This window comes from Lissotriton helveticus, chromosome 8 (assembly GCF_964261635.1).
Source record: "Lissotriton helveticus chromosome 8, aLisHel1.1, whole genome shotgun sequence".
Taxonomy (NCBI): Eukaryota; Metazoa; Chordata; class Amphibia; order Caudata; family Salamandridae; genus Lissotriton; species Lissotriton helveticus.
This window is the reverse complement of record NC_136069.1, coordinates 758,625,675-758,697,763: the sequence shown is the minus strand read 5'-3', so window position 1 is coordinate 758,697,763 and position 72,089 is coordinate 758,625,675.

The following is a 72,089-nucleotide window of genomic DNA, read 5'->3' as shown; positions in this document are numbered from 1 at the left end:
AAGCATCTACTCATATTTATTCTTTGAACAAACAATATAATGTAAATCTGGAATTGATATTATACAAAATGTCATGTATGAGCTTTTACATTGTCAAAGTCAATTAAGATCAATTCTGCAATTTAGTTGAACATTTTGGGTTTTAAAATCAAATCGAGTGCCATGGAAATAGCTGAATGCAACAGAGTTGTTTTGCCTTAAAACTTGTCATGCATGCAACGGGTTATGGCAAAGAAAGCCACAACTTATATTATGCTTCATATAACATTTTTAGAGAAATGGCCCTTTATCAAAGCTGAGACTTTATCAGATATATGGGTTAAACCCAGGTTCATTTAATTGAGGACCTTGACCTTTCATTTACGTTTTTTTCTGAAACACTTTCAAGTAGGCAGATATCAACGGATGTGAGGTAACTTTCTGCATGAAACTTGTTTCTCCCTTTTGATCACAAATATGTGAGTGGTGATAGAGAGGTTTTTCTTAGTGGGAATGAATGCAGAGTTTCCCTGAACCATTCATAACTTTCTGAAGGGATAACAATGCATGCAGTGTGCCATACATCAGTGTCCAATTTAGCATGTGACTTGAAGGGTGTTCCGACCACTTGATCAAGCCAGTCTTCTCATTAATTTCTAATGCGCTTTACTTGATTCTGAGGGACTATGGTTGCTGTCGAATGAAACCAGATGTTCACTACACTGTAACAGTTTCCAAGGCCATTACTTGCTGTAAGAATGTGTTATATCCACCCACAAACTTGGCTTGGGGAACTTGTCTTGAGCCCAATAGTCCCGATTTCTAATGTTACCATTGATAGGTTAAGCCGAATCAGAGCCTTATTATTCAAAAGGGCCTGGCACTAACATTTGCCCGAGAAACTTTTGATCTCCAAGTTGGAAGGTCTTCCTCAGAAGTACAGTCATTGTTGCGCACTAATGTGCCACTACATTTTGGTGAACTTGTCAAACACATTTTTAAAGCTTCAAATAAAGTTGGTTTTCATTACCTTCTAAAAACAATTGGTTCTGGATTTATTTGTTTCAGTATAGTTCTTGGAGTTATTCCAACCTTTAAGCATTCACTCTTTTCAAACATTTTTGGAAGCATTCCGTTAGAATTATACCTTTTAATTGCTGTTGTGGTTTGATTTTTATTGCTCCAATATGGATGTTCCACAAGAAGCCCAAATGCTAATAGAATTGTAATTTTGTCTGTGCCAGGAACGTACGGTACAGTACTTTGGGTTGTCTCTACTACTGCAACTAAATGACAACTGGTCTTTGCCTTTTATGGCCATGTAGTTTCAGAATGTACAGCCTGTGTTTAGCTGTCTCTGGTGCTGGACATGGATCTGCTTGTGTATCCGAAGAGGGTGCATCTTCAGTGCTGTCCTGTTTTGCTGCCATTGCTGCAAAATGATTATTGTGAGGTGCTAATGCCAGATTGGATGGATGCGTCTGCTCCAGGATCTAGCAATCTGAGTCTAGAGATCTGGCATCCACACCCTCTGCAATTGCTGATGGGTCTGGTACTGACCAAGATGGTTCTTTGGAACTTGCTCTCAAGGCTAATATTGGATCTGTTATCTGCAGATGCAGGTTTCTTCCAGGAGTGAAAAAAACTTTCTGGACATAGTGGACCTTTGCGGGATACTGTCCAACGGAGACCTCATGAGACACATTTTAATTTGTCCTTTTGCTTTTAAATGTATTTTATTAACTTTTTTTCTCCTTTCATTGTAATTTTCAGTACTACTAATTGCTATTTTTAATTACTTTTATGATGTTTATATATTATCAGTTTTACATTATTACTTGTATGCCTTTTAGATGCTTTTTAGATTGGCTAGCCTCATGGCTGCTAGAGCGATTCCCCTGCAGTGCTGGGCCGTAATAAAAACGGGTGTGGTCATGACGAGCTCAGCTTGTCATGAGCACCTGAGGGGTATATGCCATGATGAGCTGAGCTCGTAATGAGCACCGAAGGGGTTAATAATTCTCCTTTACAGCCAAGGAGAAGGTGTAGCGTGGCTCACATGTATTTCCATTATGGATTCGACTCCTTAAGATGACATCACTTTCTTGTGGTACCCTATGCCACACTTTTTCTGCTAATGCTTGAATGTGTATTTACGTTTGGCACTGACACCCTGTAATCTGTACACCTACTTTCAGGGTCATACATGGAGAACACAATGCCACTTTTTTCTTTCTTTATGTGCTGGTTAGGAGACACTTCATTTTAGCTAGACGAAACCAAAGAGCTGCTCTGCATCCTCATCCAAAGTGATAAGAACAGTGTTTTATTACATAAACAGCTTCTGGGCTGGGGTTATTATGAAACCGCTGCAAATTGTGCCTTAGATGCAGCCCTGATGACTCTGACCTCCATCCTGTCAAGAAAGATAACCTGTGGACTGCAACCGGCTTCCTGACATCTAAGGCCAAGGTAAGGGGGTTAGGCTATCTCAAAGGATCTGTCAGACGGTACTCCCACTAAGGGCTAAATAGTATAGTATTAGATACAGATAGGAGTGAGCAGGCAAACACTAGAAAAAATTAACATGGCTGAATTGTTCATCCTGTTTACTATTCTAACAGTGTTGATCAGAAATAGCATGCCTCATTCCAGTAATAATCACAGCTCATGCTTTTTATGCAAGAATATGATAATTTCAATAAATGTTTGAACATGCATTGTCATAGCTTTCTTGTGTCTACCGTGGGCATACAAGAGTGACAACTGAAACGATGAGATCTGTTTCCACAGATTGCTTGGAAATCAGAATGTCATGTTCGAGGTTGCCAAAAACATCTGTTACCCTGGTTGGTTTAGGGGTTAGATGTGGTACTGTGAGCTAGTATGAAACCCTCAACAACTAGTGATGGTATATGTGCCTATACTGTGAATTGTGTGTCTGTTTAATACGGAGCCCTGCTATAGTTGTAGGTAATGTATAGCACTGATATCAAACGTATCTACTCCTCCTGTGCTCTGTTTTTTATTAACAATTGTACTGTTTGTTGTCAAATGTGTACTAACCTCTTGGGATACCACATTAGTAGAAAATTGAGCTTGGTTATTAACATGCTTAGTTCTTTGTTCGAGTGGACTCTAGACTTGTAAGAAGCCCTTGATTAGTACTTCTAGATGCCAATGTACCACCAGCCACACTTAGAAGTCCATGACATAAAATTGGACTCTACATAGGCAGTAATTATACAGGCATACTCAAAGAATAGTGAGACTCTTCCCCTCTGCCTTAAAAAAACGGCCGCAATGCATGAATATCGCTGAAAACTCAGCGATATTCATTCATTACCGAGCTAATGCTCTTAGCCATGTTATCCACCTCCCATTGGATAACATGGCTAAGAACTGCTCAGGGCAGGTGTTAGCTTTTGGAGATATTCTCGCTTAGCGCGAATATCTCCAAAAGTTGGTAATAGGAGATAGCGATGTTAGCGACTGTTTCCAGTCGCTAACATCTTGGCACGCCCACTTTGCATATCATTAGTGATAAATATCACTGACATGCAAAGTGGGGCCCAAGATGGTCGCTATCTCCTACTAGCTGTCGCTAACTGGTGTTAGCGACAGCTAGGTAATAGGGAGATAATTTTATCTCCGCTTTCTTGGCTTTTAAAGCCAAAAAAGCAGAGATAAACCCCCTTGGTAATATGCCCCATAGTTCCTGAACACTGGGACACGTTTGTCTTTTTTTCTTTCAAAATTAGCTACATTTTCATGCAGGAGATGCTCTTTTGCCACAATGTTACAAAGAATACCAGTGCTTAATTCTCCTTCCCATCCAGTAATGACATTTCCTACAGCTCTTGAAAATCTACAGCCATTTCCAGGGTTGAAAATGGTCAAGGTGAAGTTTGTGAATGGCCAAAAACACAGGCGTTTTGAGCGTCCACACACTTTCAAAGTCTCCTATGCTTTGGAATGCTCACGCTCCACTCCTTCTGTGGGATTAATGCTAATGGCATATTATAAGAGTGTGGACTAATATTGCACAGAAGTAAACATATTTATGAGTGCAAGGTATCCTTTTGTGAATACCATTCATTCATGAATCCAGCCATTTGCTCTTCTTGTGCAGATGTGCAAGTCCATTTTGTTTGTAGAATCAGGCCCCCAGCCTATTCTTGATTGCTATTGGATATTGCTGCAGGGAAAACCACAGTATTCATTGTGAATCTTCTGCCATACAGCTCTAAAGATGATACCGACATAGTTCACATTAACTTAAAATAGAATGCATACTTTTGCAAAATGAGAATCTTGCATATTAAGGTGCCTTCAATGTACTGATTATAATGCCAATGCATTTCCTCTTCAGCTAAGTTAACTAATCTCTAAGAGCCCGATTCTGATGTGGTTCGGAAATCATTTTGACAGAATCAGTTTGGGAATGGTTTCTCACCGATTCTGATCCGGAGAGTCCGACCGACCAAGTATGGTGCACCCGGATGCTTCCAGATACAATTTGGCCAGACTCCCTGTGACAGGCACCCCCTGGTGCCTGCTACACTGTGCATGCCAGGTAGGGGGGACCCATGCGTACCACCACAAGCCCAACTGGAAAGGCTCCGGGCGCAAGGGGACCTGCTATGTGCACCCAAAGTCTGACTGCAGATTCGAGTGGGACAGCACATTTCGGAAAGGCTGCCTGAATCCAGCATCGTAATCGGTCATTCAGAAATACGGCGGGTAGAGACGTACGATTCTGCTCCATACTGCTCGGTCATTCCAAATGCCTTCAGGTTAGGATTGGGATATTCCTAACGCCTAACTGGCATCGTACTCGGTGGGTCAGAAACCTTTCCGATTCGGTTCGAAAGACACATTCACAATCAGATTCGGATGGACCAAATGCCTTTAGGAGGCCTTCCTAACTGCATCAGAATCAGGCTCTAAGTAGGATGTTACAGAAGAAATGTTATACAATCATTCTCATTTCAGACTCGATTTCAATTAATTGTCCTTCAGCCTAGAATACTATATTATTATAAACATAAGAAAAATAATCAACATATACTTCGGGTTGTTTTGAATGTATTTTGCTCACTTGGTATGGGCATGTTACTACCTACCTCGATGAAACCGATGAATCTTTGAGGTACTGAAGCTTTTTGCCGTATTTTGCATGGTTTTAAATAATTCTGCAAATAATTGTAAATAACACATCACAGAAATCTTTGAAAAAGTAAAAATACGATCATTTTCTTGTTAATTATGAATCAATTAATTAATGCATTAAAGTATTAATTAATGTATTAATTTATTTATTTGTTGGGCATGTTCTAAGTTTACTACCTACCTGTATATGATAAATCACTCTTGAGAAACTGAAACGTTTTGCCCTATTTTTCAAGGTTTTGGTGTCTTGAAATGGGCTCTAAATCTGCGTCACTTTTTTTTATATCTACGTTTTCTGCAAATAATTGAGAGTAAATAATAACTGGAACAAGAGTAAACTTTAAAAAATATATGATGATTTTCTAGTTAATTATGAATGAATTAATGAATGCATCCAAGAATTAATTAATATATTTATTTATTTGTATATTTATTGTCTCAGTTAAGGAAAGTTATAAACATCATATACAGTGACATGCACCCATATGTTTAGCGATTCCAAGACCCTGTCAACAGTGGACGGAACTTGTGTCAATTGAGCACGGAAAAGATGGAAGAATAGAGTTCCACAAGAGAATGAGATGCCAGATACCCTCTGTCTTTTCCAAGAAAGTGTCAGGCAAAACAGATCTCTCAAACAGAGCTCCTTTAAGGACAGGTAGGGCTGAGTGAAGTTTCTGTTACTCTGGAGTAATTTAGCTAAATTCTGGTAATTGTGCATTATGCTTACCATGCGAAATGCTCAACATTATTCTATTACGCTACATCGCATAATTATGTGCCCTTCATTGCAAAAGGTTGGGGCATATTTAAGGACCCTTTGTACCACCGTAGTATCAGTTTTTCTTTCTGTTGCTCCTGGGGGGCAAACCTTGAAATCATATCTATGAGGCCATGCAAAGCCACTTTCTGTTTCTTTGAATGGCCTCGTAAATATGGAGTAAGGCAAAGCTGTGCAAATTGCTGCGTTGCCTTACTCTGTGCTAGGAGGAGTGCCATGAGCATTGTGGTGGGTGTTCCCATGAAAAACCAATGATTTTGACACTTCCCCTGATTTACAAGACCACATAAACTGGAGAATGTGCCAAAACCTTATGCTTCCAGAGGTGAGGCGTAAAGAGGAGAAATAACTTTAATTCTCCTTGTTTATTACTCTTTCTATGTGTGCTTCAAAGAAAGAGGAACACACCTCAATGGATTCTTTCTGTGTGGGAAGCTGCTCCTTACTGCACTTAAAAACTGCTGCCTACAAAACAAATGGTTTGCACCATGGTGCAAGAGTGCCTGCATTGGTGCTAAGATGATAAAAAAAGCGAGCAACCCAATATACCCTTGAGGGTTCGGGCAATGAATATGATGAGGTGAAGATACCTTCAAGGGATTTCATTGTACTAGTTAACAGCACAGAGGCGAGTGATTCTATTTGGTGACCCGTAACAATTTAGGTCAATGGTACAACAATGTAACAATACACTGTTGTTAAATCAATCTTATCAAAGAAGAAAAGCGTATACAATGGTTTCAAAGAAGTGTTTTGATTTATTTTTATGATGTATGCTTCTTGTAACATTGTTATTTATTCTGTACCCTTTTTAATTTCTAAAGTGTATTAAATACAAACTTTTTCATATGCACCCGCACTATTTTTCTTCTTTAGTTTGATCACATATTGTGACTTATCTAGATTAATTGAGCTTGTATTGTTACATTGTTGTACCAATGACCTAAATTGTGACGGGTCACCAAATAGAATCACTCGCCTCTGTGCTGTTAACTAGTACAAACGAAATCCCTTGAAGGTATCTTCACCTCATCATATGCATTGGTGCTAGGCTGTGGAAACAGAGCCAGCACAGGGGTAAGCAACAGGAATGCACTGTGTTGGATAAATACGCTGCATTCCTGCCATTCACTTTGACATAGGGCAGCGAGTATGGTGGCTTGCTGCACCGTCCTAAGCCAAATCCTCATAGACTTGGAAATGTCATCTACCATGGAGATCAATTTTCACAGGCCTCCCTAACTCAGAGCAGTCAAAACCCATCTCAAAGATGATGTTCTAAATTATGATTTCAAGTATGGAGCACATAATTACGTGTACTGGAAGAAATTGTATTTTACGTTGGAAAGCACAACACTATGATTATGGTTCAAATACATAAATACATGTATAGTACAACAGAAAATGAAACAAGTAACAAAAAGCAACACAATGAAATATAGTTTCAAAATTAGATACTAAAGATGCGTAAAATATATGCTATCCGCAGTCACTCACTGATCAAAAACCCGTGAAGCAGCAAACAGAGACCATGAAGACTGAGATCCACCACTAAAAATGTGGGAACACTTTGGGGCATATGCAAAAGGAAGTGGCGTAGTGAGACGTTAGCCTTCATGGCTTAACGCCTCACTCCGGCACTTCAGTAGAGCAAGGCTGCACCATATTTACAACAATATGGTGCTGGTGCTACACTTAGCAGTGTAGTGCCAATGCCGGCACCCTTGCACCATAGTGGAAGGGTGTCTGCTTGCAGAGGAAGATTTCTTATGTGCGGGAAGGTCCCCTTCCTGCACATAAACAATCTTTAAATGGCATTTTGTCACTTTTATGTGTGCTGCTTCATTCAGCACACATGGAAGTCACAAAATGTCATTTTTTTAAAAGATTGTTTATGTGTAGGAAGGGGGACCTTCCTGTACATAAGCAATCCAAGGCTTTTTGCTTGCTCCATGTGTGCTACAATAAGGCATTTCTCCTAGTTTTGCCAACTTAAGACCAGGTTTTCCCTGGTCATAATTTTGGCGCTGCCTCCTATTTACGCTGCCCTTGTAAATAGGGGTCAGCATCAAAATCAATGCCCACCCTTTTCATGATAAGCATAGCATGAAATGGGGCCCTATTTACAAGGAAGCGTTAAGCCACATTGAGTGGCTTAACGCTGCCTTGTAAATAAGGCAAAGCACCTATCAACACAGAAGTGTCACAAAAAGTGATGTTCCCGTGACAAAAGGGGCTTGTAAATATGCCCCTTTGAATGTTATCATGGATCACTAAATGATTGTGAACACTGGACATCTAACTAAAAGATGCAATAAACTGATATAACATATAAAGGAAGAAAATATGTTCCTAAAAAGTAGCCAATCATCTCATTACTTTATGTTCAAGAGTTATGAAACAGAGAATATATGTATGCCAACAAAATTAGGGGCATATTTACAAGGCCCCTGCGCCACCTGTGTGTCACGTTTTTTTACATTCTGGTGGTACCCAATGTTTAGCCACTCAAAGCCACCCTGCGTGACTTTTCATGGCGTTGTAAATATGGCCCCTTTTTGTGCATTACTCTACATGAAAGGGGCATTCCATCAGTGTTGATGTGGGTGTTTCCACATAGCACCCACAGATTCTGAGGCATTCCCAGAATTAAAAAGGATTTTTTAAACCGGGGAATGCGTCCGATTTTAACACCTTCCCAGGGAATGTGTTGAAGTGGTGCAGTGAGGGGAAAAACCTTTATTTCACCTCATGTTCTGCTTTTTCTATATGCGCTGCATTCTGCAGCACCCAAAGAAGAAGGATAACCCATCAGTCATTGTTTCTGTGCAGGAAGGTGTCCCTTTCTGCAGAAAAAACAATCATTCCTGCAATGCCTGCACTTTTACATCACCAAGGGTGCCTGCATTGGTGCTAGGCAGCTAATTGTACACCAGTGCAGAGGAAAGCACAGGGATGGATCATATTGCTATAAATACAATGCATTCCTGCATATGCCCCTGGAGTTAGTGTTTGATGGTCCTTGACACGTGGATATTGCAAGACAGGGCTTTGTTATTTTACATCAATGATCAACAGCTACAAATTAAGTGGGGGGCTGGCGATCAAGTTCCTGATTGGGACTGACAGCTGTCCATCACACATGGTAACTGGTGAGGGAGGACTTTCAAGGGCGTAAACTTGCACTATGACCACATGGGCCATTCCAAGCTATCTGAATCCTGCTAGCATGTAAGATAGATGGGCGTTCTGCATGTGTCTTTATCATCAATGTGTGTGTTGATGCAGGTACAACTCTGCTACTATTATTTTGTGCCTACGCATTCCAAAGCACATACATTTAACTCAGCTTTCTCTAAGTTAGTGCATGAGCTGCGGACAGCGCAGCTTGAAAACAACAAGCAATGCCCCTGTGTTTCAGAGTTCTGCTTTTTCCAGTAGAAACATTAACTCAGAGAAATGGTGAGTTATATGCATGTACTTAAGTGCTAAATGCAAACACAATCCAGATAAAAGATCACTCTTACCAAGGGTAACTTAAAAAAGTTCTTTATTCTCTGCTGCCTTTATCCACAATGTGTTTCAGCGGAGAATCAACTTTGTTCACGTTATCAAGGTTGATCTTCAGCTGAAATGCGAAGTATAATGCATTTTTGACTGAATACATTTTACAATTGATCTTATAAGACACAGTATATGGATTATTTTGAAGGATGTACTCCAATAGTATAAGTACTGACATAACACTGTAGACATCCAGCTACAGAGAGTACAAGCACTCGATTCTGGATTAAGAGACAAATGGTGGATGAAGAGATCAATAAATGTTCATTTGTGTTGTGTGTTAAGATTTAAAATTGAGTGTATCATGCAATAAACAACAATAATGATAGCTTCTCAATGTTTAAGTTGTGATTCCATCATATTTATCCTAAATATACAGCATATCCCTGTGTATATAAGCATTTATTTGGACTATATATGTTTGCCTGGATATGTATATTCCTTTCTATAAAGGTGTATACAAAATATGTTTATGCTTATAACTATATCGATGTTCGTTAATTCTGCTTAACAAATGTACATATTACTTGTGGTTATATTGTTCTGTGTTTAACATGTACATCAGTAACAGCATAAATAAGTGCATTTTTATCATAACTATCTACAATTGCTTTACTAATGAATTACAAACAATTATATATTAATTGTAAAAACAAATAAGTTAACTTAAAGTACAGCAATACTTGAAAGTCATACTTTGTTAAATACAACGTAAATCTATTTTTATTACTTTGCTTATACATATATACCTTCTATGTACTTATGTATCTTTATATTTATTACTTTACTTCTAATTCAGGATCTCCAAAGCACTACCCTATATATCACCTTATACCTCTCTCAATATATCCTCTACCTCCACTCTCTGACTCATCCCCAACCCCATCCAACTACTATGATTCTAGTAATAACCCTTTCTAGACTCTTCCATCCTCTAGCCCTCATTGCATCATCTCAAAACTCTTTTACTATTCAGATCTCCCAAGCAACCATTTCTAAACCATTCCCTCTGGCACTTCACCTTCCACCTCATCTTTGCTCATCCTAAACCTCCTCCTACTGCTATGCTCGCCAAAGAAACACTTTCTAGACCCTTCCCCTTCTATCCCGCCACTATTTTTTCCGATCCAACTAACTAACACACAAGTCCACTGCTCAAATCAATTTCATATTTCCCTTCACTAATTTCCCACTAATCCTGTTTGGGATCTGAAGTAGAGTGCTATTCACCAAAAAGCGCTTTGATACTTCATCAGGGGTAGCAAGTGCTATATGAATGCAAACGCTTCCCTCTTTTATCCCTCCACTATCCCTTTTCAAACCAAATAACAATTTCCCAAGTCCACCGCCCAAATTATTTAATATCTTCCTAAACTAATTAACCACTAATTGTTTTCAGATTCTAGAGTAATGTGCTACTCGCAGGAAAAGCACTTTGATGACTCATCAGGAGTAGTAAGCGCAATATATTGCAATTACAATTACATTATTTCAGTTCCTCATTGGTCCATAGAAAAATTCATGCTTCATATCAAGTTACCAATATTAACTAATATTGTAAAATACTGGGAATGGAATGGATCTTAAATGTCCCATATTTCATTCTGGTGGGATGAAAAACTAGTAAGATTGGGTGAAATTGCATATTTTGTCCCCAAACATCTTGTCAAATTCCATAACAAATAAACATTTATCTAAATTATACCTAAAAAGCCAAATGATATATTCTGTTTCCTGGATAGCTTTTTTCATGAAAGCATGCACTTCAGGTATAAAGTCTCACAAGATACAGACTAGAGACTGGTTTAGCAAAAAATGACTCTGGGCGAGATATTTACTGTGCAAGTGGGTCTCTCGTGCAAATATAATGCAAAATTGCATATTGTAAATCTTTTTAGTATTTTTGGGAATTTTATGTAACTCAAAATTGTGAATTAGGTGAATTTTACAAATTCAATGAAAATTTTTTGCAGATCTAAAAATTAGCTAATATATTACCTTTCCTGAAGATTATTGACACAATCTTAGGAAGAATACCTGTATGGATCATCTACCATAAATAATTGGGCCACCTTGCAAGATTTCCCCCTTACTCATGCCAATAACAAGTTAATGGTCACGACAGCACAGCAAGCTGGGACCTCTAATGGGGATAACCGAAGGAGTGGGCATAGGGTGATAGAGTAGTTAAGACCTGGCCCTCTTAGTGGGGGGAGATAGTCACAAGAAATCCTTAATACAATAGGCCCAGGGCATTGTCTCCTAACCCGGTGGGGGAAAATAACACCCTAAACGTACCCTCTGATTGCATCCCGTATACACTTATTTTGACAAGGTTTCCTCACCACCTCCCTCGCCAACAAGAAAGCTGCCAGAGCCCTATAAATAAATCAGCAGATTGGTGCTCTAGGAATATTCCATCGGAGATAAACTGGCCTGAACGTATCAGCATGGCAATGCGGGTGAGCTGGTTTGATTCCACAGCCAAATGTGTGGATGGGGTCTGTGTAGTACTTAATTTTAACAATGCCAGGTTCGCCCATTTTGCTTTGAAGCACCTTAGAAACTCACCTAGCGAATTGATAAAGGCTTACCCATGAGGCTTTTTCTATCCCCCCACCAGGGTACTAGAAAGAGGCAAAAGCCCTCATGGTTGGGCCAAATAGATACCTCCCCCAGCCCTCTTCTTTTATTCACCCAACCACTTTGATGCTCTCTCTGACTTAACAGAAATTTACTGACTACCTGTGCAATCTGGTAGCCTATCCGAATTGAGAACAATGCAGAAGACATTGGTAACAGGCAGCTTGTAAATCCATCTGGTCCCACTTTGCAAAACACCAGCAGCTTTAGTAAAGTTAGAGATAAACTTGAAAACCGTTCTCAGCTCTCCATCCAAATCCCTAATAATAATCCTGGAGGAGAGGGGTCTGGTATAGCAACCCTGCCCACCTTGCCTGCCATTAACTGGACTGATTTAGGCTCATGAACCAGGGATATACTGTCCCTCCAAGCAAAATTATTTCCTGGAATATCGCAGGTATACATGGAAAACTGTCTAATGAGGTTTGGATGGAGTGTAATAGGGGTTTTGATATTGTCTGACTCCAAGAAATATGTCATAAGGTTGATATTGTGCTGGACGGTTACTGTTCCTACACCATCCATGCAACACCTTTGCCAGCTGGGAGAGCAAAATGAGGGCTGGTGACTCCCATGGTACCAACTAATCCTCATTTCCAACTTGATTCAGGTTAAGTTACTACTGGTAAATTGGTATCATGACATCTTTGACCAAAATAGCTGTCATGTTATTGAAGCCCTACAGGCGGAAATCAATAATATTGTGGGCAAGTGGCAGCCTTTATGTATCCTCTTGGTGGGGGTTTTCAACTGTACCACCTGTTCGCATAGCACCAAATGAGTCTGTGGTTTGCTGGACATAGAAGGCCAGCTCCAGACGCATTTTATCCACCCATCACATTCCATTATCATAGAAAGTGACCTGGGCCTTATTAACATTAATAATTCTGTCAGCAGGCCCTCACCACAGTGCCCTACTTATGTTGGAGGAGGTAGAGAAAGTTTTTTTGATTTTATATTTATCACAAGAAGTTTCTTCCTGCATATCGGAGACTTCGAGGTGGAACCAAATAATGCATATGACCATAATCCCCTCACTGTTTCCTTCAGTATACCAGATCCGGTTGGGAAAGGTGATGGTTGCCCTATTCATTATAATCGCAATAAAGGGGTAAGATTACATTGGAGCAAAATAAACCCCACCCAATTTAAGGAGAAAACTATTATGGATAATGTAAACCTTATTATGAGATGTCTCCAAGATTACTCTCTCACCGACGAAGTGGTTCATAATTTCGAATTGATCTGTACTGATGTGGCTAAAAATTTGACCAGATCAGTCCAGAGAAGGAAACCCCAGGAGATACGGTGGTTTAATACAGCGTGTTCAAGAGCTCAAAAGAACCTTAAAATGGCCCTCCATGATAACCCCTGTGATAGCTACAAATTAAACATTCAAAACAAAGTTATAAACGCACTATTAAACAAAGGAAAGAATAACTGAGAAGATTAGCTTGGGACGATCTGGAGAGAGCCAGTGCACTGAAAGACACAAAAAAGCTTCTGGGACATTATTAATTGCCCTCTATTTATGGTTAGACGCGTGGATTCACTGATTTAGGGGGAAGCCTGGGAATCCCATTTTTTGGCCATATTTAAACCAGTGTCTCGTTAGATGAGGAAAGCGGGAAATCGACACTGGATTTAATTTTGGCCTCACAACTAAGTGCATCACTCACAGTGGCCGAGGAGACTTTAGCGAGGGGAATTTTAATGAAAGCCCCAGGCCGTGATGGAGTTTCACTAGGCCTGTTCAAAAGATACCCCAATCTTTGGGCACCACTGCTCACAAATGTTTTATTGCCGTCGTAATCGGCCCCATCCCAACAACCTGAAAGGAGGCCATTGTGGTCTCAGTGTATAAAAAGGGCCGGAGGGGTGACCCCGCCTGGTATGGGCCAATTTCACTTATTGAGGCCACTGCAAACGTATTGGGGAGGGTCATACTTGTACGCCTTGAGACCTGGGCGAACAATACAAGGATCATGTCAAAAATATGGGCACTACAGAAAAGTGCCTCAATTTGTGTCTGATTATGGGCAAGAATATGAAGGCCAGGAGGGGTTCCATCCACCTGGCCTTCATGGACTTGGTTTCCGGGAGCAGAGCCAGCATAACTGGAGTAATTTTTCCAAACACGGCCTGCCATCCCGAGGGCGCTAAAAACGCTGCTATAACAAGGTACAAGACACCTTGGCACATAAATCAAGTAGCGCAAAACGACTACTCCCAATACTACACAAATAGTGTAAGTATTAATTACATTTTAATGGTCCTGATGAATGCCCCATAGACCCGGCTGGGCGAGGATGGGCAGAAACATGTCGACGAATTATAAGTGGTATAATAAGATCTAGTTACACGATCTTCGAGTATATCCAACTTTTGTTTTAATAACAAACCAGTTCTCAATCATATTAAAGTTCCTACAGAGAACTATTCTGTTTTTTATTTTTATTTTTTTATTCTTTGGGCGAGTCACTATCTCTGGACACTACCGTGTGGAACCGGAGTTCACCTCAGGCTTGAGGTTGGCATATCACAACTTAAGAAACCCAATGACTGTGCCATAACGCGAGTAGAGAGCGGAGAAAAAGATACACCGCTCCACACGACTCTGATACCGCGTTTATGGAGGTTTTTTAATTAACCAGTTGTCAACGTTACAAGTGTCCATTCTATTTTGATTTTGAACTTCATGGACTTGCCCAGTGCTTTTGAAACCGTTAATCGGGAGACATTGTGGGGACTAATGGGTATTGAAGAGGCTCTCATCTCCCTTCTGCGGAGGCTACATACTTCCACTATGGTTGCCATAAGATATAGACCTCAAAGGGAAAAGACTAGGCCCCTTGTCTCCACAGAAGGTGTCAGGCAGGGGTGCCTTTTAGCTCGATTTCTCTTTTTATTGTACACTAATGGCTTAGAGCCATTTTTAATAGAGAAGGAATTTGATTTTTCTAGAATTGGAGGCAATCCGGTCCCATTGTTATCTTATGCGGACAACACTGTGCTAATGGCTTTGACAGCTAATAGCCTCCAAAAATCACTCAATACTTTTACAGATTTTATGTCAGCACTGGACCTAAAAGTCAATTTTATTAAATCATATATTATGGTGTGAGGCCCGAATCAAATAAAACAAGAAAAATTGCTGCAAGGGTTTAAGACCATCGATAAGTTGTCCAATTTTACATATTTAGAGAACATTTTTAGCAATACTATGAATTGGCATTCCATTATCAACCTGCACCAATCAAACATTCACACCCAGTCAACATTTCTGGGTTTAATCCATCACCGTTCTTTAGCCCACTCTGCCACCCCAGTTCAGACATGGCCAAATGCAAATCAGTCTGACCCTGTGCCTCATGGGAACAGTCCAGCCCGAACTGCCAAACCATGCCTTCCCTGGACCGGAAACAAGCTTCCTAGGACCGGTTTCTGGCATTTCAGCCGTCTTCAGCCAGGCTTGCTTGAATCCAGTGGCAGAGTGAGCAAGGGACTCACGTCTGAGCATACCCTGCCAATTTATGGTGAACAAAGCAGTACAAAAGGGGGTGGTGATGGACGGAGCATCTGAACCAATCAAACACTCACACCCAGTCAACATATCTGGATTTAATCCATCACCGTTCTTTAGCCCACTCTGTCACCCCAGTTCAGACATGGCCATATGCAAAGTTGGCAGGGTATGCTCAGACGTGAGTCCCTTGCTCACTTTGCCACTGGATTCAAGCAAGCCTGTCTGAAGACGGCTGTAATGACAGAAACCGGTCCTCGGAAGCTTGTTTCCGGTCCAGGGAAGACATGGCTTGGCAGTTCGGGTTGGACTGTTCCCATGAGTCACAGGGACAGACTGATTTGCATATGGACATGTCTGAACTGGGGTGGCAGAGTGGGCTAAAGAACGGTGATGGATTAAACCCAGATCTGTTGACTGGGTGTGAGTGTTTGATTGGTTCAGATGCTCCGTCCATCACCACCTCCTTTTGTGCTGCTTTGTTTGCCATAAGTTGGCAGGGTATGCTCAGACGTGAGTCCCTTGCTCACTTTGTCACTAGATTCAAGCAAGCCTGGCTGAAGACGGCTGTAATGCCAGAAACTAGTCCTAGGAAGCTTGTTCCCCTTTTGTACTATCGGGGCACTACTATGACAACCATGCGTTCTGACTGACCTATTGATTATCAGCATTCAAAGCACCCATCAGGATTTGAGTTTAATACATAGAGAGATTAACATTGATGTTTAACCCTGACAATATAGAATGACTAAATTTGTTCATTCAATGAAATTGCAAATGTGTATACCATGTTCTTTCAGTTTTACAGATCTGTCCCCCTCCCCGTGGTTCATTTTTTTCGCCCTGATGAAGGTGTGGCCCCAGTGGGCCAGACACCGAAACGAGCGTTGGCGCTGTCAGTGTGGGCAACAGGATTTTGTGTGATCAGTTCAGTCCCTTTAACATCTTCTAGCCCACCTGTATACATCATTGACAATTTCATTCCATCTACTGTCCATTCATCTTTGTGGCCCTTATAGATGTGTGTGAATGAATGTGGAGATATGAATGTGAGACTTTTAGGTATGTGTATATTCTCCATGGAGTGTAGAGGGACCGCTTGATAGTTTATTGAGATTATAAATCTGCACATGTTTTTATCTATTTTTGTAAAAGAATACATATATAAAAAATACTGAGCAATATGAATAACATATATAAATGAATATTTCTATGGACTGTTGGGTTTGATGTTATGTCTCTTTCTTGATGGTTGCTCCGTAGTTTGATTTATATGTTAGGATCCTAGTGTAGGACCTTGTGTTGATAAAGGTGGCAGGACACTCTTGCTCTCTTTTGTAACCATGCTAGTATCCACACAAATTGAAAAGCCATTTTAAAACAGGCACATTATTCCGGGGCAAATATGCGCCACTTACAACTGGTAGTGACAGGTCCCTCATTTTTGTTCCCTGCACAACAGCAATTTTATCTAACTTTTACTACCAAAGCACAGGTACAATTCTTTTTGACTAGATTTTGTCTAAGCACCTCGCACTTTCTCGTGGCATTCCCCAAACAATCAGGTTGGGTTGATAAACTAAAACCTTACGCGTGTGACAATTTGGCAGCTCAGAGCACTTTGCACTTTATGTTGTTCTGCTGTCTATATAAAGAGCTGAGGGGAAAATTATTTGCCCCACTTTTAAGGGAGATTCGGCCCTGTACTTATATTGACGGTTTCATTTTTTTCCACTCTGTGTCTACTGTACCTATTTGCACTGCAGTCTCTAATTACATTAAAGTTGCAATGTCCATAAGAAAATGCTGAGTTACAATAGATGAACAGAACTTGTACCTATTAAACAATAATGATTCTTATGTATGAAAATTTTATGGTTGACAATACAGACTGTTGTATTAGGTTTCAGGTGTTAGGGATTATATCCCCAACCTAATTGTTTGAATGCTATCTATTGTTCGATTTTATTGATGTTATCCATGCCTCCACACATATACGATATGAAAACTTTAAAGTGTAATGTATGTCTGTGAAACTTTTATGGTCTTTGGAACTGAATAATGTTATTTTGATTGATTGATTGAATACCTGTATGTATTCACTGCAAAAAATGAAGAAAGGCAATTTCCAATATTAAATTATGCCAGAGAACCTCAATCAATCAATCAACCTAATGACTTGGTCCCATCAAGCTGCTTTTGTACTTCTAAGACCTACTGCTAATTTACATCTACATTCATTTTTTCAACTCATCAGTTTCTTCAACTCACCTGGTACATTCTGGACATTATGTAGTCCAGTTTGAAAATATGTATTGTATTGAATTGAAAAAGTTGCTACAAGTAAAAACGATAGGTAACAATTTGAACAAAGAAGTAAGTAGCATAAGCAGCCTTGTTTTATGACATATCACTTCAGTGGTGTAAGTATTATACTTAAAACAGATATCTGTGCAGACAAAACAATTTCCAACAATTAATGTCACATAAGACACAACAATATAGTTTGGTAGCAATACATTATACGAAATGGAAATAAGGTTCCAAATATTTAATGTTGATCAGTTCAGATTGATTTCAATTGTCAGTAGATAAAAAGAACAGTTGATGGACAGAATACAAAACAATGTCATACATTCACCCCGGTACAGAGATCTAGGCCTAAATCCATCATTTTTTATTACCCATGCCATTCCAGTTTGATCCCAGCTATATAAAAAGCCTGCAATTACATCTAGATAAGATGTCATGTCTTTCACAGAGGGGCAAAAGAGAAAATAATTGATGTAAAATAGCAATTAAAAGATGCAGGGGAAGGTTTGCTTGAATACCGATCCTTTTTACATTGGAGAACATACTGTGGTCAGTCTCTGACACCGGACTTTCTGATTGTCATATGGGGTACAACACTGGCTTCATTGTACCATGCAAATTCATTATATGTCACCAGACTCACAAAGATGTTGATGTGACTTACTATTATAGTCCTCAGGCCTTACTCCTGAGTTTCAGAAGTAAGACTGGAGTACTGAAATTCAGGAGTAAGTCCCACTACTCATAGCAGAAATATTTTTACCGCTTTGTCCATATTATGACACCTGAAAAATAAATAAAAGGCCCGAAGATGAAGAAGAACACAATGGTCATGTCAAATTAAAAATATCGCCTTAGCGTAACTGTAACAGCTGAAGCTATCTTTCTGCTCAATGCTGACCAATGCAACCAAGCTAGTCCCATCATTGATGTGTAAAGCGTTGCTCTCTCGTATGGCATTGTAGGCAAGAAGTCTTTTTAATAGCTTGCTCAATGCTGAAAATGTAATTTTTTTAAATCAGATTGAAGGTCATTTGGATGCTATTCCAGGACATCAGAACCTGCACATGCATTTCATCTTTGTTTTAGTTTTCTCGAAAGATCTCCATTGCAGCATTATGTATGTAAGCATAAATGTGTGTCTTGTCTCTGCTTAGATACCTTTTTGTGCTCACTCGGTGCCTGGGGATTGCCTTGTCAACCACCACGATTCACAGACTAATATTTCTTGTTTTTAATATTTTCTTGCTGACTTTGACTTGTCATGCAAAAACCAGTAAGTAAGTAAGTAAATTTATTTGTTGAATAATTAAAATCATTACAAAGAAGTACATATCAAGCACAAAGTCTGATTAAACATATACGGATACTGCAAAAACCAGTATACATTGTTGAAAAGAAGTGTAACATTTAAAAACGCAGCCTCTGCTGACCAATAGCCTGGCAGGAATGTGAATGAAGTACTGGGACCATTTGCTAACCCACTACTTCTTTATGTGGAAGCCCATGTGCGAATTCTGGCCTGATTGTAGGTTCTTTGCCTAGTTATTCAGATGTCAAAAGAACCCATGAAACAAAGAATCTCAGTGAATGAAACTTCTTTAGGGAAAAGCAAGATTCAAGATGAAGTTTATTGTAGACAATAAAAAGGGTTCCATCCACCCACAATAGCAGCTTTTCAATAACTGTTACTAGGAGTCTGACTCCTATGACATACCACACATTCCATGTCCATAGCCTCCCTAAGCTGCCTTGTATATGGGGAAAACTGCAGAATGCCACACACCTCCCCTCCATATGAACAAAACAAGGATACAGAAAACAACGCTATACACAGGAAATATTATGAGCTGCAACAGTTTAAATTTCAACACAACCAGTGGTTTAAATCATAACATAGTCTTTGGAATATCCAGGAACCTTCCCTATTTAAATCATAAAATAGTATTTGAAATATCCAGGAACCTTCCCCTCTCTGGTAGATCTTCTCACATGATCTTCTGACATTGGCTTCATACCAGAACAGAAGTTTGAAACAGTTAGGTTCCCTGCTGCTTTCTTCGCAACACTTTCCTTAACCTCTTGCGTGCGGCTCGACTTTTTGCGATGTGCGGGGATTTAAATAAGTGTCTGGGATTCGGACAGCCAGGGGCCGTCCTCCGCACACGCCCACGTGACGTGTGACGGCTCCTGGCCATCACAAGCATGCAAGGGGTTTAGAACCACCACCACTATATTTAGGGTTGCATATGCGATAGTCCTTAGTTTTGACAGCATTCAACAAAACCTTAACCACCCTCATGGGCTTCAAACACCCAGATGAGCTATCTAAGGTAGAAGCTTTTTAATCAGGACCACATCACCCACTTTGACTTTAGTCACCACACTTTTCTTTATGGCAAAATTCTTCTTGAGAGGCTCTATTTTGTTTCTCTCCTTGAGTCTCCAATTTGCCCCATTATCTACCAGGACTGGCTGTGGTGCCAAGTCATTAACCTAAGGTGGAGCCACCAAAGTACTGAGTTGTCTCCCAGTGACAGCATGAGGAGAGACTCCATAGGCCTCAACTTTCTTGTACACATCCTCTCTCCAATTCAAATCCCCAGTTTTTGCCATGGCAACCATCTCCTTCAAAACCCGATTAAACCTTTTCACCATACCATTGGTCTCCGGGTGATAAAGGAAACACCTTTCGTGCTTCACACAACTGGATTTCAAGAAATGTTCAATCTCATTCGACACCAATTGCACTACATTGTCTGTCAGCAAAACACTCGGAATCCCCTATCTCCCAAACAATTCTTTCAGGAAACTCACAACATGTTTGGTCTTAATTCCCATTGTAATCTTCACCTCCAGCCACCTAGAGAACATGTCTATGAGCTCCATTACGTATAATTCTCCGCCACCGCCATGTATGGGACCCAAAATATCTAACGACACCTTCTTGCCAAGGCTTGATGGGGCGTTCTCTAATTATCATGGGTTGCGTTTTGGGTTTGGCAGTCTTCTCACTCATAGCATAGTTAACATCATAGCGCACTTAACACACTCCCTAATTTCTCTTTTCACCTGTAGGTCCATGCCCGGACACCATTAAGTTAATCTGAGCCTTTCCTTGGTTTTGGACATTCTTTGATGACCTGAGTGTGCTAGACTAATAAGACCTTCTCTCAAAGAAATTGGTGGAATCAATCTCGTGCCCCTGAACAATAAACCATTTGTCACTGACAATTCATCCCTCACGTACCAATACTTCTCAGTGGCACCCTTCACTCTTGATGGCCAACCACCACTTAAATTCACAAACAACTCTTGCATTTCTTTATCAAGCAACACAGCATCCCTCCATGTGCACTCTGTGAAACCACAGGCCTCTATCTCACAAACCAATTCCTTGTCCTCCTCACAACTGAAACACTTGCCCTCCTCAGACACCTCCACTAGTCTAGATAAAGCGTTGACAACTTTATTCTTCACACCCGGTAAGTACTTCTATAAGGACACTGCCCACCTAGTGATCCTACTGGACACTGAGTCAATGCCTTTCTTTTTGAAGATTTCACACAAAGGTTTGTGATCTGTTTGAATTTCAAATTTATTGCGCCACAACAAATTCTTCAATTTTCTGGTAGCCCAATGAATGGCAACCTCTTCAATGATCCTGTTACTTTGTAACTTATCTAACTTTGCACTCATCTCATCTCACAGGGGCAGTGTGTACCTTCTCTGCAAAGAGCTCAGTACTTCAAAGACTGCTCGAGAGGAATAAGATTACCCTCTCATCCCCTGAACCTCTTGTCGGAGAACAGCAACCAATCCTTTGATGGAAGGATCCGTAATCAAAACTGACCTCCATTTGGGATCAAAACTCTGCAACCTGGGAGCTTTATTGAATTTATCCTTCACCTGTCTGAACTCTAATTCGCAGGCTTCTGTCCATATAAACTCCACTCCTTTCCTGAGTAGTTTTCTCATGTTCTCATTCAAACCAGCAAATCCTCTCACAAACTTTTTGTAATACTCGACCATGGTAAGAAATCTTGTTAATTCATCCCTATTACACAGTGACTTCAAATTTTGTATAGTGTTCACCAACTCCCTTTTAGGCATCACACCTTCTCCTGTAACAGTATGACCTAGGTAGTCAATAGAGCTTCTGCAAAACTTGCACTTATCCAACCTGTTGGTGAGATTAGAGCCACCCAACCTTCTCAAGAACTGATGCACCATCAAATCATGTTCTACATTGTTCTTTCCAAAGACTAACACATCGTCCTGGTTTATCCTTACCGAATTAAGTCCCTTCAACACCTTTTCCTAACAAATCTGAAAATCCTGAACACGTGGTGAATGCAGTGAGATCCTTGGATGACTCACCTAGTCTTATCTGATTGTATGCAGACTTAAGATCTATGATGGAAAATACTTCGGCTCCCTGAAATCACATAAGCATGTCTGAAATTTTGGGCAAATGGTACCTGCCTACAATTATATATTAACTCCCTCAAATCCACATATAAATGCAGCGTACCATCCACCTTGCGGGCAGCCACAACCGGAGCCAACCACTGTATCCTCTCAATCTCTACAATGATCCAGTTACTTTGTAACTTATCCAACTCTGCACTCATCTCATCTCTGACTGCCACAGGAACAGTGCTTACCTTCCCTGCAAATGGCTTAGCACCATCGGCTAATTTTATGGGAGGAACATAGTCCCCTAAACAGCCAAGTTCTTCTCTAAACACTGTAGGAAATTTGCGACTAAGATCCAACCTGAAATCTTCTCCTGAATGTAGGTCAATCTCTTTGACTGGAAAATCGTCCCTTAATACTATAGGTGGAACACTGTTAGGATCTAGAATGACACCAAAATCTCTCTGGTGAAACCAGCTTAGGATGTTGTCACCCTTCGGCGAGATACAGACTTTAGCATTAGTAAACCTGTCTTTATACTCCAAAAGTACCCAAACAGTTTTATGGGCCCCCGCCATAGGCACAAGTTCTAATGTCAGACTTCTGTATCTTAACCTTACCCGGGAGATTATTCATGAAAAATTCTTTAGGGACAATGGGGATTTTAGCACCAGAATCAAGAAACCAACTCATACCGCTACCTTCGATTACAACTTCATCCACAGGAGTATTGGTTTTGCAACCCATGACCTGCAACTCAATTGGCCCACAATCAAAATCCTCTCCTACTTCATGTTGTCACCACATGTGTCACTAACTTCCTTTACATCCTTCTTGCCCATCCAGGCCTTACAGACATTTGCGAAATGCCCCCTCTTTTTTTACAATTGTTGCATTCTGCCTTGCTAGCTGGACAGAACCTATCATTGGCTAGATGTCCATCCCTTCCACATCTATAGCACTTAGCATGAAAAAAAGATTTTTTAAACAGAGCACTAGTTACTTTTTTTTCTTGTCTTTTCCATCAGGTTCTCTTATCACCGCATGAAAAGCCTGAGACTTAACCTTGTCTTTCACAATCATTGCAACACACTTGAGAGAGAGTTCAATTTGTTTGGCACGGAGCAAAACCTCATCCAAGGAAGGATCATCCTTCTGCGGTAGTACATCTCTGACCTTTTCAATGTTGCACCCTAGCATAAATTAATCACAAATCCTTTCCTCCACCAACCCACCAAACTTACATGAGGAAGCCATTTTTCTTAACATAGATACATAGTTCTCCACTGTTTCTCCTTCCTTTTGATTCCTGTGCCCCAAATAAAATCTTTCTAAAATGGTGCTAACCTTTGGCAGATAGTGTCTATCAAGCTTCAAAATGCATTACTCATACTCAATGAGGTCTTGACCTACAATCTCTGGTAAATGGTCAAAAAACCTCTTGCACCTCTGTGCCTAAACAATGCAAGAGAAGGGTGGTTTTGAGTTCAGCACTTAGTGAGGTTCCACAGACCTTGACGTACCTCTCAAATACCTTGCACCATTTTTTGTCAGCTAAATGGAGGATCTCCAGGTGTTAATAGAAAGAAAGGGGAGCTGGTACAATTTACATGATGCGGACGTGAAGATTAGAACTGTGGAGTAGTATTTTAAATCAGAGTACAAATAAGAAAAATGCACAATGAGGACAACACACTGGATGCTAAAACTGCAGAAAAAATACAAATAGGAAGACACTAAACATTCCAACAAAGTGTCAAACAGTGTGCATATCACTGTCAACAGTTGAACAAAGCGCAGGAATAAACAAAAGTTATTCATTCCAAAACATCACATAGTGTGCGCATCATGATGATGTATTTACCAACGTGCAGCAATAAATGGTGTGCGCATCACTGAGTGGAATTTGTGTTAACCATCAATGTAGATACATGAGCTGAGCTGAATGTGGTGACCTACTCTCACCACTGTCTTAAATGAAGAGAACGCAACTGCAGATAATGAATAACAAGTTTTGATGTGCGTATCACGGTAGAGAAGTACATGCACAGTGAGGCAGAAATGTGAGCAGAATGGTGTGCCTATCACTGAAACAGATGCAGGCACATGGGAGTTGTGAAGCTCGTATCGCTTGCCAAATAATTATTTAAGAAATCTGGTGTGCGTATCACCATAGGAGGCATCCAACACAGGCAGCAAAGTCCTCAAAAAAGTCCTGTGTGTGTATATCACCACAGATGGTTGAACGCACACAGTGATGAGAAGTGGTGTCTACTTGTTAAAGCAAGATGCGTGTACAAACACAAGGTGGAGTCAGCCTAAGCGTCACTAATGCCACTGTCTCCACGTTAAAAGCGTTGCATGATGCATCACCATGGAGCACGATATCGTTCTGAGGTGAATCACGAGCAGTATCTCAATAATGAGGTAAGCAGCGGTGCCTTCTCATGCCCGAGATGCATGCATGGTGATGAATGTTCAAAGTTAAACGTTAAACATTTCAAAAGCACCATAGCCCATAAAACAAATATTAGTTTGCAGTTGCCACAAATTCATAGCGTGAAGTAACGTACTGTGATACAATCAACAACAGATGTGTTGCGAAGCGTTTTGGTCCATGAGAATCACATGCAGTTCAAAAGCAGTCTTTTATAGGTTAAAATATAATTGCTACAAAGTCAGTAGTTCGAAATAATGCAGTGAAACAAAGATTTCAGTATCATGGATTTCAGTAGGGAGGCTTTTCAAAGCTGAAAGTAAACACTTGGGGGCTTATTTCGATGGCGTGTGGATCGAGACCGCCGGGCCAGCGGTGGCCTCCGCACCCCGATCGTAACCTTGAAAACTTCAGGTCAGATTATGATGGCGGTGGTGACTGCGGTAGTGTAAAAATCCGTCCGCCACTTTTCCGCCGGTAGTAATCCGCCCGCTGGCCTCGCGGGCGGAGCTGGACTGCTAAAATGGTGTCATGCCTAGCTTTTTCAGCCGTCCGGATTAGGATGTATATGGAAGCCAGCATTTCCGCGGAAGTCTCTCCGCTATGGAAAGGATGATGGGGATTGTGTTTGGGGGACCGCTGCGGGCCCCCCTTGTGTTGGTGGTGTGTGGGTGCACTTTTCACTGCACCAAGTGGCAGGAACAGTGCAGTGCCTGCCACGAAGTGTAATGAAATGCACAACATGCTCATTTTCGCAACGCAGTGGTGCTGCTGCCAGCACCACCCGCCACAATGTTAATGCTGCGGAATGCGACCACGGCAGTGGTGAGCCCATCATAATTCAAAGGGTGGGACTGCTGAAAACATGGCGGTCAGACCCAATCACCGTCATGAGCGCGGCGATCACATTATAATACCATGGACGGGACCGCTGCACGCATGGCCGTCGGACCCAATCTCCGCTACAGTGGCGGCCGGAAAAAAGTCTAACCTCCATCCTAATAGGCCCCTTGGTGTTGAGACACTAAGGGGCACATTAGTATGGCAGGTAGACATATCTCCGGGAAACGGGACCGCCCGCAATGCGTGCGGCGGTTGCACACAAACAATTACGATGCACCCACCACACTGGGATGAAAGCACCACCCGCCACAATGCCACAAATGCAAGTTGTGCATTTCAATGCACAACGTGACAGGTACCTCGTGGTGCCGGCCACGTTGTACATTGAAATGCAGGGGCCATATGCACCCCCCAGAATCCCTGGGGGCCCGCTACAGGCCCCCAATGCTGGGAACCGCATGCCTTTTGGAAAGGCATATCCCCGCATATATGCTAATATGGATGGCGGTGTCTCCCAGACACCGCCACCACGTTACCAGCTTTTCCGCCCGGTCGACTCTTTGACTGGGCAGAAAACCAGCAGACGGTCTTTCCGTCTGCCCGGGTCCCCCCCACCATGGTAGTGTGGAGGAGGTAATTGATATGCGGGCGGTGGTTTTTGGCGAGCGGATCGCCACCGCCATATGGGTGGTGGCGATCCTCCCGCTATCTAAATGATCCCCTAAGTTACCTTACAATCCCATGTAACTTGTTTCTGTGGTTGTCTTCAAATTTGAATGGAGTTGGTAACCTCCGCTCGTCACCAGTGACACAAAGAGTTCACCGTGAATGAAACTTCTTCAGGCAAAAAAATGATTCAAGATGAAGTTTATTGAAGGCAATAAAAAGTGTCTCATCCACCCATGACAGCAGCTTCTCAATAACTGTTACTAGGAGTCTGACTCCCATGGCATACCACAGATTCCATCTCCATGGAATCCCCTAAGCTGCCTGGTGTATGGAGCAACATGCAGGATGCCACACCCCATTTATGTTGCTAGCAAAATGCTAAAATCTGCTTTTCCAGGAAAGATACATTCGACATTTTATTAGGCAAAAAAACCCTCCTTCGTTATCTCCTAACCTCAAATAGCTAAAGAAAAAACACAGAGAACACAGTAACGTTTCAGCTAACGTAGTTTTTGATATTTTAATAACCTGTGAAATCGATAAGGATGGAAGTAAGATTGAGCTAATCTGTAAAAATATAAATCATTTGATGCGTGAAAATCAAAATTGCAAATGTTGCAGAGTAGAGTAGAGAATGGCGTTGTGCCTTAAACGGTTTTATTGTTTGTCTTTGTAGAAAAACAGAAATAAAACCCATGAAAGATTGTGGCCAAACTTGTCATGCTGACATACAGATGCATTTTTGTTGCAGATGCATGATTGAAGTTAATATTAAGAACAAGTTGTAAAACATTGTTGCATAGTTCCTCTTCATGCTGCTCATTGCCTTGCTTTTCCATTGCTCCCACGCCCTCTACACTTTCATAACTTATATCAAGTACGTCATCAGGGCGGAGGACATTCATTCTGACTGTATGCCAAATAACGACCGGTCTACAGTCTTCTCATTAGCATACATGACACCATCATGTAAAAGGCCTAGCCAATTTAACCTACTTTTGCGTAGGGCAAGGAAACGCTGTCTGTCTGTTTTGCGTACATGTACACTCCACTATTTTGTGAATGTGTATGATTGTCCACTTTTTTTCAGAGCTATGCACGGTCTTCTGCAGATCAGACGAGAAAGCAATAATCAGGGTAACTATCAAAATTGAGTATGATGCATAAATGACATAATGAATTAATTACCAAAAAGCCATTCAGGTTAATTTACCATAATTGTCAGTATGCTACTTTTGTCATGTGATTTGATGCTCCAAAAGGTTGCATTGGAGTAGATTATTATTCAACTAGAATCACAAGTCATCCGTAGTTTTAATATGTAATGTATTTTGCAATTTTTAAAGATTCATTTACAGGAGAATGCAGGATTATGATTAACGTAGGTAATTACTCTTAATACCTGGGGAGACATTGCACGTTCAAATAAGCCAGTGTGTTACTTCTTCAATTCTTCAAATGTCCATGGTAATCTAATGTAGTGGTTGACACACTGTAGGAGCAAAGTGAGAAATGGATGCAATATTTTGCCTGACCTCAAAATATGGGTTTCCTAGCACCATAGCAACAATATCTTAATAACAACTACTAGTACCGTAATGTGGATGAGACACATTTCAGAAGAGAGGTTACTACTGTACACATTTCTAGGTAAGGTTGCAGGTCAAAAGTATCTTAATAACAACTACTAGTACTGTAATGTGGATGAGGAAAATTTCAGAAGAGTTGTTACTACTGTACAAATTTCTAGGTTAGGTTGCAGGTCATCCGCAATAGAATCAAAAATCAAGTATTTTATTGTAAGTCCTTTATTATAAGTTTTTATTCAGTCTAAACCCTGCCAAAATGAAATTTAGGGGCTGTACAAAGAAAATGGTAGAAAATCAGTATAGTATATTGTAGCATTTATAGTTCTTTTACACTATCAATAAAGCAAGGTTCAACAGTAACAGTTGATGTGTGTAATAATGTGAACAAATCATTTTTCAAATATTCCTTTAAAAAAAGCTTACTATTACCGCATGCCCACCTACCTGACTGAAACACTTACCATATTCTGTGACCCTCAGCGCACCCGCACAATTGTGATGATTGACTACCAGCGGAAAAGTGGCAGACAGCCTTTCCGCCTGCTGCGGTACCCCCTGCCATGCTAATGTGGCAAGGGTAAAAGGCCATCCGGCAGGGTGTTTTGGCAGGTGAATCGCCACCGCCGGTAGGGCAGTGGCAATCGGCCCAACATCCTAATAGATAAACCCCTAAGTGTCTTCAAAGTGGTCTAGGAAGGGAGTTAGTTTGGTTTCATTTGCTTGATAGAAGGAGCTTTTAAGAAGTAGGTTATCATTTTTTGCTACTTCAGTTGTTGGTACAGAGGCTAGGGCTAAATAATTTTTTTATACGGTAGGCAAAGTTAACACTTGTAGCATAAGCTATACTTAGGGGTCGATTCCGATTCAGGAAAAAATGCCTTCCTAATGCTATTCGTAGACTTACCTGATGACCAAATCGTATCCGGAGCTTTTTCCTACAAACTAGCAAGTACGATGCGTTTTCATGGAAAATTCTGACCGAATCTTTGTGTCTGATTCGTGCAGTATGAAGTACCCAACAGGCTCTAGAAACACGTATATCACATCGTACGGAGGCCCAAAGCAACCCATTACCGGATATGGAAGTACAATGCGTTTTTGATACGCGTCGTACAGGGCAAAAGTTCCAGCACCTCGCAGCATCTAGACGAAGCGTATTTAAGCTCCGAATTGCAGCATAACACATTCAAGGGAGACGAGACGGAGTCTGTCATCTCATGTATGTGCCAGGCTATGTAGAATCCTTCGCGTACGTGTCTAATGGGTTGTGGCATAGTTCACGTCCGAGTCTATTGCGTCAGGCTCCTTTCCTACTGATCCATGTCGGTTAAAGGATTTTCACCAAAACAAATGACGGGTACCTGTCGTGTGAAACGATTTCCAGCCGGAATCGGAATCGGCCCCTTAAAGTAGATTTTCTTTAGGTGTCTCCGGATACTTTGGTTAAAGTGCTAATAGCAACCTTGCATTGCAGTGTGTGGGTATATTTTAAAAATTGATTGAATAATTGCTTCTTCATAATCAATGATAATTTTTTGCGGAAAGTATTTGTCAGTGTATTGCTTTAATATTGTTAGGAGCTCTATGTATTTGGTATTTCGTTCATTAGGGAGTAGTGCGTATATGAAGGGGATGTTAGTATCTTGATATTTGCCATGGATAGTTTATAGTTGATAAAAAAGGCTTGGTAAACTTTTAATGTTCTATCCATCATCCACTTTTCACTGTTTTTAAGTTTTGTAAGTTGTTGTTTGTTGCAAAGACGATCATTCGTTTTTCATGACTGTTGTTGTCATGTGGAAGGAATTTTTCACCTTTGTGGGTGATGGTGTATTCTGGTAATATTTGTATTTCTGCAAAGGTTTGGGGTGGTGGTGTTTGAGCTGTAGCACTTTTAGTTCAGGCAATTAATCTCTTCAGAGTGGGGATAGATGGTAGTTGTCCTGAGACATGTTCAGGTACCCTAGTTAACACGTTTTTAGTAATTGGGTACTTGTCTGTTGGGAGATTTTACTTTCTTCTCTACTTGTTTCTAAAGCATCCCTAACCTCAATTTCAGTTACATTGTGGGATGGTTGTGATCTTTGACATTTACTACATTGGTTTCTATTGTAGTTGAGGGTGGGCGGACATCTCCATTCCGCCCACGGAATGTGCGGAGATTTGCCCCTCCCGCCTTTCCCAATGAAGGCGGAGAAATGGGGCAAATTTCCATACACTCTGGGGCAGAACGGAAGTTGGCCGCCCGCCTCTCCCCCGCAATATTAAACAACATAAAAGCCTAAAATAAGACTTAAATAACACTTACCTTATCGCAGGATCATCTTCCTTGTCTATCTAGCCTTCTTCTTGAAACTGCGCATGGCGGGAACCTGCGCATACGCATCCAAAACCTATGGTTTTTCTATGAATTTCTAAGATTTTGTAAATGCTAATTCCTAACTATAACGTGCCTGAAATCTATGGTTTTTTCAGTGAATTTCAAAGGTTTTTTAAATGCTAATTTCTAACGTTCAAGTAACTGAAACCTATGTTTTTTAAGTGAATTTCAAAGCTTTTTTAAATGATAGTTTCTAACTATGCTTACAGAGGTAGGACATGTGAAGAAAGAAGAAAAAACATACAGTAAGAAGAAAAAGAAATGCAGAAAGAAGCAACAGAAGACCTCAAAGACGAAGAAAAGTGCAAGAAGAAGGAAGACATGCAGAAAGAACAAAAAGAGGAGCAGAAAGAGGGGTACCCCTGTTATTAGCATGACCTCCTCTGTAATCCCCTAGTATATAATAGAGCAGGGGGATTAAAACTACCTCTTAAAAGGCACCACAGGAAGGGGGCGTGGCCTGAGGTGACATGTCTGCAAACACACCCTGTGGCACGTGTTAAGTTAGAGAATTCTTTCCTCCTCAATCCTGTGGGTCCCTGGGGGCCAACTAGCCCACCAGGTACCTTCAGTATGCGCCAGGGGACTGCCTTGCAGACTGGTATTCAGAGGCCATGCCCCTTTTTACACCGCTCTGCAATGAAGCTCCGTGGCACTTACTGGAGGCACCTGGTGGGCTAGTTGGCCCCCAGGGACCCTCAGGATTGACAAGGAATTAATTCCCCAATTTAAACCGAAGAAAGGGTGTGTTTGCACAAATGGGAACTCAGGCCCTGCCCCCTCCCTTCACCACTGAGCAAACGTGCCCATGGCGCATTTTAAGTTGGGGGATTAACTCCCCTTGAATCCTGAGGGTCCCGGGAGTGCAACTAGCCCACCAGCTACCTCCACTAAGCACCACAGAGCTGCGTTGCAGAGAGGTGTAAAAAGGGGCGTGGCCTCAGAACACCTCTCTGCGATGCAGCCCCCTGGTGCATACTGAAGGTTCCTGGTGGGCTAGTTGGCCCCAAGGACCCCCATTATTCAAGGGGAATTTGTTCCCCATCAGCAAACGCACCAGGGGGCGCGTTTGCAGAGTGATAAAAGGAGGGGGCGTGGCCTTCGGCGCAATTTTGAATTTTTTTTTACATTTTTACATTTGAGGAGGGGGACGCCATCCCCCATTGCCGGCCTTGCTATTTATTTATTTTACTTTTACTCCCAGGCCACTTGTAGCCCTTGGACCCCATCCCTGGGGCTGGCCCTCTCTGCTGGGGACCATGGGGGGGTCTCCAATCCCCCACGGTCCAGCAGGCTCCCCACGTCCTTCGGGAGCGACATTGCTTTTCCACATGGGGAGTTGCTAAGATGTAGCTCTCCATGTCTAAAAGCAAATTGGTTTGAATTTTGAAAGAGAGAGCAGGTTTCCCTGCTCTCTCTTTAAAAATTCAAATAAAGTTGCTATGGCAGGGCGGGAGCCGCGAGGCTCCCACCCTTCCATAGCAAACAACAGTGTCCCTGGGGTAGACACTGCAGGAGCCAGCCCTGGGGGGTGGCTGTCCCCAGGTCCATCAATGGCTCCAGGAGGGGGGCCGCGCAAACCCCGTCTTCACATTTTCAAATCCCCGGGGGTGGTGGTCCCTGGGGCTGGGTGATCCATTACAGACCCCCCAATCTAAATATTTAGAGACACAGGGAGGTGGCAGTCCCTGGGGCATGTGGGGGGCAGTCTGCCCCGCAATAAAAATTTATTTGAGGCCCGGGGGGTTGCGGTCCCCGGGGCTTGGGCACCCCAACATTTGAATACCATGCCCCGGGGGTGGTGGACATGTGCCCCCTGCAACTATAAATGGTTTGCCCCAGGGGTTGGCAGTCCCTGGAGCAGTGTGGGGGGATTTGGCCCCCACACCTTTTTTACCCTGCCCCCGGGACTTGGGACCCCCGGGGGCTAATCTGCAGGATCCACGCATCCTGTGCAGATTTTGCCGATTTAAAAAAATAAATACATTTGGGGGGCCCTGTGTTCCTTGTGGGACCCCCTGAGCAGGCCTAGGGGGTCAAGGTGTTTCTACCCTGCACTCCTTTTGGGTTCTGCACATTTTTTATTCTGTTTTCTTATGCCTCGGTTCTACTGAGGCAGAAGATGGCTGCCAACACTTCGTGGTTAAGAGTGTTGACAGCCAATTAACATACAGCTCGTGCTCGGCAGGGTGCGCTTAGGGTGCGCAGATCCACCACCGCCCTAGATATATATGTGATTTGAATTTTGATTTACACCATTTAACCAAAAGGCATGTGAAGACTCTGAACCAAGGTCTACCTTTCTGACAAATTTGGTGTAATTCCATTCAGCTGTTCGGGCTGTAGCTGCGACTAAATGTTCCTATGGGAAATTGCATGGGGAAAACACGATTTTTGACCCCCATTTTTCTCGGCCCCCGCTTGACAAATCATCCCGAGACTTTCAGGATAGGAGCGGACTGGAATGCCCCACCAGTTTTAAAAATTTAGCAAATAATTCGTCAACTGGCACCAAATTTATTCCAAATAGAATGTTGCGGATTTCCTATGAATAATAGGTCCTAACTATAACTACCTAGTTTTATATAATTAATATATTTCAAAATAAATGTCAATGTGTTTTGATTTAATTTTCTGGATGGATTTTTTTCCGATCATTGATGGTTATCCACTTATTTTCTTCTGCTGTTTTAGAAGCAAAATGTTATTTTTCTTAAAGTGTTACATTTGATTGTGTTATTTTATTTCCTTGTTTCTATTTCTATTTAGTTGAGAAAAAATACATACTATTTTATGCTGATTTTTTTGATGATTTTGTTGTAGGTTGAAGTTTGTAGAAGACGGCAAAAGAAAAATATTTGCTTTTTAATTTGTTTAATTTTCTTTAATTAGTTTGTTGTATTTGTTGTTTAATTTATATACTTACTTATTTGTATATTTTTCTGTAATGTTGCTTTTGTCTTTGTTTTCAAAGTTAATCCTTGATTTTACTTTTTTAGGTGGTGTTTTATTGAAGTGTAATCTGTTAAATATAAAATAAAAGGTTCGAATTTTAGTATATTTGTTTCTTTTGATTTGTTAGATTCCATATTTAATTGAAGGAAAAAATACTTACTAAATGTAGTTGGTGAAGTTTCTTTTGTAGATTTTTTGTTGTTGAAGTTTGTAGAAGATGTTAAGAGAAAAGCATTTGTTATGTCTATTTGTTGGTTAATTATATACTTACTGTGTATAATATTTTTGCTCTTATGTTGATTTTGTATTTGTTTTCAAACTTAATGTTGATTTTGGGGTTTTTGGTTCGAGTTATTGTAAAGTATAATCTGTGAAACACAAAAGAAAAATTAATGTTAGTTAATTGCACTATATGTATTATTTCATGTTTATTTTTATTTATTTGTAATTAAATAAATATATTTATTCTTTTTAGTTGATGGATTGTTCTTGGTAGATATTGTGGTTTTGTTGATTTTTGTAGAAGCTGTTAAAAAATATCTGTTAGCTATGTATTGCTATTTTATTAAATGCATTACTTTTAAATAATTGATGTTATTTATTGGTTAAGTCGTATACTTACTTTTTGTTATATTTTATTATTGTTGTGTACCTAAATCGTTGTTTTGAATTTTCTAGGTGCCATTTTAGTGAAGTTAAATCTTTTATATGTAAAGGAAAACATGTTATTTTTTTTAACAGCTTATTTAATTTATTCAGTTACAAAGATTTGTGTTTACCTTTATTGCTGGATGTTTGGAATAGTTTTTGGTGTAGTTCTTTTTCGTTCTGTTTTCTCTCTCTCAAAGGTTCGCTCTGTGGCTGTCCGTTATACGGTACATTTTATGTTAATTATTCGATTGTATTTACAGACTTTGTTTAATTAGTTACAGTTTTCTATTGGTTTGTGTTTGTGTGTTTTAAATTTATTGGCCGAGATAGCTTTTTAATATTTTTAGCTGTTACATTTTAATTTCCTTAATATTTATTGTGTTCATTTATTGTTGTTTTTGTTTTGTTTATTGTTGTAATTAATTTTATATGTAGATAAATGTGTTATATTATATATATATGATATATTTTTATGTTTGTTTATTTTCATTATTTGTGATATATTTTTAATGGTGTATTGTTTGTTTATTTATTTGGTTTGTATTTTTTATGTATTTGTTTTAATTAATGTGATTCATTAGTAATTATTTGTATTGTTTTTATTTAAATATCTGGTATATGTTAATTTATTATAATATTGTAAATAGTATTTTTTATGTTTAAATGTTATTTTTGATATAGTTTATATGTATTTTGTCAATGTTTGTGTTGTCGATATTGTTTATATCGATATGTTGGATGTGTTTCATTTTATTTTAATGTTGTCAATTTTTTAGTGTTCTATATTTTTGTTGTCAATATTGATGTTAGTGTCATTTCTTTTTTGTGTATTGTGTGTTGATATTTTTGTTTATGATATTGTTGACTCGATAATTTTGTATTTGGAATTTTATCAGAGTTGTTGTTGTATCAGTGATCCCTCAAAAAAGAGACCAGTAATAGATCAAATGCTATGGAATCCATCAGGACCTGCACTGCTTTTCTTTAGGAGAGCTTTAACCTCATTGTTTTTTGGGCAGTGTCAGTAAAACAACCTGGGAGAAGTTTGGTTCAGAATGGAGCAATGGGGTTGCAGAAGGCTTTCGTGAAGTACTAAGGTGTAAAGTCAGTGGAGCAGCTTGAAGGGTCACGCTCAGCTATTGCTTTTAGGACATCATGGGCCACCTCCTTGATCCAGTTTTCGCAAACTGGAACCAAGTGGCAGCTCAGACCCCAGTCCCCATCCCATGGTCCGACCACCATCTTATTCCATTCACCATTGGGACTCAGGGACCTTGTCTGACTGACCCTCCTGCTGACAAACATCCTAGGCGGAGATGGGCGGCGTTCTCCCAAGCTCTATTCAATCAGGCACTAATTGCGAAAGGTCATCCCGGTGGGGTGGGCGTGGAAGACATTAATTCCAACCTAGACCAACGTATCACGGAGGCCCTGGACTTGGTGGCTCCACTTGGTGCGGCCAAAACGGGGGGTCGAGCTCAGAGATCTGCTCCCTGGTTCAACGAGGACATGCGGGTGGCTAAAGCGACATGCAAACGGGCCGAAAGGCAATGGAGGATTGCCTATTCCACCCCCGCCAAAGCAGAGTACATAGACTGCAGGCGTAATTACCATAAGCTGCTACGAAAGGGCAAATCACTGTACTTCTGCACTAAGATTGAAGAAGCCGAACAGTCCACCAAGGAACTCTTCTCAATCTACAAATCTATTGCAGTAGGGAAGCCCGCTGTGTGGCCCACGAAACTATGCACTACGGAGGGCTGCGACCGTATTGCAGAGTTCTTTGCTAACAAGGTTATTAACATCTACAACTCCTTTCCCCAGCGGGCAAATAACAGTCTTCCACATGGGGAGGGTACTAAAACCAAAGAAGCTTATCTCCTTTGCTACCCCTCCATCTGAAGACCTAATTCGTATTTGCGGGTCGATAAAATCTGGTTCCCCAAGAGACCAAGAGACCCGACGACTCCCAGTCGACTTAAGGGCAGCCTGCAAGTACTCGAACCATATGTCTGCCACTTACTAGATACCTCCTTTAAATCCCAGAGTGTCCCCAAAGCTTGGAAGCAAGCAATTGTACTCCCCCTACAAAAAAAAGCCAATGTGAATTTTGAAAAATTTGACAACCTCCGCCCCATCTCCCTCCTGCCCTATATGGCTAAAGTGGAGGAAAAAATAGCCAACGTACAACTCATGCAGTTCATGGAGGAGGCTTCGCTACTCCACGACTCGCAATTTGGCTTCCGTCCCCGTCATTCGACGGAATCAGCACTTCTTGTGGCGGTTGAAGCACTACGACAGGGTGTGGATGAGGGCCAAACTATGGCTTTGATCTTGCTCGATCTAAGCGCCGCATTCGACACTGTAGCACATTCCACCTTGCTACAGTGTCTGAATGAAGGTGGGGTCACAGGCGCGGCGCTTGGCTGGATCAGGTCCTTCCTGTCTGACAGGTGTTTCCAGGTCAGGTTGGGTGAATGCTATTCGAGGGAGATTGAGTTGGGCCAGGGCGTGCCTCAGGGTTCGTCCCTGAGCCCAACCCTATTTAATATCTACGTCTCCCCCCTAGCGGCCATCGTGGAGGGACACGGCCTTCGCCTGGTGTCCTACGCCGACGACACGCAGTTGGTCGTCTCCTTATCGCATGCCCCCGGTCTTGCAGCGGACATCTTCAGGAATTGCATGCAAGATCTAGCAGCCTGGATGTCCGCAAACTGTTTAAAGTTGAACGGTAGCAAGACTGAGGTGCTCGTGGTGGGGGGTGGGCCCTCTGCTTGGTCGTCGGCGTGGTGGCCACCCTGCCTGGGTGAGGTCCCCGTTCCTTGCCAAGAGGCTAGGAACCTTGGCGTGTGGCTGGATAAGGATCTTGCCTTTGGTCCCCAGATCAGCCGGGTGACGGGGGTATGTTTCGGTGTCCTAAGAGCCTTAAGGAAAGTCCTAGACCTGCTTCCTATTTCTGCTCGAAGGACGCTGGTGCATGCCCTGGTCACCTCGCGACTTGATTATGGGAACCTGCTTTATCTGGGGGCCACGAGCAGGGTCATGAGCCGCCTCCAAGTGCTCCAAAATGCCGCGGCGCGGTTGGTGCTCAGACTCCCCAGGAGGTCACCCTCCAAACCTGCTCTTCAGGCCCTCCATTGGCTTCCAATGGAGAAGAGGGTTGAGTTTAAGGCCCTCTCCACATGCCATCGCATTCTGAGCGGTAAAGCCCCTGAACCGCTTCAGAATCTGGTGACCCACTACGAGCCCACTCGCAACCTACGGTCCTCTCAGACTGGGCTACTAAGGGTACCCAGAGTAAGGAAGGCGCGTATGGGAGGGAGATCTTTTAGACATCTCGCCCCCAGATGTTGGAATGTCCTACCCCCTGAACTGCGACTTGAACCATCGGAAATCCTGTTCAGGAAAAAGCTTAAAACTTACCTTTTACGCAGGTAGCCTTCAGTGGGAGGGGGGGGGGCGACCACTCACTTATCACAGCGCGGGGACACGCCAGTGGCGTCACCAGGCGCTTTACAAATGCCCAATAATAATAATAATAATAATCATGTTGAGAAACTGATTTAAAAGAAAGCAATTTGTTTCACAGAAAATATGATGCACCAATTTCAATGGTCAGGGGGTGATAATGTTGTACTTGAGGGGATCGCTCTTTACATATATTGTTTGCAATTGTCCTCAATGCTCACTTATTTATGACTTTAGTTCAGGTCTCTTTCCATACAATGGCTTCGAAAATAAGACAGTCAATCTCCAGGAGAAAAGTACCTCAGAGTACTGGCTCCACTTTGGACTCCTATTAGTTCCTGATGTGATACATAAGAGTTTTGCAGTGGATTTAATTAGTTCTCAGGTGGATATTTTGGGCCTCATTGAGATATTGTCCGGAAAGCAATCTGACTGACTCCTTGTCGGAATCGATTCCAACTGACTCGGATTAGGTGAGTCTCACCAACCGATTGCTATGTTCCTGAACACCGTTCGGTCGGATTCCCATTGACTTCAATGGGAGCCTGTGTTCCAACCGACAACACAAGCATAGACACACTTACACACCTACTCATACACTCATACAGCTACTGGTATAGTAAAAAAGTTGATCATTAGGCCTGGCCGGTAAATTCCATTCCGCCTGCAGAGTTTGCGGAATTTGGGTAATTTTGCATTCCGCAGACAACGTGGAATTGCCAAGAATTCTGTGATCCGCTGCTTTGCAGAATTTTTTGCTTGTTCGCGCTTTCAAAATGCGTGTTTGCGAGATATTTCTCACTGAGCATGCAGTGTTTGCAAACAGGAAAACGCATTGTAAACGGGCGGAACAAGCAATTTCGCGTGTTTGCTGAGCTTTTGAATGCTCGCAGAGATTTTTTACAGTTTTACAGAGCTTTGGTAGCGTGACTACGTAAATTCCACCCACCCCGATTAATCATACATCTTTTCACACACCTACTCACTCACCCATACTGTCACCCACACAGCCACTAGCTCACCCATACAATTAGTCAAAGAGCCACTCAGTTACTTATACATATACTGATACAGCCACTCATGCACCCTCTGATTCACCATTAACAACCACTAATACACCAACTCAGCCAGCTATACAAATACTCACACAGCCAATTACTTATTCATACATGCACTGACACATCCACTTGCTTACCTATACAAGACTCACACACCCACCATACTATGTATACAGTCCCTTATATACCTAGTTACTCTCTATACACCACATTTGCTTTACACTGAGTAATGTTTAGAAAACACTCACAATCATTGGATGAGATCAAATCAGATGTCATCAGTGATGTAATTTCAGATGTCATCGGTGATGTCATCAGTGATATCACTGATGATGTCATGAGTGATGTATATGTGAAGTCATAAGCAGTACATTGTTGGGGCATGAGTTATAGTTAGCTCAGGTAACTATAACTGCCGAATTTCTCTAGGTTTTTATGAGCGAAATGTCAGACTAACTATAACGTCCATATAACCTTTGGTTTTTTCAGTGAATTTATAAAAAAATGTAATTCTATTTCCTAGCTATAAAGTCTGCGTAAGCTTTGTTTTTTTCAGTGAATTTCTAATGTTTTTTCTTATGTTTTTTTTAAATTCTATTTCAAAACTATAATGTCCCTGTATTTTTGATATTAGATATTGAACATTACATATGCACGAGGCACCACTTATTTTTGAATTTGTCATCTATTTATTAAAAAAGCACAGTTTTGATTTTTGTAATGATGTCACAATTGCTGAGGAGAGGCTGCAAATACAGCATGTTTTGGATAAAATGTAACACGCATATATAGACATATTTTATATAAAGTTTCAGTGTAGCTGCTAAGTTAGATACTAATATGACTTTCCCCTTTGTTTCGAACACCTATGACAACGTGTAAAACACATCTATAGACACATTTTACATAAAGTTTGAGTCAATTTGTGTGCGCAGCCGCAAAGTTCCTGGGGCATATGTGGGTAATAGGAAGAAAGGCCAAAAGATCAGCCCTGACCAACAGAACAGCATATCCCAGCTACAACTAATTGGGAGGGAAGCTAGCTTGACCAGTATGGAGTTTCGGCAAATTAGTACTTTTTTAGGCGCTACCGCATCAGAAGAAACACTATACTACAGTTGTATCTATTTAATCTTAGTGTTATAGTTTTGAACATCCTAGTACTTTTTTTTACTAGGCTTTACGATTTGACCAGCTGTGAGCCCTTTCTCTCCTCTGTTCCATTACTGCATTCTCTTAGTTTTATGGATGTTCAGACTCCTCAATGTCTTTTATTTCTGATTTTAATATGTATAATGATGGTTTTTATAAGATTTCAGACCAAAAACTTTAATTGGCTGTATTTGTGAAATTGATCAGCTGTGAGCCCCTTTTCTCCTCTGTTCCATCATTAAGTAAATTACTGCATACTTCTAAAAGCATTGCCAAAGTATTATACTTTAGATTTTATTATGTATAACAATGATTCTATAAGAAGTTGACCCAAAAGTTTTTTTAGGCTGTATTTATGAATCTTGTGCTTTTATGTCTGATGATCGAATAAAGTTTATATGATCATATTCTTTTAACTTTATTTTCACAACTCATCTTTAAAAAAAAAACAGTTAAAAAAATAACTTTCCACATCGGTTCTCACTAATAGCACATGTTTACCAAATAAAGACATTTCATTGGTTTACACAGTTTCCTTTGTGGAAGGAAGCACACACCCATTTCTCCCTTCTTATCCACTACAGGTTCTGGTTAGTTTATTATAGGGTCCGTCCCAAACTGATTTTGAAAATTGTGTTGGTTTTAACTTTTGTTATCTATTTTTTTTTTTTTTAAATGGCATCAGAGGAACCAGAGGAAGACCTTCAATTTGTAGAAGTTGTTGAAGACCAGGACGACTCAGCTGCACATGGGCAGTCTTCTGATGAAGCACCACCAATGCAGAAACAAAGCATAACATGGGATTTTTTCACCATTCCATCTTGTGAATCGAAGACCACAATTAAGGGGCCAATTACCATGTTGTTAGGAAAATCTCCAAATGGGATTCTGTATTGCAGAATCCTATTCAGAACCCTTGTTTCCTACCCAATTGTACAGATTTCTAAATGGCCAACTACGATGCCTGGAAACCATTCAAGCAGAGCAAATTGATTCCAAAAGGCATACGGACAGCATGAGTCTTTCAGAGCCGATTTGTAGAGCTCTATGGATCCGGTTTCTGGATAAGTGATTACAATGACAGATTCAAACAACCATTTCTATTCGGCTTGCCCTAGTAAACAGCTGCCAAAATCTGTCTTTGGGGGCCCATTACGGGCGATCCTTCATACTGAGACTCATTAATGTAGCCTGTGGGGATACCGAAAGGACTCCTCTTCCCAGCCATGCCCAATGTGGCAGACACCATCAGATGCCCACCAGAGTACAAGGTTTTCTCCAACCACCTATGTTTTTAATAGGAACCTGTGTTCTCGTTCTGAACACAGGCTTCCATTGAAGTCAATCCAAGTCTGGCCAAATGATTTTGGGAAGCATCGTAATCGGTCATCCTGACTCACAGGACCCAATTTGTTTGGAAACTATTCCCGAACTGATGCGTTTAATACAGTTTCCTAACAACATCGTAATTGGGCCCTAAATTGGCTAGGTGCAGCATATATGATAAGACATTATCTCAAGGCACAGCAAAAAAATATTCATGTGGGTCAACAAGCTTGTTGTATCACTTAAGAACATACCACAAGAAGCAACTTAAAATTGTACAAAGTCAAAAAATGAGATGCATCATCAGCCTCCAGACCTCCAGACCTCTAGTCCCTGCTTCTGGAGACAAAGTTCCAGCTAAGTAGAGAGAAGATGGAGTGAAATGTCAACAGCACTAAAGTGTTTTGATACCTTCTGTATGGACTGTAACACCATTGTAACAACAGGGGAGCAATCTGTGGATGTAATTTTGCTGAATGCGAAAAACCATGTTTGTCAATTATGTTTCCTTTTTTTATTGCAGCAGTTCAAACACTGGGACAAAATATAAACAAAGAACAATGTATTAGGATTTCATTTTGAACATTAGGCAATCAAACAAGATACAATGGTGAAGTGGTGAAGTAACTTCTTAGGTGCAAATAATGCTGCTAGTATTATAGTACCACCATTTAATTCTTATCTGTAGTAACAGAATGTAGTTCTGCAATGTTTATAAATTCCTTTTCATCAGTTAGAAAGAGTCTTTCATTTCTAACAGCTTTCTGTAGACAGTTCACTGACAGAATATCAACACCTAAAATATCGCCATACCACAATATCGAGTTGTAAATATTGATGTAAAAAATATTGGCATCCTATATTTATAATAATAAGTACAATATTATCGAAAAAAACAATATCAATGTCATAAATATAGTTGTACAAAATATCGTTTTATATATATATATATATATATATATATATAAAATATAAAATAAACTAATACATATTAAATATATTAAATAATACAAATAATTTTTAAAAATACCTTGGATTTATTACAAATACACTTAATTAAAAAAGTTAAATACATGTATGTTAATATATATATATATTTACTTTATAATAATTTTTATGTTTTTTATAAATTTAAATTGGATAATTGTATAAAAGTAAAACAAAAAATTAAATGTATTTAAACAATGATCATAAACAAATATTAATGAAAAAACACATTAAAAAAAATACCTTCCCACACTTTACCCCTATAATCCCCACAACCCGAACACAAAGAAAATAATTAAACAATTACCTTAATTAATTATCAATTAATTAATATTAATTATCAACTAATTATTAATGATTTAAAAATAAATTACTTCCCACCCATTACCCCTAAAAAAACACTATCCACAAATTACATTAATTACAAGATTTCCATATTTAATTGTCAATTAATTAGCAACTAATTATTAATTAAATACAAACAAATAACTTCCCAAGTTTTACTCTATCACCCAAAAAGCCCTACCCCAAAAAATATAATTAAGCAATTCACACAAATATCAATTATTTATTATTAATTATCATCTAAATATTACCTAATTAAAAACAAATTACTACCCACCGTTTACCCCTATAAACCCCTCAACCTACACCTAAAATTAATAACACAAGCCCCATAATTAATGATCAATTAAGTAACTAATTAATTAATTAAACATAAATCATTCCCCACCTTATACCCTATATTCCCCACAACCCACACATAAAATGTACCCTTAAAGATTCAAAACAATTAAAATTATAAAATCTCAAATAAATATTAATAAAATATTAATTAACTTATTATAATTAAATTACTTCCCACCCTATTCCCCTATAAGCCCACAACCCGCTAAGGAACTAAAAAATGCAAAAATCAATAAAAATAAAATCAATATCTGCTAAAAAGGATACACACATATTAAAACACATAAACAAAACTTATACCAAAATACATCACATACATTAAAAATATGTACTAAAATAGATCAAATTAATCAGAAAATCGATATTTTAAACAATTATGTTTTTGCAAATGATATTAATGACTTCTATGTTTTTAAAATCGATATTTCTTTCTTAAAATGTGATATTTGTGACCACAATATTCTTTCTGTCGATATTTCTGTGTCACAATATTTAAAACTCGATATTTAAGTAAGTCGATATTTCCAACTCAATATTTTGACTAAATCCTGCTGTAGACAACACCCCTAATACGCTGAATAATGTCTGGAAAAAACATATTCGTATATATCTCAAAACAATATCATATTTTGTTATCCTAAATTGTCCTTAGAACTTCGGTTCTACAAATAGCAGATATGAGTTAGGTGACTTTTTCGGAAGTCATTTCTATGTCATCGCACTCTGTCCATCCTTTATGACATTTAAATATTTTGTGTAGTGTGTAGAGGTTATATTAATTCCCTCATGAAATATGATTGTTATAGCTGAGAAAGTTCATTTTGAGAAGGAAATTTGTCCAGCGACAAAGACTGTAATTTCACTTTCTAATTGAATACCATCCTCTCTGCCTCATTGCATCATGACTATGACATATTTTCCATACTTTTGTAGTAACAACATAGACCTAAGTGCTGTACTGCAGTATGGACAGGTCATATCTTGATGGGTGTTTTTGGTTACATTTTCAATGGCCACAGCTTTACAATCTGGTAGCATCAAGCAGAGGAATCATTCTGAATTGATTTCAGTACTAGAGGTGAATTCGCAATGCTCACAGTTATGGCTCCATTTATGAATTAAAACAAATTGTTCATTGTTATTCACATCCTCTTCCTCTAATAGTTCTAGCACTGCCATTAAAAATGATTGAGCATCCTGCTGAACATTTTGAGGAAACCCTACTAATTCAGAGCAGCTCTACCTTTTAGACATTCCTTCAGCTCTGTTGGTGGTAACGTGCCTTTCTTTAGCTCCATATGGAATAAAAACTGAAATGGATGTATACTTTGGATAAGAATTGACTCATAACCATTTAAAACTTGAAGTGGTTCTGGAACTGGAACCAGCACTAACTTGTTACTCAAAGCTCTGGCTAGCATTTTCTTTCCTCAAATTCATTGTAATAGCACTTACATATAACTTGCTGCGTGGATAAGTCAAAGCATTTCTCTACAAATAGGTACACAGCAAACTTTTGCCAGTTATCATTATTTTCTTTTTCACTTTTTAAATACAAGTCAACAATCTGTGTTTGAATCTTGTAGTGATTGTGTCGACAACATATACAAACATACTATGGTTTTTCAGAGCAAACTGTCTTAAATTTTGTAATCTCTTCTTCAAAACTATCAACTATGAAACCTGTGTCCTGTTCTGCAACACCTCCTGTTATCAGCTCTTCATTTTCCATAAATTCCTGTTCTGGAAAAAATAAATAAAATTGAACATCATCACAAATATATTAATTTCTCCTAAACATAAAGCAGGAGTTTCACTCCTCTTAACTCAAGTTTGCATTGTTTAGAACTGTACAGGTTACATCCTGAAATGATGAAAGATGCTTTGGAAAACTTTCTATTATAAACAAGCTAGTGAGTGCCCCTCCAAATTTGTATGCTTTTTAACCTTGTGGTAGTATTTTTTCCACCTCTACAACCTAGTGTTCATTTTCATGGTGACACCGGGGATCGCAATAACGTCGGTACCCGTGAATACGTCATGAAAACGCAGGAATTAAATACCCACCACCAAATTTAAAAATTATAACTATATAATTAATTCTAACTATCACACTAGATAATTAGTAGCTCTATAAAAACATTTAACAGTATCTCAATATCTGTATTACAGTGTATATTAATGATTCCCTCTGTTATGTGAGTGGTTGCATAAGTCTCCAAGTGGGTTTGTGACTGGCTGCATGAATCCTTCAGTAGGTCTGTAAGTGGATGCATAAGTCTCTGAGCGGGTATATGAATGGGTGGATGTATGACATTATAATGCATGCTTTTACAACGCATGCTGTTACCATGCAATTTTTACAACGCAATGCCTTTACAACCCATAGTGCTTTAGGTGCTGGATAGTGAATAGTTTAATTTACTATTCGAACTCCAGTCCCCGTGGACACTAGGGAAGGTTATCGGATAGTAAATTAACCTATTCACTACCCATTCCCTATGTCAGATCGCCCCAAAGCGCTATGCGTTGTAATGGCATGCGTTGTAATAGTTGCGTTGTAATGGCACTGCGTCGTAAAAGTTGCGTTGTAAGTGCTGTATACCTGAATGGGTGCATGAGTCTTTGAGTGATCTTGTGAATGGGTGTATGAGTCCCTGACTTGTTATGTGAGTGGGTGTGTGGGTGTCTGAGTGGGTATGTTGAATGACTTCATGAGTCCGTGAGTGGATCTGTTCGAAACGGGGGTCTCTAGTTGGGTGTGGTAGGTGCCTTTGTCCAAATAGGGACCCTCGCTTCTAGTCAGGGTAAGGGGGATACACTTCTAAAATAACCCCTGCTCACCCCCTTGGTAGCTTGGCACGAGCGGACAGGTTTATCTCAGAGTCAGTGTATAAAGCATTTTTGAACACATATACAGTGAAAACACTTGAAATGGACACGACAGCAGTTTAGAAATATAAGTCATCTTTATCTAAACCAAAACTAGACCAAACAACAAAAGTCCACAATACAGTAAAAAAAATATGATTCTTAAAATGTAGAAACAGTTCAGTTCCAAGAAAATGTGAGAGGCAACACTTTTACACAAAGTACCTTGGATGCGTAAAAAATACAAGCAAAAAGGGTCACAGGGAAGGTGATACGTTGGTTCTTTACACTCAGGGAAGGTAATGCATCGCTTCCTTGCTCCTGGGGTGGTGATGCGTCTGTTCTTAACTGGAGAGGAGTTAATGCGTAGGTTTCTTATTGCATGGGCAGGTGATGTGTCGGTTTCTTACTGCATACCTCAATGATGTGACAGACTTGGTGCTTCGATGCAATGCATGATGATCCATTGTGATGCATTGGTTCTTTTCCAACAGGGCCTGTGTGAAAATCAGTACGGTGACCTCGGACGTCAGAGATCAGTGCACAGGATTCATCACACTGCAGACACTTCGGCCGCGAGCAGGTCGCTGCATAGATTCTTTGGCGGCGGCAATGAGTCCAAGATTTTCTCTTGCACCACTGTTATGCATCTATTTTCACAGTTATTGCAGTTTCCAGTCCCAAACCAACCTCCAGAGACCCAGAACAATGGCAGGCACCTCTCAGCAGGTCAGGACTCCCAGCAGAGGAGTTCAGGGGGTACTGGAGGTGAAGTCTTTGTGTCCCTGAGACTTCAGAACAGGAGGCAAGCTGAATTCAAGCCCTTGGAGATCTTACTCAAGCAGGGGACACAGCAAACAGAAAAGACATTTCACCTTTCCTTTGCAGCAAGTAGCCACTGCAGGCAAACCCCAGACAGCAAACAACACATGGGGCAGTATTCCTCCTCAGATTAACCAGCTCTTCTCCTTGGCAAAGGTTTCTCTTGATTCCCAGAAGTGATCAAAAAGTCTGGGGTCTGGGCCCCTCTTTTTATACAGCAAAATCATGTGTTCTCTGCTGGCAGAGAAGCCCTGTGCTCAGTCAAAACCAGTTCTGCACTTCTGGTGCAGCTTCCTAGCAGGATTTGGAGGCAGCATTATGGAAGGCAGACCAGGGCCATTTAGTTGAAAGTAAATCTCCTCTCCCTACTCTTTATGCAGCCCAGTTCTATTCAGCCCAGCTCTGACTCATTCAGACTCTCTGGAGCCACTGCACCTCCAAAGCCCCTGTCACTCCGAAACCAGACAGTCAATACACATCCTAGCAGAGGCACACTGTATGGCTAAACAAGAAAATACCTACTTTCTACAAGTGGTATTTTCAAATACAGAATGTAAAAATCACCCTCACTAAAAGATGCATTTTAACATTCTGAGTTCAGGCATACTAAACTTTAATTTCCTACCTTGTTCCCAGGGGCAGTTATGCTTATAAGACGTTATAAGCAAACTCCACATTCTATCCTATAGGAACAGATAGTCTTGCAATAGTGAACAATGAAATTTGGCAGTATTTCACTATCAGGATAGGCCACACCCATCAGGGCATGTCCTACCTTTCACATACACTGCACCCTGCCCACAGGGGTACCTTGGGCCTACCTTAGAGGAGACTAAGATGTAAGAAAAGTGCCCAAAACATCTAGATCAGCAAAATGAAGTCCAACACACTGAAAAAACACAGGAGGCAAAGGCAAAAATACAGGGGAAACTCACGCCAATGATGCCAGTTCTAACATGATCTATGAGTGGGAGTATATGTGTCTGAGTAGGTCTGTCTATCAGTAGGTATGTGAGTGGAAGCATAAATGTCTCAGTGCATCTGTTAGTTGGTGTGTGAGTTCTAGTGGGTCTGTACTTAGTGCATGAGTACCTGAGTAGGTCTTTTAGTGGGTATATAAGTCTCTGATTTTGTGTGAGAATAGGTGCATGAGTCTCCAAGTGCACCTGAAAGTGGGTGCATGAGCCTCTAAATGCGTACACACATGGGTCTCTGAGTGAGTCTGTGAGTGGCTGCATTAGTGTCTGAGTAGGTATGTGAGTGGTCATATGAGTATCTGAGTGGATATGTGAGTAGGTAAACGAGTCTGTGACTGTGACCAGCAAATGAGTGTATATAGATATAGATACTTTTTGTTTTATATTTTCACTAATATTTGAGAAGACATCGATAGTCACATTGTCCCTGTGACAGCACACAGGGCCAGGCTGGCTGTTGCATCGTCATCACGACTATCAATATCAATATCATTTCTGGACACATAACTTATGTCACTAACACCCCCATTTCTCAAACATGGGTTCAGAGTACCTCCACCCTGACCACTTATGTTAGCTTTCATAGATATTTACAGCCCCAGGAACCATTCCCGATCACTAGAATGACGACTGCAACTTCCTGTTCAGGTTGCATCCAGCCAATCAGAGCATTCCCGTTCGCAAGTGTATTCACAATTATTCTCAAAGATGTTGTGAAATATTTGCGGCCAGACATACCACTATCATTTTAAACTTACATTTCTCCAAAACTACTGAACGGATTTGCAGCAAATACCAACCATCACAATCTGCATAACAACATTCACCTTTCTGCCAAATTTGGTGTACGTCCCTCCAGCAATTCGGGCTGTAGGAACTAACATTACAAATGCACCCTTATTTTGCCCCGTTATTTCTTGGACCCCACTCCACGGAACACCGCTAAAATTTCCATGACACACAGAATCTACCTTGACACTTTTTGGGGGAAAAGTTCATGAAGATTAGTCAAACGACGCCAAATTTATAGCCAAGTCAAAAAATGCTTTTCCCATGGAAATATGGTCCTAAGTATGACTACATACTGCTAGGCTCAAGTTTTACTTGTAAAAACACTGGTAAATTCAGCAGTTAGCAATAACTTTTGCCCCCACAATGCACTGCGTATGACCTCACATATTACATCACTCATGACAAGGTCCGTGATATAAACAATGGCATCACTGATAACATCTCAAATTACGTCACTGATGACATCACTGATAACATCATCCAGTGACTGTGAGTGTTTTAAAGATGTTAATGAGTGTTAAATGTATAAACCAAGGTGTATTGATGAATCAGTGAGTGTATAAGTGCCTTTATGAATGAGTCAATGGGTGTGTGACTGATTGTATAAGTGAGTGATTTGTTGTCGCAGTGAATGATTGGGTGAGTGAATAGGTTTTGAGAATGTATGTATCAGTCTGTTAAATGGGATCTAAGTTGCTTTACGGGTTGGTGAGTGGCTATATGGGTAATTGGTTGTCTGAGTACCTGCATGGGTACATGAGTGTCTGGGAGGCATCAATGAGATGGTGTGTGACTGCCTGCATGGATGAGTGAGTGGGTGAGTCATTGGTTGTATGGGTTAGTGAGCGCATAAGTGAGGAAATGTGTAGGTGACTGAGTGTGTGTATGGCTGTGTCAGTGTATGAATGGATGTGTCAGTGGTATATGGATAAATAACTGGATATGTGAAAGGCAATGTAGGTGAGTGTTGGAGTATATGAGGGATGTATGTGTGAGTGAGGGATTGTGATAGTGGCTGTATCGGTGAGTGTCTGCTTGTGTCAGTAATTGTATAGTTAAGTGAGCATGTGTTAGTATCTGTATTAATAAGTAAGTGGGTGTGTGTAATTGTATAGGTGAGTAAATGGCTGTGTAATTGATTCTCTAGGTGCGTGAGTAGATGTGTGAGTATCTTTATGAGTAACTGACAGTGTGTGAGTGGGTGTATGGGTCTATGAGTAGATGTGTGTATAGACCATTGAATCAGTGGATGGGTGTGTAAGTACTGGTATGGGCACATCAATGAATTTGAGAATGGTAGTATGGAAGTTGGAGTGGGTGTTCGAAAGGTTATATGGGGGTATGAGTGGGTACGTCAGAGATTCATATGGATGATGTCATGAGTGATGTCACTGACCATGTCATGAGTGATGTAATATGTGAGGTCATAAGCAGTGCATTGCAGGGGCACAAGTTATAGTTAGCTGAGCTAACTATAACTACTGAATTTCTCTGTTTTTTTACGAGTGTAACTTGAGCCTAACTATAATGTCTCTGTGACCTTTGTTTTTTTGTATGAATTTTAAAGTTTTTTTAATTCCATTTCCTAACTATGCTAATTTCTAACTATAACATCCCTGTAACCTTTGGATTTTACGGGGAATTTCTATGGTTTTTAAAATTCTGTTTCCTAAATATAACATTCCTGTAAAGTTTTTTTTTTTTCAGTGTATTTCTAAGGTTTTTTTTATTTTGTTTCGCATCTACATCAATGTAACCAATGTTATTTTCATTACATTCGTAAGGTTTTTTTATAATGTACTTTCTATCTAAAATGGCTCTATAAGTTGTTTTTTTGTAATCTTGTATTTTCTTCAGTGGATAAATAAATGTAGTTTTTTTTGTTTAGATTTTTATATTTGCAATGACTTTGTGATGATCACAATCATGTCGTGATTCGCAAAACAAAAGCTGACATTCAAAGACCACCATCACATTCCAAAATTTTGCAGAATGATTTACAAAAGAGGTCTAGGATTTAATACCGCACTTATTTATGTTTCAGTAAATTAGGTAACAACTTATGGTGCAAAGATCAAAGGAAACAAGACCCCATAGTTTCCTAAATGTGAAAAAAAGAATTCCAAATCAAACTTTTACAATAACGATTTAATCAGCACACATTAAAGGCAAAGAAACAGTTCCAACAAATGGAATTGTTGCAAATTTCTTTTATAATATACATTTTCTTTTCTTCGCAGGTAGCCAACGCATTTTGTCCTGTTTAAGGACTTCTTCAGGGCTCATCATTTGTCCATTTCTATTACATGAATAATAATCCCTCCTCTCGGATTGATCAAACCTTGCAATAATCCTGTGTCCCTACAGTATTGGAATCCTTGTTCAAAAGTCGCAATTGTAACCTTATACTCATTTCGGGGATTTTTCTGAATAAATAGCAGCATCAGTAGCCGTACATCTTTATTTGGTTCTCAATCATGTCGGTATTATAGGTCAAGTCCTTTGGACAACGTATGGTCGATATTAAACCATGACTTTGGGATGCATGCCAAGCGTTTGTTCTTATTTCACATTAGACACCTCCAAGATTTCAACTTTATTCTATACTTTAAATGTATTCTATTACAATATACAGATTACTAACATTAAGAACATGTTTGTATACACATTGTTGTAGTAACATTTCTAAAAACTGTGCTTGAACCCTACTTACTGTTTTTGCGATTATGCAGAGAGTCATGATGACAATGGTAACCGCAACGATTGTGCCTTTTTTACGGGGTGCAAAAAACATTTATGCATACATTTTACAGGATCTTATACACTAGGGGTTTATCACTATACTGTTTAAAGTCATATTTTGTAGAGAGTTTGAATAAAAACAACCATATAAAGCAATTTCCATTTTCGCTGTGATCTCGGGCATCACTATGATATCGGTAGCTATGATCGCCACGAATATGTCACAAAATGACAAAACAAATGCGGATATTTAATAGCCACAACCACATTCAAAACTTATAACTGCAAAATGGTTTATAGCCAACAGACTAAACACATTAATATGTAATAACTTTATAATACCATGTAAAACTCCCTTAATATCTCTATAACATAGTGTCTACCTTTTGATGTAATCTATAACTGCATGTATCACTGCATCAGCAAGTCTCTCATTCACTGTATACCTATTTCAGTGAATCTGTAACACAGTGAATCAGTCTATCAATGCTCCTGTAACAAACTACATGACTGTCTCAGTGCATCTATGAGAGGATGCATCAGTGTCTCAATGGGTCTGTGATTCATTGCATGACTCAGTCAATCTGTGAGTAGGCACATGAGTGACTTTGTGCACTTGTAAGTAAGTATACAACTGTCTGTGAGTGGATACATGAGTTCTCTAAGTGGGTGTCTGACTGGGTCAGTGAGTGGGTGCGTGAGTCTCTCAGTGTATCTAGGACTGGGAGCGTGAGTGTCTTAGTGGATCTGTGAGTGGGTCCGTGGGTCTCTGAGTGGGACTGCAAGTGCATGTGTGAGTCTCTGAGTGTATGAGTGAAATGGTGTATATGTCTCTGAGTTGGTCTATGAGAGGGTGTGTGAATGACAGCTTGTGTGAATGAGTGGGTTTTTGAGTGTCTGGGTGACTGTGAGTGGGTGTATGAGTGTCTCAATGGGTCTGTGAGTGAGAGTATAAGTCTCTGAGTGGGAGAGTGAATCAGTGCAAGCATGAGTGTCTTAGTGGGCCTGTGACTGGGATGGCGAGTGTCCCGGTAGGTCTGTGAATGGATCCTTGTGCCTTAAGTCTGTGAGTGAGTGGGTGTATTACTATCCAAGTGAGTTTGTGAGTGGGTGTGTGACTTTCTGAGTATAACAGTGAGTGACTAAGTCTATAAGTCTCTGAGAGCATCTGTGACTGAGTGTGAGAGTGAATGTGTGGGTGTGTGAGTAGGTGTGAGAAAGTGCCATCTTTCTTGCCTCGGTATGCCCCCACTTTTTTCTGAACTGCTGATGTGCTTTGACTGAGTGTGCCCTGGGTCCCTGCCAATCAGGTACCCAGGGCCTGTGTTCCTTCCCTAAACAGAAAAGCTATGCTGAAACAAAATACCCAATTGGCATCTCTGGCCACCTGTCAGCCCCTAGTAAATGGTACCCTAGATACCCAGGGCATGGTGACCAGAGAAGACCCCTGAGGACAGCAGCACTTATTGTGCCACCCTCAGGGGCCCTGTACCCTGGCACCACACACTGCCTCTGCAGGCTGAGTGCCTAAGTACATAACTAAAATGAGAGTCAAAATGGCACACATCCCTGTGTGCCATGCCCACAGATCCCACTGCCCTGGCATACTTCTATCACCCCTCTAGCTGGGTGCCTTATGCCAGAGGGGAGGGCACAGGTGCATGAGCCCTGTGCCCCTACAGTACCCAGGGCCTTTCCTGGGCACTGTAAGTGCAGTGATGCCATTTAATAGTATATGGTGCTGGGAGGTTGTCATTAGGAACTCCACAGCACCATAATGGCTACACTGAAGACTGACAAGTTTGGTACCAAACTTCTCAGCACATTAAACCTGCACTGATGCCAGTGTGGAATTTATTGTAAGATGCACAAGAGGGCATCTTAGAGATGCCTTCCAAAACCTGAAAGTACAATCCACGTCTGGGCTGAGTGGCTGCAGAGGCTGTCACACAGCAGATATGTTGCTGGACCCCTGGGTGGAGAGCCCCCGCTCTCCTGGGCCTGCAACAATGCACATCCTGGGCAAGGTGCTATGTCTCCTCCCCCAGGATGGACAGGGGGAAGCTTCAAAGGCATACCGCCTCTGAGAGCTTCTCCAGACCATTTTCCGTACCCAGCAACTGGCCCCCTACCCGTTCTACCCCCACTCTGGCGGGAAGACTGGCACGGGAGAGGAGCAGGCTAGGGGGTGTCCTCACCCCAGGACAGGGACCCATTGGTCCCTGCCCTTGCCCTACCTGTAACACCCCTAAATTTACTATTTAGGGGCTCCCTGAACCTTCCTTCCTCAGATCCCGATATCAAAAGAAGAAAGAAGATCAAGAAGACGAAGACCCGCCAGGCAGCTGCTAACAACAGAAACCAGAAACCAATGATTTTTATTAAAAGTTGTCATGTGTTTTGGTTACCTTGCATCAGCCAAAAGGTGCCAGAGATGACTTCATTTGCAGTCACTTGAATAGTAGGGATTCTCAAATAAATGGCAAGAGGTTGAAACAAATCCAAAGAAATGCATGGCATATCTATGTGTATGAGTATGCATGTATCCATATATAAAGATAGATAGATATTTGGATAGATAGATAGATAGATAGATAGATAGATAGATAGATAGATAGATAGATAGATAGATAGATAGATAGATAGATAGAGGGAGAGAGAGACCGTTAATATAACCAGAGACTTTATTTTCAATCAAGCGGTCTTTTCTTTCCTTTAGGAGCAGAATGTTCTGATAATCAGTGCACCGGAATGTAGTGCTTGGTTGGCAAGCATCCGGCCTGTTGATCCTGGAACCTGCTCCGGCCTAATCCCGGCGATCTCTGTGGACAGCAACCTTGGGACACCCAGAGGACCTGCCTGCCTTGACCCTCTCGAAGATTGGGACTCCCATCAGCAGAGGCTCTGCTGCAACACCCCACCTGGTGCTCACCAGGAAGCTCTGGACCAGCCCACTCTGCACCATCCGAGCCCGGCCCGGGCCAACCCAAACCAAGACCACGAGGATGTCCCCCCGGCAACTGGGACCCAAAATTCAGTGCCCAAAGACCCTCCTCAACGAACCAGCCGATGCCTGCAGACTCAGAACCATGGGCCACCCCAACCGCGACCAGCCGAGGGTGAGCTTTTCCGACCCCCAAAGACACCCCTGCACCTGGTGCCCCGCGACCCCCTGTGCCTCCCTTTGGGGTACCTACCTGTGCTCCATCATCCCAACTATCCTCTCGAAGTGCTGGTCGCCCCTGGAGAGTCACCGTTCCCGAGCCTGCAGCCTTTGTTCCTCTTCCAAGATCCTCATTGGATAACATTGAGCGCCCGACAGCTCAAAAGCACCCTGCACCCAGCCGCCCGAGTGCCGCTGGCTGTGACCTCTTTGTCCTATCCTACTTCCCCCCTTGCCCAGAGCAAGTGACCAGGAGCCCTGCTCCCAGAGACGGTGTGGCCTGCTAGCCAGCAGCCACCAACTGAAGGCCCCCTTTCTCATTGGATAACATTGGGCCTTCCTACCTCTGCACCCAGTCAACCCTGTGCCGCTGGGACTGAACTAACTGTACTCACCTGACCCTGGGGGACCCCTGAGACTACGCCTAGAACCCTAACTTCACCAACCAAGTACTCACCTGGAAACCGGTAATTTACTTACCTGCCAGTGGATAACATTGACCAATTTTGACTCGAATTTTTTTTAAATGTGAAGTTTTGAAAACTGAAAATATTCCTATAAAATCAGCCAAAGTCCGAATTCGAAAATACTCACCTGTGATCAGGAGAGAAGCCAGTACTGTACCTTTCGGCACAGTACTGAACCGCAAAAGTAATCCCTAGCGGGTTTACTAGTAACCTGTATTTTCTCCATAGGAACCCATTGTCTGCTTTTCTATGAAATTTCTTCTAAGTGCCTACTTTTGAAAACTGCAAATATTCTTTAAAAATCGTACAAAATACTGAAACACAATTACCTACCTGTTTTGAGTTAAGCCCCCAGTGCTGGCCCTAGGAGACTAGAGCTGGGTTACAAAAGTAACGCAATCGTACTTTACCTGAAACCTAAATTTCCTCTCATTAGATAACACTGTCAGAATCACCTTGAAAAGTTTCGAAGTGTGAACTTTTAAAACAGCTTTATATTCAGGAAAATTCATCCCAGTAACTAAAACTTTTTTGCTAATCTATTTTCAGCTTAGACCCCAGGACTGAATCTAAGATCTAGTCCTGAAACTACCAAAGTAATCCATAAAGTAATCCACTGTACTTTCCTATGAAAAACCCATTGAGCCCAATGCTAGAGTGTGTTTCAGAACTGTATTGCTGATTAGCTATCCTGTAATTATTGTGTGTACAAACGTATTGCTCCTCTGCAAGGTATTTACATGAGAGTACTCGTACCTTGAAAAGTATATTTTGATAACTGTTGGTTCTAAAAATAAAACACCTATATCTGTGGATATAAAAAGAATTGGCCTTTGAGTGTGTAAAACCTTTTGCTGACTGAGTGTGTACAACAAGTGCTTTACACTGTCCTCTGGTACTGCCTTACTGCTCGACCAAGGTACCACTTTGGAGAGTAAGGTCAGTTCTGACTTTAACCTCTGTTATACCTCTGGGGTTGGTGGACTCTATACACACTGTACTTCCTTCTAGTCCAGTATATATAGAGCCACTTTCTCACAGTAGGTGTATGAGTGTCTAAGTGGATCCGTATGTGGAAGTATGAGTGTCTCAGTGGGTCTGTGAGTATATACATGAATGTGTGAGTGGGTCTGTAAGTGGGTGTGTGAGTCTCTGAGTGGGTCTGTACATGGGTGAGTGGCTCTCCAAGTGGGTCTGTAAATGGGTGAATGAGTGCCCAGAGGTTCTCTGAGTGGATATAAGAGTCTCAAAGTAGGTATGGAACTGTACCCATGAGTCTATGACTAAGTCTCTTAATAGGTGCATGAGTCTCTGAGTGGGTCTGTACATGGGTGGGTCACTCTCCAAGTAAGTCCATAAGTTGGTGCATAAGTACGTGGGTGGGTATGTGAGTGAGTGCATAAGGATCTGAGTGGGTATGTGACTGGATGTATGTGTGTGTGAGCAGGTATGTGAATGGGTGTGTAAGTGTCTGAATGAGTTTGTGAGTGCATACATGAATGTGTGACAGTGAATGGAGAGTGTGTACAAAAGTATATAAATATATATTTTTTTATGTTTGCACCAATATTCATGATGACGTCTCGAGAGTTGCAATGTCCCCGTGATGTTCCACAGGGGGCAGCGCTGGTGGTCACGCCATCATCAAGAATATTGCATGCGATCAACATAATCAAATTTAGACATATAACTTGTGTCACTAACACACCCATTTCTCAAAAATGGGTTCATAGTATCTGAACCCTGACTCCTTCTGTTAGTTTTCACACAAAGTATCAGCGCCATGAAACATGCATCCATGATTATTTGTGATACCACCATGAAATATCCACTTCCAGAGATATATCTACAACTTTTGGCTTAAATGTCTCAAATCCTACAGGACAGATTTGCATCAAATAACAAAAACCACTTTCTGTGTAACAACATCCACCTTTCTGCCTAACTTGTTGTAATTCCGTCCAGCGGTTCATGCTTTAGGTTCAACAACGTGTTCCTATGGGAATTAACATTACAGATGCACCCTTTTTTCACACCCCTGTTTCTCGGTCCCCATAGCATGGATCGCCCCAAACTTTCCATGACACACAGAACCTCCTTTGTCACTTTTTGGGGAAAATTTCATGAAGATTGGTCAAACAACACCAAAGTTATAAGCAAGTCCAAAAATGCTCTTTCTCAGGAAACTCAATCAATCAATCAGGAGTTTGTTAAAGCGCGACTACTCACCCGTAAGGGTCTCAAGGCGCTAGGGGTGGGGGGGGATTTGGGGGGGGTGCAGGTTCCATTCCATCAAGGAGGGGGTCTGTCGAAGAGCCAGGTTTTGAGGTTTCTTGCGAAGATGGGGAGCAATGTTGTCTGTCTGAGGTGGAGCGGAAGGGCGTTCCATGCCTTGGCCGCGAGGAAGGAGAAGGAGCGGCCTCCCGATCTGGTCTTTCTGGTGCGGGGGACCACAGCGTAGGAAAGCTGGGCTGATCGTAGGGTCCTTTGGGGTGCGTGGAATTTGAGTCGTAATTTTAACTACCTACTGGTGACCACCAGTAGGTAATATATATTTTGCATTTTTAGTTTTTGCAGTTTTATAGCGTGAACTCAACCCGAAAGGTATTGGAGCACTTTTTATGAGCACCAGTTACATTACACAAGGTCAGATTCATTTTTTTAGGCACGGAGAGAATAAGTGATTTGTCCAGAATCACAGATTGTTGATCCAACATCAAGGCTCACACCTGGTTCCCTAGTGCCAAAGTCATCAGTTCTGCTGGTAAAGTCACACCCTCTTACATGCATGCTCCATTTATCCAATTAGTCACTAATTGGAGATACATCAATGATGTGTTTTTTGCTACACCGGACAGAAGAGGTCAGGTTGAAACAGGCCTTGGGTTCAGAGAAGGCATGGATTTGCAATTTGGGCTGGACTGTTCCTAATGGATCAGTATAAAGATGGATTTGTTTATGGCTGGGTCTAAACTAAGGTGGCATGGTGAGCAAAAGAATAAGTTGGAATGCTACTCTGAATGATTGCTAGTGGTTAGATTCATAGCAAGTGTTCCTCCCATCTTCTTTTGTGTTAATAATGTAATATCTGAAGTGGCAAGGAGTATGCCCAGAGATGGGACCCTTACTCACTGTGCCACTGGAACCAAGCTACACCTGACTGAAGAGGCCCAATCAGGTTAAAATGGGTTTTAGGCTGCTTGGTGTCTGGTTAGCAGTTTGGGCTGGACTGTTCCCATGGCGGGTTCTAATCTTAGGTGTCAAGGTGGGAAAAAGAAGAAGGAGTTGGCATGCTATTCCAAGCAATTTCCGATAGTTAGATATTAGGATTATTGCACGCATTATTCCTATCTTTATTGATGACCAGAAATTTAGGAAAAACTTCAGTGTTTTTGCAAATGATTGTTACAGGCACTGGATGGTGTTGGGGTGACAAGGCACTTAAATATATCCTTAGACTCACCAGGAAGTGTGCAGATGTAATACAAGAAATACTTAATGATGAGACATTAACAAAAGAGCTGTACAGTATTTCACGGTGCTCATGCGAAACAAAACAACTAGGCAAATTAGCAAGAGATATCTGATCCTATGATGAGAATATTCAATTCAATTATTTTGTTTGGATAAAAACATAAAAGAACAGTTCGCACTGCAGCACATTAAAAATACACAAGTTCATATTAATCGTAAAACCATATATAAAAACAGTACAATCACTATCATTCATTCAGTGCACATTGTGTGCCGGGCACGAACAGCAGTTTTCAGGAAAGCGCCCACGCCAAATACCAATTAATCGTCTTCCAAAGTAAGGAATTAAGGATAATCCTATAAGCGTCTTCAAGATAAACACATGAATGTATTTTAAAGAAAGGTGTTGAAAACCATTTAGTGTACTGTATATATAACTTGCAAAACAATACAAAATTTAATGTGGTTTGCCAAGACTGGAAAATAACAAGAGGGGGGAGGGAGAGGAGGAAGTGGATTTTGTCTCCCCTAGCACTTTATCTAAACAAAAAGGAATCCACTCAGGTAGTGCTGGTGATGTCTACAGTGATGGGGAGCACACAGTGTTGTTTAAAATACCCCTCACACACCAACAGGCCCCTTGGTGTCATGCTTCATCATCGGGGTCTTCGCACCCCTCTACGGGATGCGACGTGCTATGACTCACGACTACGTAGGAGCACTGAAGGTGAACTATGTGTTGATGTGTGTGAAGTAAATGAGTGTGAGTGGTGAGGTGGTGAAAAGTGATGATTAAAAGATACCTGGCTCGTAGGAAAAAAATAATAAAAACTTTTTATTAAGCCCTCGGCTGGTATCGTTAAAAAGGTGCAGGTGAGGTTGTTTGTTACTGATTAGGGTACGTCAACCTCTAAAGTGCGTCGACATGTTTCGGAGTTGGAAAACTCCTTCTTCAGGACGAGGATATGCACAGTTATCCTCACCTTACTCACATGAACATGTAGATGTCAAAGTGTGCTCTACAAAAGTTAAAAAGGTGAAATGTACCTAATCGTGTTATAATGAATGAAGTCTGTAGCGCCCAATTGGCGTTAATAGTACAGAACCTGTGAATGAACAAAAAACATGATGAAACATAACATCACATATGGACATTGATGTTCAGAAAAGTCTATGCTAATACATAGGACGTTAATGAAGAACCCAAAATGAGGTCCAGGAACCCTGTAAAAGAAAAAGGACATGGACATACATATAGTTATGTCCATGTCCATGTTTGCCAAGACTGTCTGTCACACGGACAAGGTATAGAATCGAGATTAGCATGAAAGCCAAGAGGGAAACTTAATAGAAATTTCACTATGCCGGCCCTTAGACGAAAAACGAATCCTCACACTCAACGGCCCATAGATTTAGTAAGATAACTGACCAAATGTAATAAGTGTTTTTAATAGGCAAAAAAGGGCTACAGTTCGTTTCCTGGACTCCCTACCAAGTCTATCCTTACCATAATGCATATAAAGTGCTGACTGAAGATCTTTTTTATTTACCATATCTGACTCATGTGGGCTCTCAAAGATGTGTTCATAGTCAACTCTACTTAAACATGATCTCACCTCAGCCGGTGATGAAATATCCATTCCCTTTTCACGCTTGAGGCAATCTCTTATAATATCTCTTGTCACCGCTGGGTATTTCCAAATGGCTGGACAAAATGTAGTGGGGCGGACCTTTATATAGTCTTTTATAGAGTATAGCTTTATTTCACTCTGACAAACATATTGAGACATAGAGATAGGGGCTCCCAGGAGTTTCTGACAGAACCTATTCTCCTCCTACTGGATGTTGCAACTCTTCGAGATGCCCATACCTCAGCGCCATAGGTTGCGGTCGGTGTACACTTAGGGGTATATTTACAATGGCTGGTGCATGTCTGCAAATCAGCTGGGATGTGCCAGAACAGATGTGACATGCAAGTCTCCCCTTGCGCCACCATGGATGCGTCGCATTTACAATGCGGCGCACAGTGGCGCAAGGTTAGGCAGAAGCGTGTCTTGTGTCGTAAGGGCGGCGCATTGCTGGAGTCGCGTCGCAAGCACGATGCAACTCCAGCAATGCACAGGGGCTGCCCATACCTAACATGGCATGACACTCCTTTTGCCTGCTTCAAGCACGCTTAAGGTTTTGTCGCAGCAGCCTCAGAAAAGGGACTTCGTGAAATCTTGTAGATTTCACTGCGTCACTTTTACGAGGCGTTCCTGTGAAGGAACGCCCACCCTGCGACGGAACGCCCACATGAAACTTAATGCAGGTTTCATGTAGCGCAGGGCTGTACAACGTGACTCATCTCCCAAGATGTGTCACATTGTAAATAAGGTGCAACATGGCGTGTGGTTTACGCTGGCACTGCGTCACAGAAGTGACACAACAGTGGTGAAAATGTGTCGCAAGGGAATTGTAAATCTGCCCCTTAGATTTCAAAAGCTGGGATGGCCCGTTTAGTTGGGGGAGACTAAGAACCGAATTAATGGCTTTGGAGAACGTATTCCTACAGTATACCATATGATCAGACCATGAACCATTATTAGCAAATACCAGCCCTAAATAGGGAAAAGTGCTAATGCATAATAAGCTTCATTTACCTACAGAAATGGTGCTTAGGGAGCGCTTTCTCGGCCCACAAACCATTATAAAAGATTGATTTTAATTGGTGCATAGGTTTAAAAAGGCCATAAAGTCAACAAAACCCTGCACTAAAAGGTGCAGGGCATTAGGTGTGCTTCCCATTATTACCGCATCATCAGTGTTTAATAAGGTTAGGAGTTTATGACCATCGACTCTAGGGACATCATTAGTGAGCACTGTCAGGGATGTGTGCAAGTTGTTAATATATAAGATAAAAAGTAACGGGGCCAAAAAGCTATCCCTTCCCCCTCTACAAATTCTGATGTCATTAGAGACCTCCCCACCTGTGTCAATCGTGACCCCAGCATTCAAATCCCTATGCAAATATGCTAAAAGGTGTATTAAAACCTCATCCAGCCCATATTACAATAAAATGGTCCGTTGTCATGACCGGTTTACATAATCAAAGGCTGAGGTCAAATCCATGGAGGCCAGATATATTGGTGACGCTTCACAATAGTATTTTACCTGATTACTAGGTTAAGGTTTAGGCATTGTTCAATATTTCCTACCTTACTGCTAAAACTAAGTTGACAGGGTTGTAGAATAGAGTTGTCTTCAGTCCAGATTTTGATCTTATTATATAGAACTCTCCCTAGAATTTTCAGGCTAGTGTCAGTCAGGGAAATGGGTCTACAACAACCAGGTTTGGGAGCGGTCACTGTTTTTAAAAATAGGAACAATAATACTGGATGACCAGGTATTTGGTAACGGGGCATTGGTTAAATTATTAAAAACATTTAGCAAAAGTGGAGCCCAAAAATCTGGTTTATGCTTGATGCGGTCAATAGGTAGCCCATCGGGCTTGGAGCTTAATTACCTAGGCTCTGCTGTATAGCTTCCTCAACTTCGAAAAGGGATATTGCTATTCCGATAGGGGGTGGGAAATCAAACAAATCTTCAACATGTGTGGGAGCTGCATGTATCATAGAAAAGTAGCTTTCCAAGCCTTGCTGGTTATATTACAGCTGATCAGTATTAATGTTTGTCCCGTTGCTCTTATATTCTTAACGGCAGCCCAGAGATTTTTCAATTTTTTGAACTAGCGACACTAGCAAGGGCATCCCATCATTCATTTAGTAGTTCTTCCTTCCTCTGGGAGATGGCTACCTTATACTTTTTTCTTAATGTCTGAACTGTAAGGTCACACCTCTGTTTAGTAGATAGAGCCTTGTGTAACTGGCTATTTATCGTTGAGCACTCACTATTAAATCATCTAGGCCTGTGAGTTGTAACGAGAACGAGTTTTGATAACACAGATTTTATGACTTCACAAAGTTTGATAAATGCGCTAATTACCTTGAGTTTAGGTTCCTGCACTATCAGGCAGGAATCTATAAGACTCAGATTTTCCCTGACTAACCTAAGGAAAATATCAGTGCTATAAACCTCTCGTCACACCAACCTTAATTTATCTGTTGAAGGTACCAAATTCCTTGCACCACATTCTGTTTTATACACGGACCTAGGGGACAGTCTCAACACCGCTTTGATCAGGTTATGGTCGCCATGATGTGTAGAAATAACCTCAGCTTTCAATTAAAAGTCATCTAGGCCAGGGGAGATAAAAAAATAATCAGTAGTAGTAGCACTGCCGCTACACTTCAAATCCTTTAGGGTGGTGACAAAGTCATACAGGTTGATGAAGGTTGCACTAGGGGAGCTATAAAAATCGTTATAAAAATTAAACAAATAAAAAGATACTTCCCTTTTGTATTGTAAAGCTGGGAGTCTATCACTTTGGGTGTGTAAACCTTAACACTGCCCCCTGCAGCAACATTCACCCAAACTGAAAGGCCACCAGACGGATGACTAGATTTGGGAGATGAGTCTAAAACATTAAATCATTCAAACCCTTCCAAATATATTTCTTTAGTGGCTCAGGTTTCTTGGAACATAAGGATGTCCTGCTGCCTGACTAGCTCTAGCCAATCTGCTAGATCTATTATAGATTACAGGCCAGCCACGTTCCAAATGAGTATGTTCAGATCTTGATTATCGTGAGCCTTAGAGGTAGTTATGGCAACTTTATTGTGTATCTTAATTATATGTGATGGGCGTATAGGTGTTTGATCTACCCCACCGGTCTGAGGGGGCAGCTGTAGTCAATACTGAGAATCCAAGTCAGACAGTGCTGTGAATTAATTCTGAGTGGCTGGGTGGGCAGAGTCATTAAAAGGATATCTGGGGGTTGGTTTGTAAAAGTAGCCAAATGGTAGAGACCACATTTTAGATGGATTGAGGTGGGGATCTAATGTTTTCTCAACAGTGCCCTAACCATTGACAATTCAATCTCCTTCTATGTTCTTAGGTGAGTCACCTACCCACCCCACTCTTCGTACCATGATTATCTCTTTCGCATTTGAAACATTAAACCTCTTGTTCTTAGACAACCAGTCCACAAATGTGTTGTGTACTTGATCCCAGGTTTCCCTCTGCTCTTTTTTAAGAGTAGGTAACCCTGCCAGCACCAAAACATAGGGCAGGCTGCCGGTGGCAGTCCCAACACATCTGTATTAGGCCTCTGATGAGTCCTACTCGGTAGGGCAGGTGTAATACTACTAATTGATCAGGCCCCATTATGTCTAAGAATTGGTTTGAATGTAAGAACAGAGGAAATCGGTGAGTTGACCCCAGCTGAGATTAGTGGGCCAGCATTAGGGGAAGAGGTTTTGGCGCTATATTAACCTTAGTAAGGAGGCACTCCCTTAATTGGGTGCATGTTTTACAGGAGGATACAATTAAGGGATCAGCAGGTGGACACTTGATGGTATAAAAAGGGGTGTCTCTAGGTAAAACATTAGATGAGTGAGTAGATACCCACATAGTGTCATCATTGAAATGGACTGTCTCTCCCTAATGACTGAGTCTATTCATTACAGTGTCCAAATAATCCAAAAGCTTCCATAAAGGTGTACGTTTTGTGTCTATCAGGTCACATATCCGAGCGCATACAGTGTTGTTAAAAGGTTCCCCAAGATCTAGTGTAACGGGTGTAGCTTCAGTCTGAGTACAAATAGGGTGGCTAGTCATTCCACTCAGCGATGGTCCTGAAGGACTGGCGCTGAATGATGACTGCATCCACGAGGACAGACTACTGCGGATGTGCTGGTGCAAGGGGGCTGTTTCCTTTTAGTATAGTCGGGCTTCCCTGCCATCCTTTTGTGTTTAGTGGCCAAGGCTGCAGCAAATATCGGAGCATCCTTAATTGGCTGTGTCTCTTGCAGGTCACACCCTGGAACACCCCGGGAAATCCAACTAGGAATCACCACATTGTTTTAGCCGGCCAGTGGATGAAAAAGATCACAAGGTGCAATAGTGGGTGCAGTGTCAGCTAGTACTCCTCCAGATGCAGAGCCAGTCTGTAGTATTACCTCACTTCCCAAAGAGAGTCTACGCTCTGTTTACTCAAACTCATTGGATACGATGTTAACCACCCTCTCCAACATGCTGTCAAGAGTAACAGAGGGCCACATGGGTAGTGGGCCAGTACGTTTCCCCATTATAGCTAACTTAGCCAAAATGTTACCAATTCAGTTTTGTAGGCAAACACTTACCTTGGATCTCAAAACCAGCACTGCTGTGTCACTGGAAGAACAATAGGCCCAGCAAAGTCTCTGTCGGCCACTGACGGGCGCAGACAGGCCCGCTCTTGGTCCGGCGTTTGCCCAGGCATGCGCCCAACCAGCAGATGTACGCGCCTCCAGGCGCAAGCTTCAGGCTTGAGGTGGTGGCGATGGCCGCTGTGTATGCCGGGCTTGTGAACATGCCCCTTTATCTGCACAAAAAATGGGTTCCCACACAATGGGGGCCCAAACAGCAGATATATGTGCCTCCAAGCGCAAGCAGCAGGTGTGTGGTAGCGGTGATAGCGAATGTGGATGCTGGGGCTTGTGATCCTGCCTCTCTCTCACACAAAAAACAGGCTCCCCGTAATATATCTCCAGGAAGCCAGTTACCAGCATTATCATCAGGGGCATCATGGTTTTAGTGGAAAACAGTCTCAACATAGGTTTGTTACATTTTAGAATCTTCTCTATTGAGTGGCTCTGATACTGACAGCACACAACCAGGCAGCAGCACTTCCACTCATCATTTGGGTCACCAATTTATTTGCTGATCTGTAACAAGGTGCTACTAGTCAGGGGGTAAAGAGGGTGCAATTTTACCAGTAGAGGTCCTATGGTGAAAGACAAACCAAGTGCCAATATTACCAGCTAGGGAATCAGTTAGGGAGCCCTATACTAGTATTCCTATTGTCAGTCTGTCCAAATATGACCCTAACTCTGCAATGCTGGAAAAAGTTTGTAGGAAAGTAGTATCTGCTTCTTATGGTTACCCCCACTTTTTGCTGATGTCACACTGTTTTTGGCCTAGTCTGACGGAGATCCTGCTATCCAGGACCCCAGTCTATCTGCTTTCTCCTGTAAATTGATATGCATGTACTTTAGGTACACTTCAGATTGGATTCTGGGGTACCCATATCACCCCTAGTATATGATACACCATGAACACAGGGGATAGGTACCCAAGAGGCCTTGCCATGGGCTGAAGCATGTATTGTGCCACCCCTGAGAGGCCATCCAAAGTGACACGACAAGCCTTCTACAGCAGATTGTTTAAGATAGTGCTTGCACCACTTACTTAAGATATAGGTTCACTATATCTATCTAAATCACTACACTTAAATACCGATCAGTCACCCCTATGGAAGGCCTTAACAATCCTGAAGGCAGGGTGCTGGGTTTTATGTGAGAGGGTGCCCCCTGCATGAGCAGAGCCCCTCGGCAGCCTTTGGAGACCATTCTCCGGGGTTATCTGTGATGCAGCCAGACAAACAAGTTTAAGTGCATGATAACCTCGCGGCACATGCTAACTTTAAAACGGCTGCTAAGAAACATGTTGTGTTTGGTGTCAAACACCTTGGAATCATACCTACACACCAGTCATTAGTGTGGGAGGTATGATTCCACCCTTATAGAGGGACATATACGGGTCACCGGTCTACCCGGTAACAGCTTTCTCCACCTGGGCAACACAAAATGGATGCTGCCAGCCACAGACACGTGTCTGCCCTCCTGATGCTGAGCCAAGCTTGTGCAGAGGAATGCATGACAATAGGGATCCTGTCACAGGGAGGTAACCACGCCCCAGATAGAATTTAGTGTATTGGGGCTGGGTGGGTGCACTCTCAGAGTGCCAGAAAGTCCACACTGAGGACCCATTTGGTGTCTCTGTGCATAGTCCAGCTCAAACCAGTTCTGGGAGCCATTGGCTCCTGCTCTGGCATGAAATTGGAAAAAGGACATGGGTGTAGCTACCCCTCTGTCTTGCCCCTCCCAAAGGAGGGTCCACAGAATCACAGGGATTTAGATTTTATCTGGACAAAATTCTGCTAAGAAAAAAACAAGTACTTTGACTGCCTGCAGGATGCTGGGCGACTGAAGAATCTCCCTTGGAGTACAGGAGTTACTCCCCTGCAAAAGCAGGCACCTAAATGCATCTACCCGGTTTGCTTCTCCGAAGTTCCTGAGGATTTCAGCAACACAGGAGGTGGGATCCCGAAGGACCCTGAGGTCTATCTACCCTCTCAGCGATTCTGAGACCAGTCTCCCTTGTGGGGACCATGAAACCTAAACCCCTGTGCTCCGCGTACTTTTGCAGTTGCAAATTCTTAGTGCTGTTTCCTGAGCCTGTGCTTTAGACTCAGTGTAGTCCCGACCCTGAGCAGTATTTGCACCAAAGAATTCTGGTCTCCACTCTCTGAGTGTTCTATGGGCTGGTCCTTTGCATACTTGCTTGAGGACTCCTCGCGATCCTTGGTCTGTTGGCATATGGGTCCTATCGAGGGTCACCTTGTGAATTCTTGGGCTTACCTGGTTGCTCCAGATGTGCCCTGACTCTCCATTGCTTGGAGAGTCCCCTGTACCTTGCTGGTCCACACCTTAATCTGTTTCCTGTGACCGTGTGGGTTGCAGTGGCCACGGCTTGTTGGTGCTCCACCCGGACATCGATCCCTCAGCTCTCGACATCCTTTGTGGGACAGCTCACCTCAGGATTCTGGTTGTCCTAGACATCTCTTGGTCCCAGTGGCTGCAGAGTCAAACAACCCTTCTTTGCACCTGAAGCACCCAATATCGTGGGCATTCGACTACCAAGCCCCTGGTCACCAGAAGTGACACAGATTCTGTCCCCTCTGCATTCAGGATCCTCACACCTTGAATCCAGGCTTGGATTCCACCGGACACTCTTCGCCATCCTGGCATCAGTACTACTTTGCAGCTCTCCAATGAAAATGACGAAGGTTTCTGACATCACTTTACACCTATGCACCCGGCTCCTCTGCTATAGGTAACATGGGTACTTTGGTACACACAGGTGGGTTGGCCTTAGAACTTCCTATGTTCTAAAGGGTTTGCTCAAAGCCCTTGTAGAAGTGTCCTGAAACTTTAAATTTGCAACCCCGACTTTCCCATAGAGTTGTACGGAGCACACAGCTGTGTTTCCTCACTGAACTCGTCCTCCATAGGCACCATGTGTCACTGCTCCGGGTGGTTCCTTGGGGTTCCAGCAATTCTACATGCTCTAGGTACTGTGTCTAGTCAATTTGTTGTTGGTATATAATTTTCTTTAGTATATGGTTTGGTCTCCCCCTGGAGCCTGCTGTGTATTATGCTATTTACGAATGTTCTATTGATTCAGTAATGTGTGCCCTCGTCTCACATAGAGACTAGTAGAGAGTGTTATATTAATAAATACATATTTGTTTATAAACACTGTGTTGTTCTCCTTTCATTCAGTCATTTAGGAGGTGATGTTCTGGTAAAACAAGCTGCTTTACATTCCTTCAAGATTAAGCCTGAAGACTGTTCTCTATAGCTACCACTAGGATAGCTTCCAATAAGGTTATCTTGACCTCATATATCATAAGGGTTCTGTGGCCTGGTTCAAGGTTCCCACTTTAACTAGTGGACAGCATATACCAATATCTTTCAGTTTTAGCCACACATTTTCTAAATAAGTTCATTATTACCATGGAGCTTCATACATTTTTCAGAAAGGTCAAATTGAAACATTACATTGAGGTGAAATGGGACGCCACTGGATGGAGGCCTCCCTCTAATTTTACACTTCCTTTACATCTAATGTTGCATAGATTTAGGCATTTCCAGGTAGTTCCAAGGAATGTGAGAGAACTTCCTAACAGGAGGGAATTCGCAAGTGCAGCACTAGCAAGGAGGAGATTCTGGCTTTAGACTGTCTTACAAATAACACCACCATTGTTATCAAGCCAGCAGTCAAAGGGAGAGCAATAGGTATACAAGACACTCATAACTACAAAAAGGAGATATGACACCAATTGGGAATACAAGAGCATTATGCCAATTTGAGGAACAATCTCACACAGAAGGTTGGTCAGTTAATGAAGTGTATTACCGAGAAAGGTCTGCAATAAGGTACATTAGTGCCAGGAATATGCATACCTAAATGAAAAGTACCCGTGTATGCTAACAATACAAACTTTATCCAAATATACACAAGAGATTAGATAGTCCTCTAGGACCTCCTACATTATCAGGTTGTGGCTCTCTGATAGAACTACTCTGCAAATATGTTAATCTTTTTATTAAATCACTTGTTGAACTAACCAAAGCGTAAATAAGGGATACGAGTAACTTCGATAGAACCATCCTTTTATATATCTACAGCAAACAGGCCTTGTTCTGAGGAACACAGTAAATCCATACTGTATTGTGTGTTTGACTAGAGCAGCAAAAAACATGGATGAAGTGGCAGATGAGCGATGGAATTAAGTCACAGAAGACAAGGTCATGAAGGCACAAAATTGGTCTGTATCACCTGCTTCATCATTGAAAGGACACAGCTGTGGACAAAGGCTGGTCCATACTTGCAAGACAAAAGAAAATGCATCAGGTTTCATGTTGTGTGGGACTACAAAGATACCAAGTCATATTAAATGTGATCTATACCTGTGTTGTCGTAAAACAACAATTAAAAGCAATAAACATAGAATATTGGAGCTGCTCTGCGCCTTTAAAGAAAACCCATGAATAGATATCTGAAGAACATGATGCATAGCACTGATGCTATGGCCTAGCAGGTACATGCTTCACTACGAGAGAGACAAGGCATCTTATGAACAAGAACAGGTCTGCACATCATCTAAAGGTGGAGGAGCAGGCATTTGTAAAATATATCTGTGAATCCAAAGATATGCAATATGAGATGGCTAATTGCTGATCAAGTGATCAACACTAAACTATGGGTTGATGTTTTAAAGAACTCCTGAAAAGAGAACAGATACACGTTTCACTTGAAGCAGATATCTATGAAACAGATATCTATGTGATTTATGAAATAATATGTAAGAATATCCTTCTCCTTTAAAAGCAAGGTTAGATAACTGTTATATACTGTGGGACCCTGTAGGAGATAACAGGTTGGGAGTAATTAGAAATATTTGATCTGCACAAATGTATGCATATAAATATGTATAGATGTGGCATTTGACTAACATAAACCTAGCCAAAAATACAGTGGAGAGATGTACAGGGACAAAATAGACATATAGTCAGCGAGTCACTGGAGAAGCAGCTGAGTATTGGATTGTTAACTTCTTTGTGATGCAGTGTTATTTGAGGAGGTGTGTCTTCAACTCTTTCCTAAACCAGAGTAGCATTGGGCAGCATTGGGACAGTCCCAATGAATGAGGGATGTTGTTCTAAATCCTGGGTTCATGTGTTGAAAAGGCTTCTTGCCTTGTTTTTTACACTTCTGGAGCACATCTATATGCATAACAGTGATGTTCTGTGGGATTCTGTAGTATGTAACATGTTGGTAGTAATTGAAACAAATGGATCAACGCAAATGTAAGTGTCGAAATATGCATGCATTTACCTTATCCGAACCTAACCAAAATGCAGTGAAGATCTGTACAAGGTCAAAGGTAGGTAAACAGTCAGCGCGTGACCAGAGAAGTAGCTGGTTATTGGATTATTACGGCTTTCTCATGTAGTGTTGTTCAAAAAGGTGTGTCTTCATCACCTTCGTAAATAGGAGCAGCAATAAGACAGTCCAAATAAATCCTAATAAATATGGGATGTTGTTCTAGATCCTGGGCGCATGTATTGAAAAGACCTGTTGTGTTTTTTTGTTTCTACACTTCTTAGTCTTCTTTTTAATGGTCGCTTGTTCACGGGTGTGTCAAGGGACAACACAAGAGTGAGTTTGTCCACAAATACAGGTGGGGGTTGGTCATGATGACTATGTTAACTCCTCTCAACTAGCCCTCCCATGTGGTGTTCCCCAAGGATCATACCTAAGTCCTATACCTATACCTAAATGGCCCTGAAGTGGCTTTCGTCATTCCTAAATGGCCGCTCCTTCCGAGTCTGGGAGAACGACAGCCACTCCCCCGCGATCCCCCTCCGCTGTGGAGTTCCGCAGGGCTCATCTCTTAGCCCGACGTTATTTAACGTTTCTATGTCTCCACTGGAGGATCTGGTCACCCCGTTTGGTGTGTCAATTGTCAATTACGCAGACGACACCCAGCTGGTGGTGACCCTTTCACACCCCCATCAAGATCCCTCCGACCTCCACAGCTGTCTTACCGAAATCCACAGCTGGATGAACACCTCAGCCCTAAAACTCAACGGGTCCAAGACCGATATCCTGCTACTTGGACACAAAGGGCCCTCCTTTGAGGTTCCGTGAGAATCGTTATGATGTTGTGGACATGATCGAATATGGGCAAGTTTGGTATCTGTGAACCGTAAATGACGAGTTTAGTAAGTGTACGCGTTTTCGCTACACTACTTGACAGGGTTCGCCTTATTTACGCGTTTCTTCATCTGAACCCTCGGGTTCCATTTTAGATACGGCATCCATTTTGTTTCTTGCCCTCACGTAGTTAGCTAGCAGGCAATTGTCCGCGTCATGACCCTTAGTTCCCAAGCCTTACGGAAGACGCATATTCCTTACATGCGTCTTTTATGACCAGGGGAATGACATTGCAAAGGCAGATGGCTCCGCTCGAGGGTAATCTTGCCGTGCCGTGCATGTGCTAGGATCGAATCCTTTGATCCTGTGATCATGCTGCCGATATTACCCTCACACTCTTTTCTCTACTATTGTCTGTCTTCCTTGCTGCTGTTCTTGTCCCTTTCTTTTGCTCGTTTACAACTAGAGTGGAATGTGCCTAACGGTGAGAAGATGTGCTTTTGCAGTTGAGAACCGGTAATGTTACTGTAATTATGTTCCGGGTTTCAAGAAGCCCTTTTGAAGTTTATTGTGGGAACTGAGTTGTAACCTTTTGTTCGTATGTTGTCGAATGACTAAAATGTGTATAAAAGGAGCGATCCACATTTGCAATTTGAAGCAGACTCTCAGAACCTACACTCTGTTGTACTTCTTGTGACTTTTGCCTCCCTGCAGTAATAAACGCTGATCTTTGACGCCGAAGGAAGTGTCCCATGTCTCTGTCATTTGTGCGCTGAACAGGTATCCCACGAAGGTTTCAGGTGTTGTTCCCTGGCACCGCTGGACCTTAGAAATAGTCCAGTCCTTCAGTTGGCGCCCAACGTGGGGCGACATCAGCGGTACCGGTCCAAAGCCTGACAATTGTGAGGAACTTCGTGTGAAATCTCAGAGGGAAGGTGCACCCCGCTTCATCGATCCTGTTGTCGAAATAAGTGGTCCGAAGATTTTTCCCGCGAAGCTTCCCGCCTCCTGACGGCTGCGACGGACCGATGCCCTGACTGTCGACCTGTTTTCGGCGCCTGGCGTAGTCCTTTCGTACGGCGAGACGATAGACGGGCCTTCCTGGTGACGCCATTGTACTCTCAGTTAAGTATTCGTGGGTCGCTCCCAGTATCCTTGGTTGTTGTTGAAGCTTAGTTGTTTGCATGGTTCCATTGCATTTGTGGTTCTTAGTTGTTGGTTCTTAGTTGTTATTTGACAGTTGCAATTGCCAAAAACCGAGGGTTTTGTCTTTCACGAAGATTTAGCGCTTCGATAACCCTTGAAGTTTGATACTTGGTTAGTGAGCAAGATGCCTAGCCGTAGTGGTTTCTTTGGTTTCTTTAAATGTTATAACACTGATTCCCGGTTGGAGGACTCGTGTCCGATACCTCCAGTTGGAACTCCAATTTATGAGCTCTATAGTCGACATGGTGTAGGCCCTATTATATATAATGAATATTGGGTTTGTTATACGAAAAACGATGGTGACCTTAGTTGGCCACCACATGGAAGTTTTGAAATTACGATTTTAGATAATCTTGAAGCTAAATTGTTTAAAAAGAAAGCTAGGCCCGCTATGTTTGATTCCTTTCGGTTATGGCGTAAAGAGGCCAAGCAGAAAGAAATCAAACAGCTTAAGAAAAATAAAAAAGAAGGTATCATTACGATGATGCAAGGTGCAGAACAGTACCAGCGAGATAAAGCAGAAAAAGAAATAGAAGTTTCTACTAGACTGCAT